This window comes from Salvelinus alpinus, chromosome 2, assembly GCF_045679555.1.
Source record: "Salvelinus alpinus chromosome 2, SLU_Salpinus.1, whole genome shotgun sequence".
NCBI lineage: Eukaryota > Metazoa > Chordata > Actinopteri > Salmoniformes > Salmonidae > Salvelinus > Salvelinus alpinus.
Window position 1 is genome coordinate 4,342,403 of NC_092087.1, and position 72,089 is coordinate 4,414,491.

The 72,089-nt window shown below is 43.1% G+C and overlaps 1 protein-coding gene across 1 annotated transcript; it reads right to left on the reverse strand.

The window, feature by feature from the left end:
- Positions 1 to 21,651: 21,651 nt before the first annotated feature.
- Positions 21,652 to 54,430, reverse strand: LOC139553173 (sodium- and chloride-dependent GABA transporter 1-like). Its single transcript, XM_071365203.1, has 15 exons — positions 54,000 to 54,430; positions 52,428 to 52,826; positions 51,997 to 52,128; positions 51,596 to 51,696; positions 51,094 to 51,203; positions 50,778 to 50,910; positions 47,435 to 47,569; positions 42,249 to 42,352; positions 40,646 to 40,770; positions 38,660 to 38,772; positions 34,042 to 34,173; positions 28,922 to 29,024; positions 28,598 to 28,698; positions 26,087 to 26,254; positions 21,652 to 22,757 (listed from the first exon to the last, which is right to left on the reverse strand). Exons 2-15 carry the CDS (start codon positions 52,651 to 52,653, stop codon positions 22,653 to 22,655), a joined length of 1,788 nt encoding a protein of 595 aa, XP_071221304.1. The 5' UTR covers positions 52,654 to 52,826; positions 54,000 to 54,430; the 3' UTR covers positions 21,652 to 22,652.
- Between the last annotated feature and the right edge of the window lie 17,659 nt (positions 54,431 to 72,089).

The following is a 72,089-nucleotide window of genomic DNA, read 5'->3' on the forward strand; positions in this document are numbered from 1 at the left end:
GTCATGGCTATTTCTGTAAAGCCTCTGTCACTAAGGGTCATTCTCTAACGTTCATGTCAGACCAAAGACATCACAGCAGTATTCCCTTTATTAAGCTTCATTTACTCATATGATATTTAAATCCCAAAATTTTAACAAGTAATATTCTGTCCTCATAATACTTAATTGGCTTTAATTGGAATCATGCTGAAACAGGCACAGTAGAGTAACCATGAGAAAGGGGACAGGGGGACGTGCAGGGGGTTTACCAGTAGAGCAACCATGAGAAAGGGGACAGGGGGACGTGCAGGGGGTTTACCAGTAGAGCAACCATGAGAAAGGGGACAGGGGGATGTGCAGAGGGTTTACCAGTACAGTAACCATGAGAAAGGGGACAGGGGGACGTGCAGAGGGTTTACCAGTAGAGTAACCATGAGAAAGGGGACAGGGGGACGTGCAGAGGGTTTACCAGTAGAGTAACCATGAAAAAGGGGACAGGGGGACGTGCAGAGGGTTTACCAGTAGAGCAACCATGAGAAAGGGGACAGGGGGACGTGCAGAGGGTTTACCAGTACAGTAACCATGAGAAAGGGGACAGGGGGACGTGCAGAGGGTTTACCAGTAGAGTAACCATGAGAAAGGGGACAGGGGGACGTGCAGAGGGTTTACCAGTAGAGCAACCATGAGAAAGGGGACAGGGGGACGTGCAGAGGGTTTACCAGTACAGTAACCATGAGAAAGGGGACAGGGGGACGTGCAGAGGGTTTACCAGTAGAGTAACCATGAGAAAGGGGACAGGGGGACGTGCAGAGGGTTTACCAGTAGAGTAACCATGAGAAAGGGGACAGGGGGACGTGCAGAGGGTTTACCAGTACAGTAACCATGAGAAAGGGGACAGGGGGACGTGCAGAGGGTTTACCAGTACAGTAACCATGAGAAAGGGGACAGGGGGACGTGCAGAGGGTTTACCAGTAGAGTAACCATGAGAAAGGGGACAGGGGGACGTGCAGAGGGTTTACCAGTAGAGCAACCATGAGAAAGGGGACAGGGGGACGTGCAGAGGGTTTACCAGTAGAGCAACCATGAGAAAGGGGACAGGGGGACGTGCAGAGGGGTTACCAGTAGAGTAACCATGAGAAAGGGGACAGGGGGACGTGCAGAGGGTTTACCAGTACAGTAACCATGAGAAAGGGGACAGGGGGACGTGCAGAGGGGTTACCAGTAGAGTAACCATGAGAAAGGGGACAGGGGGACGTGCAGAGGGTTTACCAGTAGAGTAACCATGAGAAAGGGGACAGGGGGACGTGCAGAGGGTTTACCAGTAGAGCAACCATGAGAAAGGGGACAGGGGGACGTGCAGAGGGTTTACCAGTAGAGTAACCATGAGAAAGGGGACAGGGGGACGTGCAGGGGGTTTACCATGAGAAAGGGGACAAGGGGACGTGCAGGGGGTTTACCATGAGAAAGGGGACAGGGGGATGTGCAGAGGGTTACCAGTAGAGTAACCATGAGAAAGGGGACAGGGGGACGTGCAGAGGGTTTACCAGTAGAGCAACCATGAGAAAGGGGACAGGGGGACGTGCAGGGGGTTTACCATGAGAAAGGGGACAGGGGGACGTGCAGAGGGTTTACCAGTAGAGTAACCATGAGAAAGGGGACAGGGGGACGTGCAGAGGGTTTACCAGTAGAGTAACCATGAGAAAGGGGACAGGGCGACGTGCAGAGGGTTTACCAGTAGAGCAACCATGAGAAAGGGGACAGGGGGACGTGCAGAGGGTTACCAGTAGAGTAACCATGAGAAAGGGGACAGGGGGACGTGCAGGGGGTTTACCATGAGAAAGGGGACAGGGGGATGTGCAGAGGGTTACCAGTAGAGTAACCATGAGAAAGGGGACAGGGGGACGTGCAGAGGGTTTACCAGTAGAGCAACCATGAGAAAGGGGACAGGGGGACGTGCAGGGGGTTTACCATGAGAAAGGGGACAGGGGGACGTGCAGAGGGTTTACCAGTAGAGTAACCATGAGAAAGGGGACAGGGGGACGTGCAGAGGGTTTACCAGTAGAGCAACCATGAGAAAGGGGACAGGGGGACGTGCAGAGGGTTTACCAGTAGAGCAACCATGAGAAAGGGGACAGGGGGACGTGCAGAGGGTTTACCAGTAGAGTAACCATGAGAAAGGGGACAGGGGGACGTGCAGAGGGTTTACCAGTAGAGCAACCATGAGAAAGGGGACAGGGGGACGTGCAGAGGGTTTACCAGTAGAGCAACCATGAGAAAGGGGACAGGGGGACGTGCAGAGGGTTTACCAGTAGAGTAACCATGAGAAAGGGGACAGGGGGACGTGCAGAGGGTTTACCAGTAGAGTAACCATGAGAAAGGGGACAGGGCGACGTGCAGAGGGTTTACCAGTAGAGCAACCATGAGAAAGGGGACAGGGGGACGTGCAGAGGGTTTACCAGTAGAGTAACCATGAGAAAGGGGACAGGGGGACGTGCAGAGGGTTTACCAGTAGAGCAACCATGAGAAAGGGGACAGGGGGACGTGCAGAGGGTTTACCAGTAGAGCAACTTGGTAGAGGTATACATGGTTTGACGCGTTAACTGTCTATGACAGGGGTTCTGCTAGCGGAACTCCTCCCACATTCCACTGAAAAGGCAGAGCGGGAAATTCAAATTATTATTTTTTGAAATATTTAACTTTCACACATTAACAAGTCCAATACAGCATTTGAAAGATAAACATCTTGTGAATCCAGCCAACATGTCCGATTTTTTAAATGTATTACAGCAAAAACACCACGTATATTTATGTTAGCTCACCACCAAATACTAAAGAGGACAGACATTTTTCACAGCACCGGTAGCATGCAGGTAGCATGCACAAAGCCAACCTAACTAACCTAGAACCAACCTAAATAACCTAGAAACAACTCCCTCAGATGACAGTCCTATAACATGTTACACAATAAATCTATGTTTTGTTCAAAAAATTTGCATATTTGAGCTATAAATCAGTTTTACATTACTGCTACCATCATAGCTACAGTCAGAAATTGCACGGGAGTAGCCAGAGTAAATACAGACACCAACGTCAACTACCTAATTACACATCATAAAACATTTCAGAAAGATATATGGTGGATAGCAAATGAAAGACAAAGATCTTGTGAATACAGCCAATATTTCCGATTTTTAAAATGTTTTACAGCGAAAACACCACGTATATTTATGTTAGCTCACCACCAAATACAAAAGACAGACAGACATTTTTCACAGCAACGGTAGCATGCAGGTAGCATGCACAAAGCCAACCTAACTAACCTAGAACCAACCTAAATAACCTAGAAAAAACTCCCTCATATGACAGTCCTATAACATGTTACACAATAAATCTATGTTTTGTTCGAAAAATGTGCATATTTGAGCTATAAATCAGTTTTACATTACTGCTACCATCATAGCTACCATCATAGCTACAGTCAGAAATCGCATGGGAGTAGCCAGAGTAAATACAGACACCAACGTCAACTACCTAATTACTCATCATAAAACATTTCAGAAAAATATATGGTGGATAGCTAATGAAAGACAAAGATCTTGTGAATACAGCCAATATTTCCGATGTTTGAAGTGTTTTACAGCGAAAACACAATATATCGTTATATTAGCTTACTACAATAGCTAACACACAGCAGCATTGATTCAGGGCAAACGGTAGCGATAGCACAGTTCGACAGATATATGAAATAGCATCCCAAATTGGGTCCTTATCTTTGTTGATCTTCCATCAGAATGTTCTCCAAGGGGTCCTTTGTTCAGAACCGTCTTTGTTTGGATCCAGAACGAACTATTTCCCTCTTGAATTAGCAAGCACACTGGCCGTGCGGCGCTAACCTCTCCTTCTTGAACAAATTCTTGCAACGTATCACGTCTAAAGTCCCGAATAAATTTCAATAATATAATTAAACTATATTGAAAAAACATACTTTAGGATGATATTGTGACATGTATCAAATAAAATCGAAGCCGGAGATCATATTCACCTATAACGACGGTTTTCCAGGAGGCGATTCCAGGTCCAACTTCGCGCCTTCCAAAAAAAAATAATGGCGGACCTCTCACTCCAAGAGGTTGTATTCAATCCCAGAACGAGATAATCAAGTCATTTCTGCTCTCACTTCCGCATGACACCCAGGGGAAGGTGTATGACGTGTTTCTACAGTCATAAGTGACATGCCCTTTTATAGACAAGCTCTTGAAGAGAGACCTCGCTTTTGGAAATCTCACTTCCGGATAGGAAATGGGTTTTAAAAAGAGTTCTGTTTCACTTAGAGAAATAATTCAAACGGTTTTAGAAACTAGAGAGTGTTTTCTATCCAATAGTAATAATAATATGCATATTGTACGAGCAAGAATTGAGTACGAGGCCGTTTAAATTGGATACGATTTTCCCCAAAAGTGAAAATAGCACCCCCTATCCCAAAGAAGTTTTAACCTATTCAGATATGTAGTCTGCAGTACAAAGCACTGCAGCAATTTCACAATGTATTACCTCGGGGGAACAAATATTTAGACTAAAACAATGTAAGATCTTGGGGGAACAAATATTTAGACTAAAACAATGTAAGATCTTGGGGGAACAAACATTTAGACTGAAACAATGTTTTACCTTGGGGGAACAAATATTTAGACTGAAACAATGTATTACCTTGGGGGAACAAATATTTAGACTGAAACAATGTATTACCTTGGGGGAACAAACATTTAGACTGAAACAATGTATTACCTTGGGGGAACAAGTGTTTATACTGCAACAGATCTTAAAACTGCACCCAGGCACTCTGTCTTTTGAAACTAGTTTTTAAAACACCACTGGCTTCCAAGTCCTTCGAAGAGTAAATCAACCCCAGCCAGCCAGAGAAAAAGAGCCAAAGACAGAGACAGAGACAGAGACAGAGACAGAGACAGAGACAGAGAGAGACAGAGACAGAGACAGAGACAGAGACAGAGACAGAGACAGAGACAGAGACAAAGAATAAAGAGCAAAAACATATACATGATCAAATACAAATCCTAGAATCAACCATTAAAGACTACCAGAACCCACTGGATTCTCCAATTACCTTGAATGAGTTACAGGACAAAATAAAAACCCTCCAACCCAAAAAGGCCTGTGGTGTTGATGGTATCCTTAATGAAATGATCAAATATACAGACAACAAATTCCAATTGGCTATATTAAAACTCTTTAACATCGTCCTTAGCTCTGGCATCTTCCCCAATATTTGGAACCAAGGACTGATCACCCCAATCCACAAAAGTGGAGACAAATTTGACCCTAATAACTACCGTGGAATATGCGTCAACAGTAACCTTGGGAAAATACTCTGCATTATCATTAACAGCAGACTCGTACATTTCCTCAATGAAAACAATGTACTGAGCAAATGTCAAATTGGCTTTTTACCAAATTACCGTACAACAGACCATGTATTCACCCTACACACCCTAATTGACAACCAAACAAACCAAAACAAAGGCAAAGTCTTCTCATGCTTTGTTGATTTCAAAAAAGCCTTCGACTCAATTTGGCATGAGGGTCTGCTATACAAATTGATGGAAAGTGGTGTTGGGGGTAAAACATACGACATCATAAAATCCATGTACACAAACAACAAGTGTGCGGTTAAAATTGGCAAAAAACACACACATTTCTTCACACAGGGTCGTGGGGTGAGACAGGGATGCAGCTTAAGCCCCACCCTCTTCAACATATATATCAACGAATTGGCGCGGGCACTAGAACAGTCTGCAGCACCCGGTCTCACCCTACTAGAATCCGAAGTCAAATGTCTACTGTTTGCTGATGATCTGGTGCTTCTGTCACCAACCAAGGAGGGCCTACAGCAGCACCTAGATCTTCTGCACAGATTCTGTCAGACCTGGGCCCTGACAGTAAATCTCAGTAAGACCAAAATAATGGTGTTCCAAAAAAGGTCCAGTCGCCAGGACCACAAATTCCATCTAGACACCGTTGCCCTAGAGCACACAAAAAACTATACATACCTCGGCCTAAACATCAGCACCACAGGTAACTTCCACAAAGCTGTGAACGATCTGAGAGACAAGGCAAGAAGGGCCTTCTATGCCATCAAAAGGAACATAAATTTCAACATACCAATTAGGATCTGGCTAAAAATACTTGAATCAGTCATAGAGCCCATTGCCCTTTATGGTTGTGAGGTCTGGGGTCCGCTCACCAACCAAGATTTCACAAAATGGGACAAACACCAAATTGAGACTCTGCATGCAGAATTCTGCAAAAATATCCTCCGTGTACAACGTAGAACACCAAATAATGCATGCAGAGCAGAATTAGGCCGATACCCACTAATTATCAAAATCCAGAAAAGAGCCGTTAAATTCTACAACCACCTAAAAGGAAGCGATTCCCAAACCTTCCATAACAAAGCCATCACCTACAGAGAGAAGAACCTGGAGAAGAGTCCCCTAAGCAAGCTGGTCCTAGGGCTCTGTTCACAAACACAAACACACCCCACAGAGCCCCAGGACAACAGCACAATTAGACCCAACCAAATCATGAGAAAACAAAAAGATAATTACTTGACACATTGGAAAGAATTAACAAAAAAACAGAGCAAACTAGAATGCTATTTGGCCCTAAACAGAGAGTACACAGTGGCAGAATACCTGACCACTGTGACTGACCCAAACTTAAGGAAAGCTTTGACTATGTACAGACTCAGTGAGCATAGCCTTGCTATTGAGAAAGGCCGCCGTAGGCAGACATGGCTCTCAAGAGAAGACAGGCTATGTGCACACTGCCCACAAAATGAGTTGGAAACTGAGCTGCACTTCCTAACCTCCTGCCCAATGTATGACCATATTAGAGAGACATATTTCCCTCAGATTACACAGATCCACAAAGAATTTGAAAACAAATCCAATTTTGATAAACTCCCATATCTACTGGGAGAAATTCCACAGTGTGCCATCACAGCAGCAAGATTTGTGACCTGTTGCCACAAGAAAAGGGCAACCAGTGAAGAACAAACACCATTGTAAATACAGCCCATATTTATGCTTATTTATTTTAACTTGTGTGCTTTAACCATTTGTACATTGTTACAACACTGTGTATATATAATATAACATTTGTAATGTCTTTATTGTTTTGAAACTTCTGTATGTGTAATGTTTACTGTTAATTTGTATTGTTTATTTCACTTTTGTATAATATCTACCTCACTTGCTTTGGCAATGTTAACACATGTTTCCCATGCCAATAAAGCCCCTTGAATTGAATTGAATTGAATTGAGAGAGCCAGAGAGAGAGAGAGACAGAGAAAGTAAGAGGGAAAGAGAGCCAGGGAGAGAGATAGAGTGAGAGAGTGTTGTAAGTAAGGAAAGTTTGTCTTTAATTCATCCTGTGTAATTAACATTCTAAGCAGCTCTATCCCAACACTCAGCCATGAGTCACTGTTTTCTCTTATTTTCTGGAAACACTGAGGGTTTACCATGAGAAAGGGGACAGGGGGACGTGCAGAGGGTTTACCATGAGAAAGGGGACAGGGGGACGTACAGAGGCATCAGATGGCTGAATACGGCACACTTCTTAAAATCGCCGGGAAAGAAAGTTATATCCAGACCCTAAAATGGTTATTCAGCTGTCCCTGTAGGAGAATTCTGTAGGAGAACCTTTTTGGGTTCCAGGTAGATCCATTTTCACAGGGGGGATCTCTCTCTCTCTCTCTCTCTCTCTCTCTCTCTCTCTCTCTCTCTCTCTCTCTCTCTCTCTCTCTCTCTCTCTCTCTCTCTCTCTCTCTCTCTCTCTCTCTCTCTCTCTCTCTCTCTCTCTCTCTCTCACCCTCTCTCTCTCTCTCTCTCTCTCTCTCTTTCTCTCTCTCTCTCTCTCTCTCTCTCTCTCTCTCTCTCTCTCTCTCTCTCTCTCTCTCTCTCTCTCTCTCTCTCTCTCTCTCGATGTCTCTCTCTCTCTCTCTCTCTCTCTCTCAATGTAATTCAATTTGCTTTATTGGCATGATGTAACAATGTACATGTTTGTCAAAGTGACAATCAGTAAACAACAATAATCAATGGTAAAAATAACAATACATTGAACAATAACAATAAGCATAAAGGACATGTGCAGGTTGGTTGGTCTGTCAGACACTGACCCTCATTTTATAGCAGGCAGCAATAAACCCACAGCTCTCTGCGTCCTCCGCCAACAGGACGGGTAGCCTATTCTCATCAGAGAGGTCTTTGACATTTTTTTAACATTTTGTCAGGAAATGCAGCTCTGTCTCAGGTTCTGCTGTGGTGCAGTGGTTGCACAGCCTTTCCTCTACAGGGAGCCTGTAGCCTCTCTCTCTGTCTCTGTCTCCCTCTCTCTCTCTCCCTCTCTCTCTCTCTCTCTCTGTCTCTGTCTCCCTCTCTCTCTCTCTCTGTCTCTGTCTCCCTCTCTCTCTCTCTCTCTCTGTCTCTGTCTCCCTCGCTCCTCCTCTCTCCACATTCTCTCACAAACCTCCCTCTTGTCTGGGCAGGAGTTTATTTTATAGTATCTGTGGTCTTATGTCATTTCCAATGTAGAGCCACTGTTAGTCTTATGTCATTTCCAATGTAGAGCCACTTTTAGTCTTATGTCATTTCCAATGTAGAGTCACTTTTAGTCTTATGTCATTTCTAATGTAGAGCCACTGTTAGTCTTATGTCATTTCTAATGTAGAGACACTTTTAGTCTTATGTCATTTCCAATGTAGAGCCACTGTTAGTCTTATGTCATTTCTAATGTAGAGCCACTGTTAGTCTTATGTCATTTCTAATGTAGAGTCACTTTTAGTCTTATGTCATTTCTAATGTAGAGCCACTGTTAGTCTTATGTCATTTCTAATGTAGAGCCACTTTTAGTCTTATGTCATTTCTAATGTAGAGTCACTTTTAGTCTTATGTCATTTCTAATGTAGAGCCACTGTTAGTCTTATGTCATTTCTAATGTAGAGTCACTTTTAGTCTTATGTCATTTCTAATGTAGAGCCACTGTTAGTCTTATGTCATTTCTAATGTAGAGCCACTGTTAGTCTTATGTCATTTCCAATGTAGAGCCACTGTTAGTCTTATGTCATTTCCAATGTAGAGCCACTTTTAGTCTTATGTCATTTCCAATGTAGAGCCACTGTTAGTCTTATGTCATTTCTAATGTAGAGTCACTTTTAGTCTTATGTCATTTCTAATGTAGAGCCACTGTTAGTCTTATGTCATTTCTAATGTAGAGCCACTGTTAGTCTTATGTAATTTCTAATGTAGAGCCACTGTTAGTCTTATGTCATTTCTAATGTAGAGCCACTGTTAGTCTTATGTCATTTCTAATGTAGAGCCACTTTTAGTCTTATGTCATTTCTAATGTAGAGCCACTTTTAGTCTTATGTCATTTCCAATGTAGAGCCACTGTTAGTCTTATGTCATTTCCAATGTAGAGCCACTGTTAGTCTTATGTCATTTCCAATGTAGAGCCACTGTTAGTCTTATGTCATTTCCAATGTAGAGCCACTGTTAGTCTTATGTCATTTCCAATGTAGAGCCACTGTTAGTCTTATGTCATTTCTAATGTAGAGTCACTGTTAGTCTTATGTCATTTCTAATATAGAGTCACTGTTAGTCTTATGTCATTTCCAATGTAGAGCCACTGTTAGTCTTATGTCATTTCCAATGTAGAGCCACTGTTAGTCTTATGTCATTTCTAATGTAGAGTCACTGTTAGTCTTATGTCATTTCCAATGTAGAGCCACTGTTAGTCTTATGTCATTTCTAATGTAGAGTCACTGTTAGTCTTATGTCATTTCCAATGTAGAGCCACTGTTAGTCTTATGTCATTTCCAATGTAGAGCCACTGTTAGTCTTATGTCATTTCTAATGTAGAGCCACTGTTAGTCTTATGTCATTTCCAATGTAGAGCCACTGTTAGTCTTATGTCATTTCCAATGTAGAGCCACTGTTAGTCTTATGTCATTTCCAATGTAGAGCCACTGTTAGTCTTATGTCATTTCTAATGTAGAGCCACTGTTAGTCTTATGTCATTTCCAATGTAGAGTCACTTTTAGTCTTATGTAATTTCTAATGTAGAGCCACTGTTAGTCTTATGTCATTTCTAATGTAGAGTCACTGTTAGTCTTATGTCATTTCCAATGTAGAGCCACTGTTAGTCTTATGTCATTTCCAATGTAGAGCCACTTTTCTGATGTCATTGTAGAACCAGTAACACTGAAAGTAGGTCACGGTACTACTGCCACGGGTTCACTATGGTGAGGTACTGTAGCTGATCGCTCAACCAATCATGGCAAGATAAACATTGGAATGCAGATTAATACTGCCTCGGAAATCGACAGTAGTCTTTTTTTAAAGTCTCCGGATGTTTTGTTATGCGTTTCAGATTTTTTTTTTTAAATGGCAATGAACGACACTGGGTGTCTGTCGGAGAGATTCTTCTGGTCTGTGTCTTGGATCTGCTCTGCTTACTGTGGCCAATCACAAGGCCAGTGTCGATCTGTATCTGCTCTGTTTAACCCTTGTGTGGTGTTCGTGTCTGTGGGACACATTTTCAATGTTTACTCAAAGAAACATGATACAGTGAATTATCTTGTTCAACTTGAGACTCATTGGCCTATGGCTCATTTTCTGTGAAGAACATGTAAAATAACACTTTTTCATTGAGTGCACCCCCCCTACACATTAATATTACATATGTGGTGTTCTGGTCCACTGGACCCCCCTACACATTAATATTACATATGTGGTGTTCTGGTCCACTGGACCCCCCTACACATTAATATTACATATGAGGTGTTCTGGTCCACTGGACCCCCCCTACACATTAATATTATATATGTGGTGTTCTGGTCCACTGGACCCCCCCTACACATTAATATTACATATGTGGTGTTCTGGTCCACTGGACCCCCCTACACATTAATATTACATATGTGGTGTTCTGGTCCACTGTGGTGTTCCTGTCCACTGTGGTGTTCTGGTCCACTATGGTGTTCTGGTCCACTGGACCCCCCCTACACATTAATATTACATATGTGGTGTTCTGGTCCACTGGACCCCCCCTACACATTAATATTACATATGTGGTGTTCTGGTCCACTGGACCCCCCCTACACATTAATATTACATATGTGGTGTTCTGGTCCACTGGACCCCCCCCCCTACACATTAATATTACATATGTGGTGTTCTGGTCCACTGGACCCCCCTACACATTAATATTACATATGTGGTGTTCTGGTCCACTGGACCCCCCTACACATTAATATTACATATGTGGTGTTCTGGTCCACTGGACCCCCCTACACATTAATATTACATATGTGGTGTTCTGGTCCACTGGACCCCCCTACACATTAATATTACATATGAGGTGTTCTGGTCCACTGGACCCCCCCTACACAATAATATTACATATGTGGTGTTCTGGTCCACTGGACCCCCCCTACACATTAATATTATATATGTGGTGTTCTGGTCCACTGGACCCCCCCTACACATTAATATTATATATGTGGTGTTCTGGTCCACTGGACCCCCCCCCCTACACATTAATATTACATATGTGGTGTTCTGGTCCACTGGACCCCCCCTACACATTAATATTACATATGTGGTGTTCTGGTCCACTGGACCCCCCTACACATTAATATTACATATGTGGTGTTCTGGTCCACTGGACCCCCCCTACACATTAATATTACATATGTGGTGTTCTGGTCCACTGGACCCCCCTACACATTAATATTACATATGTGGTGTTCTGGTCCACTGGACCCCCCCTACACATTAATATTACATATGTGGTGTTCTGGTCCACTGGACCCCCCCTACACATTAATATTATATATGTGGTGTTCTGGTCCACTGGACCCCCCCTACACATTAATATTACATATGTGGTGTTCTGGTCCACTGGACCCCCCTACACATTAATATTACATATGTGGTGTTCTGGTCCACTGGACCCCCCCTACACATTAATATTACATATGTGGTGTTCTGGTCCACTGGACCCCCCTACACATTAATATTACATATGTGGTGTTCTGGTCCACTGGACCCCCCTACACATTAATATTACATATGAGGTGTTCTGGTCCACTGGACCCCCCCTACACATTAATATTATATATGTGGTGTTCTGGTCCACTGGACCCCCCCTACACATTAATATTACATATGTGGTGTTCTGGTCCACTGGACCCCCCTACACATTAATATTACATATGTGGTGTTCTGGTCCACTGTGGTGTTCTGGTCCACTGTGGTGTTCTGGTCCACTATGGTGTTCTGGTCCACTGGACCTGACGGTAATAAAAGTTTGTGTGTAGGTGAAAACAATTAAAATGTTTGCTGCTTGACTTCACTCTGTCTTCCTCCTCCCTGGTCCTGCTGTTTCAACATAGCACCAATAACCTGTCTGTCTGTCTGTCTGTCTGTCTGTCTGTCTGTCTGTCTGTCTGTCTGTCTGTCTGTCTGTCTGTCTGTCTGTCTGTCTGTCTGTCTGTCTGTCTGTCTGTCTGTCTGTCTGCTTGTGTGTCTGTCTGTCTGTCTGTCTGTCTGTCTGTCTGTCTGTCTGTCTGTCTGTATGTCTGTCTGTCTGTCTGCCTGCTTGTGTGTCTGTCTGTCTGTCTGTCTGCCTGCTTGTGTGTCTGTCTGTCTGTCTGTCTGCCTGCTTGTCTGTCTGTCTGTCTGTCTGTCTGTCTGTCTGTCTGTCTGTCTGTCTGTCTGTCTGTCTGTCTGTCTGCCTGCCTGTCTGTCTGTCTCCCTGCCTGTCAGCCTGTCTGTCTGTCTGTTTCTGTTTCCCTGTCTGTCTGTCTGTCTGTCTGTCTGTCTCACGCTTTTCTCACACTATTTACACTTTGTAATGTGTGAAACTACACAATGTCTTGTGGGAACATGCACAATGTTATTGAAATACTGTATTTTTTTATTTGCAATGTATCGAAATAATGTATCGAAATAATGTATTGTACTCTTCCCCAGCCTGGTGCAAATTGGGGGAGGGACACAACAAAGAAATAGCTTTGCCTGTGTGGCTCTTTACCACAATCAATCAGTATGGCAACTATAATCTCTTCTCAGAGGGCCTTAGAAATCATTTTTGCAGAGAGAGAGAAGCGAGTGATCGAAGGAGCGTCTTCCACTTTGGAAGATGAAGAATTTTCTGAATATGAGGATCATGTCTCTGTCAATTGGGAGTCTGTGTTGGAAGCAGAGGAAGAGATTGACCCTCAGCCAGCACCAGTACCAGCCCGTCAGCAGCCAGCCCCAGGACCAGCCTGTCAGCAGCCAGCCCCAGGACCAGCCCATCAGCAACCAGGACCAGCCCATCAGCAACCAGCCCCAGGACCAGCCCATCAGCAACCAGGACCAGCCTGTCAGCAGCCAGCCCCAGGACCAGCCCATCAGCCACCAGCCCCAAGACCAGCCCGTCAGCAACCTGCAGGAGGAGATACATGGATGTCAAAATATTGTGAAAATGAATGGTCTTCTTGCCCAAGGAATGAGCCACCCAGCATGGCTGCCAAGGATGCAACCAGGGCCGACGTGGATGGCGGTTACTCATGTGCAGGACATAAAGTCTTCCTTTGAACTGTTCAAAAGAAGAACCCTACGCTGGCCACTCGTGATATTCTACAACATCTTGGACATCTCGGCGTACAACGCGTTTGTCATCTGGATGGTGTTCAACCCGGATTGGAACAGAGGGAAGCTCCAGAGGAGACGGTTCTTTCTCGAGGAGTTGGGCAAGACCTCAAATCCAGAGGAGGCAACATATCCAGAGGACCCCAGCTTCTGCAGCCGTCGTGAGGAGGATTCAGTAGGAGGATACTGGTGCCCCGTCCGCCCGACCCACAGAACCAACGACTCCAATACAGGAAGTACGTGTGAGTGATGTTGTTGCATGTGTGTCTGACTCTCCTACCTCGGCCTGCTGTAACTATATATGTGAGTGAATTGTTAATAAAATTCCTGAACTAAGTGTTTTCATCGTTCTAGATTGCGCTGCAAGAAGAACAGGACGACACGGTACACATGCATCAAGTGCAAGAAATACATTGGCAACACACACACAGTAAAACTCTGTCTCTCATGTGGTGTTCCTTAATTTGTGTTCAATGGGGCTCATTTATCATTTCCGTATAATACTGTATGTAAAATGTGTCCTTCCAACATGTTCAGTTCAAAGCAATAAACATCAATAGTCATGAAAACTTGTTTCATTTATATTTGTTCAAGATAAACATGATTTATTTCACCCATGTCTTGATTATCATAGATTTTTGATTACAGTTTTTTTATCTATTTTTTATTTTTTAAATGAATAGTGCTTTCATTGATAAATGTGATCTAGCAGGTAAATGGAAAATATTAAAACAGGTATGCTGTCTCTATTGCTTGTAATTGATATAAGTCAACATCTAAGTATGAAGTATTTTTTAATGTAAATTGTTATGGCTGTATTGTTTTAAAAACCCAATAATGTTGTGGGTCCGTCAGACCCGTGAACATTGGGTGAATAACAAAGACAGTGAACACCTCACAGGGATTAAATAATCAGACATGAAAACAAGTCTTTACATTATGTGTCCATGTCCCCTGTTAAATGTACCCATCCCTTAAAATGATTTAACCATTTAAGAACGATTTCACTACTCAAAGGAAATGTAGTACAATGTGAACACCCAATCACACCACTATAAATCAGAAGTATAATTTGCATAAAAGGAATTCCCACTGTAGAAGAATGCCATTGTCTTTAGGCACTGTAAAACCGTGTTTTATTCTGCATCGGATTTACTATACTGTCCTCGAGTCTCAGAGTCAAGTTATAATCATTTTACAGATATATATATATACTCAATCTCTGTAATACAAAATATAATACCATTTTAATTAGATACATTTACTAAAATTGTTAAATCTAAAAACAAAAAGATAATTCCCCCCCCTCCAACTATAGACATGCTGAAAAACAGACGTTATAATCTACAGTTCTTTATTTATTTCTGCAGAAAACATATACAGCAATCATGCATTTGTTTTCATATGACACCATCTAAAGACATTTATTATAGATTTTTTTTTTTTTACATATAATATTTTACATTAGAACTGCTAGAAATATATAAAACAAGATTATTTTGACTAGACAAGTGTATATATTATTTCATTATTATACTATTATCGTTATTGCAATTTAATATTTTACATATCAGAAATACACCGTATGTGCTCTAGTTTGAAAACAGGTAGACGTACAGATCAGGTCATACGGACAAGTCACAGAGGCCACAGTTACACGTATAACACGGTGGAGTTTTACAACATCATTTAAGACAGAAAACTGCAGTATGGTAACTTTATACAAAAATGAATGGAACCCTTATTCATTGCACATTTTAGTTATATAATCTTTGCAGAGACTAAAATGACCAGATCCTTGTCATTTGTAGCTGCCATGGAAACAAACCAGTTGTATCCTTATAGAAATACAACTTTGATCATTTTGTGGAATTAATATATAATCAAACTAAATATATGTATACGTATACTGTATATATTCATCTATTTCTATATATATATTGCCAAACAACTTGATAATTCATATATTTCGTCTTTCAATGAAAGAAAAACAAGGTATATTTTCAGTAATAATATTGGCCTGCTGTTGGTTTCTGGTCAGGTTAGGCTGTAGTCCATCTATAAGGTTTCTCTCTCGGATCATGACATTGAAAACCTGTAAAGTCATAACAACAGACTATGGCTATTAACAGAGCCATATATTTAAACAGTAAGAATTTCTAATAATTGTTCTAATTCTACACATTAGATTTAGATAGCATTATTTAAATATTACCCATGTAATGTTAAAGGAGAGTTAACATGGCTGTTATAGAATGTTGTAGTGTCATGTTAAAGGAGAGTTAACATGGCTGTTATAGAATGTTGTAGTGTCATGTTAATGGGGTTCTAACCTGGCTGTTATAGAATGTTGTAGTGTCATGTTAATGGGGTTCTAACCTGGCTGTTATAGAATGTTGTAGTGTCATGTTAATGGGGTTCTAACATGGCTGCTATAGAATGTTGTAGTGTCATGTTAATGGGGTTCTAACATGGCTGTTATAGAATGTTGTAGGGTCATGTTAATGGGGCTCTAACATGGCTGTTATAGAATGTTGTAGTGTCATGTTAATGGGGTTCTAACATGGCTGTTATAGAATGTTGTAGTGTCATGTTAATGGGGTTCTAACATGGCTGTTATAGAATGTTGTAGTGTCATGTTAATGGGGTTCTAACATGGCTGTTATAGAATGTTGTAGTGTCATGTTAATGGGGTTCTAACATGGCTGTTATAGAATGTTGTAGTGTCATGTTAATGGGGTTCTAACATGGCTGTTATAGAATGTTGTAGTGTCATGTTAATGGGGTTCTAACATGGCTGTTATAGAATGTTGTAGTGTCATGTTAATGGGGTTCTAACATGGCTGTTATAGAATGTTGTAGTGTCATGTTAATGGGGTTCTAACATGGCTGTTATAGAATGTTGTAGTGTAATGTTAATGGGGTTCTAACATGGCTGTTATAGAATGTTGTCGTGTCATGTTAATGAGGTTCTAACATGGCTGTTATAGAATGTTGTCGTGTCATGTTAATGGGGTTCTAACATGGCTGTTATAGAATGTTGTAGTGTCATGTTAATGGGGTTCTAAAATGGCTGTTATAGAATGTTGTAGTGTCATGTTAATGGGGTTCTAACATGGCTGTTATAGAATGTTGTAGTGTCATGTTAATGGGGTTCTAACCTGGCTGTTATAGAATGTTGTAGTGTCATGTTAATGGGGTTCTAACATGGCTGTTATAGAATGTTGTAGTGTCATGTTAATGGGGTTCTAACATGGCTTTTATAGAATGTTGTAGTGTCATGTTAATGGGGTTCTAACATGGCTGTTATAGAATGTTGCAGTGTCATGTTAATGGGGTTCTAAAATGGCTGTTATAGAATGTTGTAGTGTCATGTTAATGGGGTTCTAACATGGCTGTTATAGAATGTTGTAGTGTCATGTTAATGGGGTTCTAACATGGCTGCTATAGAATGTTGTAGTGTCATGTTAATGGGGTTCTAACATGACTGTTATAGAATGTTGTAGTGTCATGTTAATGGGGTTCTAACATGGCTGTTATAGAATGTTGTAGTGTCATGTTAATGGGGTTCTAACATGACTGTTATAGAATGTTGTAGTGTCATGTTAATGGGGTTCTAACATGACTGTTATAGAATGTTGTAGTGTCGTGTTAATGGGGTTCTAACATGGCTGTTATAGAATGTTGTAGTTTCATGTTAATGGGGTTCTAACATGACTGTTATAGAATGTTGTAGTGTCATGCTAATGGGGTCCTAACATGACTGTTATAGAATGTTGTAGTGTCATGTTAATGGGGTTCTAACATGACTGTTATAGAATGTTGTAGTGTCATGTTAATGGGGTTCTAACATGGCTGTTATAGAATGTTGTAGTGTCATGTTAATGGGGTTCTAACATGGCTGTAATAGAATGTTGTAGTGTTAATGGGGTTCTAACATGGCTGTTATAGAATGTTGTAGTGTCATGTTAATGGGGTTCTAACATGACTGTTATAGAATGTTGTAGTGTCATGTTAATGGGGTTCTAACATGACTGTTATATAATGTTGTAGTGTCATGTTATTGGGGTTCTAACATGGCTGTTATAGAATGTTGTAGTGTCATGTTAATGGGGTTCTAACATGGCTGTTATAGAATGTTGTAGGGTCATGTTAATGGGGTTCTAACATGGCTGTTATAGAATGTTGTAGGGTCATGTTAATGGGGTTCTAACATGGCTGTTATAGAATGTTGTAGTGTCATGTTAATGGGGTTCTAACATGGCTGTTATAGAATGTTGTAGTGTCATGTTAATGGGGTTCTAACATGGCTGTTATAGAATGTTGTAGTGTCATGTTAATGAGGTTCTAACATGGCTTTTATAGAATGTTGTAGTGTCATGTTAATGGGGTTCTAACATGGCTGTTATAGAATGTTGTAGTGTCATGTTAATGGGGTTCTAACATGGCTGTTATAGAATGTTGTAGTGTCATGTTAATGGGGTTCTAACATGACTGTTATAGAATGTTGTAGTGTCATGCTAATGGGGTCCTAACATGACTGTTATATAATGTTGTAGTGTCATGTTAATGGGGTTCTAACATGGCTGTTATAGAATGTTGTAGGGTCATGTTAATGGGGTTCTAACATGGCTGTTATAGAATGTTGTAGTGTCATGTTAATGGGGTTCTAACATGGCTGTTATAGAATGTTGTAGGGTCATGTTAATGGGGTTCTAACATGGCTGTTATAGAATGTTGTAGTGTCATGTTAATGGGGTTCTAACATGGCTGTTATAGAATGTTGTAGGGTCATGTTAATGGGGTTCTAACATGGCTGTTATAGAATGTTGTAGTGTCATGCTAATGGGGTTCTAACATGGCTGTTATAGAATGTTGTAGGGTCATGTTAATGGGGTTCTAACATGGCTGTTATAGAATGTTGTAGGGTCATGTTAATGGGGTTCTAACATGGCTGTTATAGAATGTTGTAGTGTCATGTTAATGGGGTTCTAACATGGCTGTTATAGAATGTTGTAGTGTCATGTTAATGGGGTTCTAACATGGCTGTTATAGAATGTTGTAGTGTCATGTTAATGGGGTTCTAACATGGCTGTTATAGAATGTTGTAGTGTCATGTTAATGGGGTTCTAACATGGCTGTTATAGAATGTTGTAGTGTCATGTTAATGGGGTTCTAACATGGCTGTTATAGAATGTTGTAGTGTCATGTTAATGGGGTTCTAACATGGCTGTTATAGAATGTTGTAGTGTCATGTTAATGGGGTTCTAACATGGCTGTTATAGAATGTTGTAGTGTCATGTTAATGGGGTTCTAACATGGCTGTTATAGAATGTTGTAGTGTCATGTTAATGGGGTTCTAACATGGCTGTTATAGAATGTTGTAGTGTCATGTTAATGGGGTTCTAACATGGCTGTTATAGAATGTTGTAGTGTCATGTTAATGGGGTTCTAACATGGCTGTTATAGAATGTTGTAGGGTCATGTTAATGGGATTCTAACATGGCTGTTATAGAATGTTGTAGGGTCAAGTTAATGCATCATATTGCAGAAACCTCATCTCTCTAAATACATGGCTCTGGCTTCGACTAGAATGACTGACTAACTGACTGACTGTTGGAAGGAAGGGAAGTCTTCGTTCACAACTCTCATCACGGTAGTTTCAGTAGATCATTTGGTCGCTTTTCACGGCTGTTCCTGAGGAGTTGGACACTAAATGTGGTAAACATGATTGCAGTAAAACAGTATATCTGGGTTATTAGGAGTAGTTAGACAATCACTGCTCAAATGCTGCTTCTGTGATAGTAATGCTTGTTGTACCCTGTTCTCTGCAGTGACGGGATGTGAGGGACGCTTCTCATTTCGGTTTGTAAATCTAGGCCGTGTCACATGTCGTTTGTGTTTGTGCTAATCCCTTTTCACATGCGTATGATTTTGGTCCGTCTCCCTCTTACATAGAAAACATCCTACCAGAGGATTCTAAAAATAGACACATACAAAGTTATTGTTCTTTAGAAAACAAAGATACAATTAGAACAGTCTCTCGTACGTAACGGTAATCTGCGTTTTTGTTTTGTAACAGGTACTTCAGTCATGTCATGCCAGATGGTTTGAGATCCATACTGGCCTTGTGCTTTTCAAAGGTTAATATACATGTGTGTGATAATATTATACAAAGATATGGACATTTGCCTTGCCGGTTGCACTTTCCCATAATGGTCATCGCTTATAGTTGGTCAATATTCAATTCCACTATGCAGTTTTCATATTGAATTAATTTGCCGACTTTAATACATAGTTTTCTATGTATTTCTTTCATACGGATTATAATGTATATCTTTGCTATTTATAATAAGGGCCATATGAGGACACCGAGGTATGAACCTCAATAATTATATTCAAATTAGATTTTTATTTGTTTAATTGTGTTTATTTTTTAAAACTCTTGTTTGGGGTCTGAAATTACAGTTTAGAATTAGAATAGTTGAATAGACGAGGTGACATTTTGTAACTTGGTTGTGTATCATCAGTAGTTGAAGTAAACTTGGAGTCACGCGATGATATGGTGTGTGGTCCTCCCACTACGACTCGGGAAAGCATGCAGTTTATTAGGCTGAATATTAAATAAATGATGATGAACTTCACAGGATGGTGTAAATGCAAAGTGATGATCGACTGCTGTTTGACAAATAAAAATACTCTCGCTCTTCTCCATAATAATCTCATTATGTATATTAGCCTACCCGCACTGCATCTGTGAGCTGTTGGTATTTGTATTTAACACAACCATTTTTTTTGTGACAAAACTATTGGTAGAGTTGAAAATACAATGGAAACATTAGTTTTTTTAAATTCGGTACATGAAAACTTGAGCGAAAAAGAACATCTTATTAAGTGCACTATTCTATCACATGCTGATTTTTCATCCGTAACAAGTCCATTTGGTGGAAACACACCACTGGTGTGAAAATGTGCATATTTTCTTTATGTGGATTCTAGACTATTCGCATGAAAATTTTTCGCCAATTTGATGGAAACCTAGCTAGTGACAGTCACTCAATTAGCCCAATTCAGTTAAACCTTTTGAGATTGGTTAATTTGTGTAGTTAGTCTAACCAGTTATCTAAACTTGTAGTAATCATGGCTGAATTACTGACAGGGCATGCAGGGCACATTCCCAGGGGCCTTGACCTCCAGGGGGCCTGACCTCCAGGGGCCTTGACCTCCAGGGGGCCTGACCTCCAGGGGGCCTGACCTCCAGGGGGCCTGACCTCCAGGGGTCTTGACCTCCAGGGGTCTTGACCTCCAGGGGCCTTGACCTCAAGGGGGCCTGACCTCCAGGGGGCCTGACCTCCAGGGGTCTTGACCTCCAGGGGCCTTGACCTCCAGGGGTCTTGACCTCCAGGGGCCTGACCTCCAGGGGCCTGACCTCCAGGGGCCTTGACCTCCAGAGGGTCTTGACCTCCAGGGGCCTTGACCTCAAGGGGGCCTGACCTCCAGGGGTCTTGACCTCCAGGGGCCTTGACCTCAAGGGGGCCTGACCTCCAGGGGCCTTGACCTCCAGGGGCCTTGACCTCCAGGGTTCTTGACCTCCAGGGGTCTTGACCTCCAGGGGCCTGACCTCCAGGGGTCTTGACCTCCAGGGGTCTTGACCTCCAGGGGTCTTGACCTCCAGGGGCCTTGACCTCCAGGGGGCCTGACCTCCAGGGGTCTTGACCTCCAGGGGGCCTGACCTCCAGGGGCCTGACCTCCAGGGGCCTTGACCTCAAGGGGGCCTGACCTCCAGGGGCCTGACCTCCAGGGGTCTTGACCTCCAGGGGGCCTGACCTCCAGGGGCCTTGACCTCCAGGGGCCTTGACCTCCAGGGGTCTTGACCTCCAGGGGTCTTGACCTCCAGGGGCCTTGACCTCCAGAGGGTCTTGACCTCCAGGGGGCCTGACCTCCAGGGGTTCCCAATTGATTTTATTTGCTCACTCGCTCAGATATCATATTAACATGGCAAAATGTGTAGAATTCCTGGAAATTAGCTTTAAAACCGTAAAAATGTCTCTCCACCGCATGGCAAAATGTGTAGAATTGCAGGTCATTAATTAGCTGTAAAACTGCAACAAACAAAAAAATTCTGTAAAGCGAACGTATTTGTTGACCTTTGTTAATAAAATAGTTTTTTGCTGTCTGTACGTTATTCAATTATATATTTTAATCCCGGTGCTGAGTTAATGTGAGTTAATGTGTCGCGGCTAATTGTATAGCTAACAGGCTATGTGTTTGTAGATCCACTGAGGTGAATGAAGCTCCAATAACCAATGTGATAACGGCTGAAGTCATTCCTAATAGCCTCCATCCCCCCACCCCCCCCCCCCAACCCCCCCTCAGGACACACTAAAACTCAGACCCTGGCTACGGCTCTGTTTACAATAACTACATTTTTTATAGATTAATTAAGTCAATATCTTAAATTAGCACGTTAGTGTTAAATCACATTGGGCCTCCAAATTTAAATTATAATTCAATTTATAGTAACTTTCTAGGTAATAATCTTAGAAAGACTAACATGTTTGCATATGAAATACAAAAACTATCACAATAACAGCTGGTTGACTTTCTTATTTCTGTTGACAAACAAATTAAAATAAAAAATAAAATAAATAAAAAATAAATGGAAAATAAATGAAAAGTAAATTGTAATCAGGTTGGTCACGTTTCCCCTGGAGGTAGGTAATTAGAAATCAGACATGGAAGTTCTTTTCTGCGTCCCAAATGGCACCCTATTCCCTATGTAGTGCACTACTTTTAACCAGGGCCTATATTGGGTAGTAGTCCATATGGGCCAAAAGTAGTGCACTATATATAGAATAGGGTTCCATTTGGGATGCAACCCTTGGTTGTGCTTCACCTTGATTACGTTGTTTTCTGCAAAGAGTTGGCGCCTCGGAGACAGGCTGAATAGCACAGGGTTTAGATGTAAGCCTCTTCAGTGGCTACTGCCGGTGTCTGCTCAGGGCCGTTCTCCTGACGCTCTCCTTTCACCATTATCGGGGGTTGGATCATTATCCGCAGACGCTGCAATGTGCGAGAGAACGATACATTCAACAACAAAAAATACGTCAGACCTGCTGCGCTGACATCTTTAGGCTGTAAGTTTACAACATTACCATGCTATATGCAGATGCTGTGAGGAAATGATATGTTACGCATCTTTCTGCTTTCACATTGCTGTGTATTACATTGTATCATGCACTAGATAGCTCGCTGGCGTCAGTGTCTGTAAGAGCAAGCCTTTCCGCCTGGTGCTTGGCACACACTAACCAAGGAATTGATTGCTACAATTTAGGCAATCAAGACTGCACTGACTGACACAAAGGGGCGGACAGCTGCTCATCTCGTTGCCATTGACGACCGCAGCGCTCCATCCTTGACAACACCAGAACCAGCAATTACTGTTCCTTTCACTGCAAGCTGCAGCTCAACAGACGTAGCGGCATGGGACAGACCAGCCTCACACTCTTTTCTGTGACCTTCTCAACAGACGTAGCGTCATGGGACCGACCAGCCTCACACTCTTTCCTCTGACCTTCTCAACAGACGTAGCGTCATGGGACCGACCTGCCTCACACTCTTTTCTCTGACCTTCTCAACAGACGTAGCGTCATGGGACAGACCAGCCTCACACTCTTTTCTCTGACCTCAACAGACGTAGCGTCATGGGACCGACCAGCCTCACACTCTTTTCTCTGACCTCGACAGACGTAGCGCCATGGGACCGACCAGCCTCACACTCTTTTCTCTGACCTCAACAGACGTAGCGTCATGGGACCGACCAGCCTCACACTCTTTTCTCTGACCTCGACAGACGTAGCGTCATGGGACCGACCAGCCTCACACTCTTTTCTCTGACCTCGACAGACGTAGCGCCATGGGACCGACCAGCCTCACACTCTTTTCTCTGACCTCGACAGACGTAGCGCCATGGGACCGACCAGCCTCACACTCTTTTCTCTGACCTCGACAGACGTAGCGTCATGGGACCGACCAGCCTCACACTCTTTTCTCTGACCTCGACAGACGTAGCGTCATGGGACCGACCAGCCTCACACTCTTTTCTCTGACCTCGACAGACGTAGCGCCATGGGACCGACCAGCCTCACACTCTTTTCTCTGACCTCGACAGACGTAGCGTCATGGGACAGACCAGCCTCACACTCTTTTCTGTGACCTTCTCAACAGATGTAGCGTCATGGGACCGACCAGCCTCACACTCTTTTCTGTGACCTTCTCAACAGACGTAGCGCCATGGGACAGACCAGCCTCACACTCTTTTCTGTGACCTTCTCAACAGACGTAGCGCCATGGGACAGACCAGCCTCACACTCTTTTCTGTGACCTTTTCAACTGAACGTCTTACATAAATTGACTGAAAACCTGCAGTTCTCTTTCTCTCATTAGATCTCATACCTAAACTACAGCCTACTGTAGTCTATTAAAACTAATTTACGTTAGCAATGATCACTTTCAACTTATTATTATCTCTCTCTCTCTCTCTCTCTCTCTCTCTCTCTCTCTCTCTCTCTCTCTCTCTCTCTCTCTCTCTCTCTCTCTCTCTCTCTCTCTCTCTCTCTCTCTCTCTCTCTCTCTCTCTCTCTCTCTCTCTCTCTTTCTCTCTCTGTCCATCTCCAAGTCTATGTAGGTCTATGACTAATGTCTTACAACAAAATACATTATCGGCGACATTTGCTGTCCTCCAACTTTTCTATTCGAATTTCTGTGAGAACCAACGATTATTTATGCGGATTAATATAAAAACAGTAATCGCCAAGAGCAATATTCCAAACAAATTTTGGATTAAGTGCCATCCCATCTATTTAAAATTGTACAAAACCCCACAGCCTGTGACAAACTCTCTGCTACAGGCAGATCTCTTTCTGAGACACATGCTATGGTTATCTTGGGAAGAGTTGGGAGTTGTTGAACATAAAATGGTCGCCTTTAAGGTCGACTCTGTATACACGGTATGTGAGGAGAGCCCTTGAATTGCCAGGATAGTTGGTTTGATTCCCGGGACCTGCCATGAGTAAAACATTTAGTCACGCATGACTGTAAGTCACTTTGGATAAAAGTGTCTGCTAAATGAGATATACATATACACTCCTTCAGGAAGTTTTCACACCCCTTGAATTTTAACTCATTTTGTTGTGTTACAGCCTGAATTTAAAATGGATTACATTTAGATTTTGTTTCACTGGCTTACACACAATACCCCATAATGTCCAAGCGAAATTATGTTTTTAGACATATTGGGTAAAAGAAAAAGCAGACATTGAATATTCCTTTCAGCATGGTGAAGTTATTAATTACACGTTTGATGGTGTATCAATACACCCAGTCACTACAAAGATACAGGCGTCCTTCCTAACTCAGTTGCAGGAGAGGAAGGAAACCACTCAGGGATTTCACTATGAGGCCAATGGTGACTTTCAAACAGTGACAGAGTTTAATGGCTGTGACAGGATAGGGTGGATCAACAACATTATAGTTACTCCACAATACTAACCTAAATGACAGAGTGAAAAGAAGGAAGCCTATACAGAATTTAAATATTCTAAACATGCATCCTGTTTGCAACAAGGCACTAAAAACTGCTGCAAAACATGTGGCAAAGAAATGAACTTTATGTCCTGAAAACAAAGTGTTATGTTTGGAGCAACACATTACTGGCTGCATCATGTTATGGGTATGCTTGTCATTGGCAAGGGAGATTTTTTTTAGATTTAAAAGAAACGGAGCTAAGCACAGGCAAAATTCTAATGGAAAATCTAGTTCAGTCCGCTTTCCAACAGACACTGGGAGACAAATTCCCCTTTCAGCAGAACAATAACCTTAAACACAAGGCCGAATACACACTTGAGTTGCTTAACAAGACAAAATTGAATGTTCCTGAGTGGCCTAGTTACAGTTTTGACTTAAACCGGCTTGAAAATCTATGGCAAGACTTGAAAATGGCTGTCTAGCAATGATCAATAACCAACTTGACAGAGCTTGAAGAATTTCTAAAAGAATAATGTGCAAATCCTGTACAATCCAGGTGTGTAAAGCTCTTAGAGACTTACCCAGAAAGACTCACAGCTGTAATCGCTGCCAAAGGTGTTTCTAACAAGTGTTGACTCAAGGGTGTGAGAACTTAAGTAATCAAGATATATTAGTGTTTTATTTTTCAGAAATGTTTCTTCCACTTTGACATTACAGAGTATTTTGTGTAGATCGTTGACCCCCCCCCCAAAAAAATTACAATTTAATCAATTTTAATCCAACCTTGAAACACAACAAAATGTGTCAAAAGCCAAGCGGTGTGACTTTCTGAAGGCAGCTGAGGAAGACAGAAGGTGATGTGTTACCTCTTTGTAATCCCCCTTGAGGCTGAGGAACATGTAGACCATGTATCCAGGTATCAGGAGCATAGAGGATAGGGCCATGCACCAGCCCACTCCTTGGCCCCAGGCAGGGAACACATAGTTGTTCATAGTGAGAGGAACCATCTGGACAGCACTGAACAGGAACACTCCCTGGAAGACAGAAGAACAACCTGGTCACAACACAATTAAGCCACAATGGGAAAATAAGCCTTAGGGATCAATTGTGTTTTTCATCCTGGATAATGTTTTTAAATGTATGTAATGTTTGTATCTGGCTGGAACGGACTACTACTTTCCATTGTCTAAAACATGTGATCAATTAATCAATCAAAGTCCCCTTGTTACATCACAGACACCAAGGATGAAGGAATATGGAGGGTTATTAATGCCAAAAATATGTTGTATAATTTGGTTTTACAGCTCTCCATACAAAAACACTCGAGAGTTCATTTCTCTATACATTGAGAGTTCATATCTCTATACGTTATGGTAGACAATTGAATGCTTTACATTGATTTGTAAATTAACTTTATATCCTGAATACAAAGTGTTAAGTTTGGGGCAAATTCAACACAACACATTACTGGCTGCATCATGTTATGGGTATGCTTGTCATTAGGGAATTCCTGTACTCCTGTTCACCCATGACTGCGTGGCCACGCACGCTTCTAACTCAATCATCAAGTTTGCAGACGACACAACAGTAGTAGGTGTCACGACTACCACCGAAGGTGGCTCCTCTTCCTGTACGGGTGGTGCTCAGCGGTCGTCGTCACCGGTCTACTAGCTGCCGCCGATCCCTTTTCCCTTTACTGTTGGTTTTGTCTTATTGGTTACACCTGTTTCTTGTTTTGGTTTTTAGTTGGGCTATTTAAGCCAGTAAGGCCCGCCTGCTCTTTGTGCGGGCTTATTTTTTGTGATAGTGCATTTCCCTTTGTTTGTCCTCCGGACTGGTTGGGTCCTGGGTTTGGGCCGGTCTTGTATGTGCGCCCGGTATTGGCGTGAACATTTTTCTCTGTGCCGGAATAAAACGTTGTTCTGTACCTTCTGCTTCCTGCGCCTGACTCCGCACCCACTACGCCTAAAGTGCGTAACATTAGGCTTGATTACCAACAATGACGAGACAGCCTACAGGGAGGAGGTGAGGGCTCTGGATGTGTGGTGCCAGGAAAAGAACCTCACACTCAACATCAACAAACCAAAGGAGCTGATCGAGGACTTCAGCGGAGGGAGCACCCCCATATCCACATCGACGGGACCGCAGTAGAGAAGTGGAGAAGGTGGAAAGCTTCAAGTTCCTCAGCATATACATCACTGACAAACTGAAATGTTCCACCCACACAGACAGCCTCAGCCATCAGACTGTTAAATATCCATCACTAGCACATTAAAGGCTGCTGTCCTATATACATAGACTTGAAATCACTGGCCACTTTAATCATGTTTACATATTTTGCATTACTCATCTCATATGTACAGTATATACTGTATTCTATTCTATTCAACTGTATCTCAGTCTATGCCGCTCTGACTTTGTTCGTTCATATATTTATATATTCTTAATTCCATTCCTGTCACGACTTCTGCAGAAGTCGTTTCCTCTCCTTGTTCGGGCGGTGTTCGGCGGTCGAATTCACCGGTCTCCTAGCCATCGCCGATCCATTTTTCATATTCCATTTGTTTTGTCTTGTTTTCACACACACCTGGTTTCAATTCCCTAATTTCATGTTGTATATTTTCCCTCTGTTTCCCCCATGTCCTTGTCGGTGTTTATTTGTAAGTACTCTGTGTTACTGGTGCGCTACGGGTTTTGTACCCATGTGTTTGTTGTTTTGTATGTCGTTAGTTTTATATATTAAACTGCTCCGGCTATTCACCAAGTTCTGCTCTCCTGCGTTTGACTTCCCTGCCACCAGTTACGCACCCCTTACAATTCATTTACTTAGATTTACGTGTATTGTGTGTATTGTTGTGAAATTGTAAGATATTACTTGTTAAATATTACTGCACTGTTGGAGCTAGAAACACAAGCATTTCGCTACACCCGCAATAACACCTGCTAAACACGTGTATGTGAACAATAACACCTGCTAACCACGTGTATGTAAACAATAACACCTGCTAACCACGTGTATGTGAACAATAACACCTGCTAACCACGTGTATGTGAACAATAACACCTGCTAACCACGTGTATGTGAACAATAACACCTGCTAACCACGTGTATGTGAACAATAACACCTGCTAACCACGTGTATGTGAACAATAACACCTGCTAACCACGTGTATGTGAACAATAACACCTGCTAACCACGTGTATGTGAACAATAACACCTGCTAACCACGTGTATGTGAACAATAACACCTGCTAACCACGTGTATGTGAACAATAACATTTCATTCTATTTGATGTTTAATGGTTGAGACTTTTGAAAGACAGAGAAAGGAGAAGAGATGTATAGAGAGAGAGAAGAAGAAGAGAGAGTACTTACAGCCACGATGAGAGGAGTGAACACGACCCAGCACAGCTTCCACCACAGGCAGGGCCTAAAGCCGATCATCTCCTCAATGTTGGCAAGGAACTTATCAGCACCTGCAACACAAGACAGGACATTGTAGATCAAAGGTCCTGTGATGGAAGACAAGTACCTGCACTCATTGGAAGCAGATTTGGAATTTGGTATGAGCTGCCCAACACCCAAACCTTTTACATATACTATTACATTGAGCAGGCCCCAACATCTTTGTACATCAGTCAAGTTAGCGATGTCACCGTAGCTCTAACAGGAAGTGATGTAACTGACTCCCTGACTCACCGTAGAACCAGGATATGGAGACGCACTCGAAGAATACCAGGAAGAGCAGGCACATGCCGCTGGCAGAGTAGTAGTCAAACAGCTTGAACACATACAGCCCACCCTGTTGGACGAGAGGAGAACGGAGAAAGAGTGTTTGGACACAGGTTCCCAAGTGTAGAGAGAGAGGCCGAACGAGACCAGCAAGACGGGGAGTCATGGGGGGGGTATAGAGGACAGGAGATAGAACGACTGAGATGTGATGTAGCCTATTAAACTGGTGACGTGGAATAATGTGAAGGGATGAGAGCACCAGTGGTGGTAGCTGGTGGAGGGTTACTGATCCTGTCTGTCTCCCTGGGAAAGTTCAGGGCTCTGGAGCCCAGCGCTAGTGAAGGGTGGAGGGAGATGCAACGCTAGACTGGTACTGCAGAGCCGAGGTGAACAACTGATTAGGCCGATTGTTTCAATCCAAGAGGGATGCAAGACATGAATCTCCAGTGACAGATGTGATAATGTTGTGAAAAGCGGTGCAGTAGGGTAGAGAGTGGTGGGTAGTGTTCCATACAAGCATAGGACTGGAGGGGGTGACTGGGAGCATTCAGTGATGCTGTCTCAGTGGCCACGCTACATCAGTAGAGGTTTAGGAGGAGAATAATTGACCTCAGAGTTTGTGATGTGGAGCTGGAGAAGACATCATCGGGCGAGGGCGAGGGGGGCGGTCGAGGAGTTAGGATGAAGTGGTAGACTGACTAAATAACATCAACTGATCAGATACAGGGATGTCCACACAGCCTGTAAAGAAATTATACTGCATATATAAGCATCTGGGACAGAGTAGGAGGCAGTTCACTATGGGCACGCGATTCATCCAAAGTGAAAATGCTGCCCCCTATTCCAAACAGGTTAAAGGTTCGATGTTTATGATCTAATTGTCACCAGTCGTAAAAGCCTACACCTTGTCGTAACAGACAGACATAGTAGATGAAGATAGTGTATGTAAATACGTATCGGTAGACCGTAACGAAGCAGATCTAGTTAACTACACTGTCATTACATCATAATACAACAATACAACCCAGTTACCTCATGGTGACCGTACCATGACAGAGCACTTTTTTGCTTATCTCCCTATATTTTGGGTCTCCTGAGTGGCGCGGCGGTCTAAGGCACTGCATCTCAGTGCCTTAGACTCTCACGCATGGGGCATGAGACACACACATTGGACCCCCTTCACACGGATTGGACCCCCTTCACAGGGATTGGACCCTTTTCACACGGATTGGACCCTCTTCACACGGATTGGACCCCCTTCACACGGATTGGACCCTCTTCACACGGATTGGACCCCCTTCACACGGATTGGACCCTTTTCACACGGATTGGACCCTCTTCACACGGATTGGACCCTCTTCACACGGATTGGACACTCTTCACACGGATTGGACCCTCTTCACACGCATTGGACCACCTACACACGGATTGGACCCTTTTCACACGCATTGGACCCCCTTCACACGGATTGGATTCTCTTCACACGGATTGGACACTCTTCACACGGATTGGACCCCCTTCATACGGATTGGACACTCTTCACACGGCACACCTCTTATTTCTCATTGAAAAATACTGGTTTTATTTCCTAATTAATCTGGCGAATAGTCAGTGAGTTCACTTTTCAACTGTGCCTCCAAATCTTTTCAAAAATCTGCTGTTCTACATCGCGAGCACTGTAACAGCGCCAGCTTCACCTGGGAGATCCGTCACCTTTTGGCCATCTTTCTGCCACCGGACTGCCACCTTTCTGCCACCGGACTGCCACCTTTCTGCCATCTTTCTGCCTCCGGACTGCCACCTTTCTGCCTCCGGACTGCCACCTTTCTGCCTCCGGACTGCCACCTTTCTACCTCCGGACTGCCACCTTTCTGCCACCTTTCTGCCACCTTTCTGCCATCTTTCTGCCTCCGGACTGCCACCTTTCTACCTCCGGACTGCCACCTTTCTGCCACCGGACTGCCACCTTTCTGCCTCCGGACTGCCACCTTTCTGCCTCCGGACTGCCACCTTTCTGCCACCGGACTGCCACCTTTCTGCCTCCGGACTGCCACCTTTCTGCCTCCGGACTGCCACCTTTCTGCCTCCGGACTGCCACCTTTCTGCCACCTTTCTGCCACCTTTCTGCCTCCGGACTGCCACCTTTCTGCCACCGCACTGTCGCTGAATGCTTCCTTATGGCAGCATATGATAATAGGCTATACTATTGATTTAACCAGTAGCATTAACCCTGTAGCATTAACCCAGATCCACAGGACATTCTTCACCTCCTTTGGTCACTAGCTCAGCAGGGATTCTGGTGACCTGATTCTCTCACTGCAATAATGAACATTATTTTGCCCAAACAGATTGTGAACCCAAATGTGTAACTGATTCAGGTGGAGGGGGGGTGGACAACACATTGAAATATAATTTGGGTTGGATGTAAGGCGGAGCAGATTTACGCTATGTCATCTCGTCTTCAGGAGATTTTATCTGTTTAATTTATTTGGTCTTACACAATAGCTGATAGGCATTAGAACAATTCCCATCCCCTACAGTGGGCTAAAATAGAGACTAATTAATGTGTTTATCTCAGCAAGAACACTACTGTTATTCCACATTCTTTTATTATTTCACTTCTTACACATTTTATTCTGGTGTAATTAGGCTTTTTGAATTATGAAATGAAATGCCAACTGGTCGTTGAAAATACTGGACTGGACAAGATGTGACCGGACTGGACTGGACTAGATGTGACCGGACTGGACTGGACTAGATGTCATCGGACTGGACTGGACTAGATGTGACAGGACTGGACTAGATGTGACCGGACTGGACTGGACTAGATGTGACCGGACTGGACTGGACTAGATGTGACCGGACTGGACTAGATGTGACTGGACTGGACTAGATGTGACCGGACTGGACTAGATGTGACCGGACTGGACTGGATTAGATGTGACCGGACTGGACTGGACTAGATGTGACCGGACTGGACTGGACTAGACATGACCGGACTGGACTAGATGTGACCGGACTGGACTGGACTAGATGTGACCGGACTGGACTGGACTAGATGTGACCGGACTGGACTGGACTAGATGTGACCGGACTGGACTGGACTAGATGTGACCGGACTGGACTGGACTAGATGTGACCGGACTGGACTGGATTAGATGTGACCGGACTGGACTGGACTAGATGTGACCGGACTGGACTAGATGTGACCGGACTGGACTAGATGTGACCGGACTGGACTGGACTAGATGTGACCGGACTGGACTGGACTACACATGACTGGACTGGACTAGATGTGACCGGACTGGACTAGATGTGACCGGACTGGACTGGACTAGATGTGACCGGACTGGACTGGATGTGACCGGACTGGACTGGACTAGATGTGACCGGACTGGACTGGACTAGATGTGACCGGACTGGACTGGACTAGATGTGACCAGACTGGACTAGATGTGACCGGACTGGACTGGACTAGATGTGACCGGACTGGACTAGATGTGACCGGACTGGACTGGACTAGATGTGACCGGACTGGACTGGACTAGATGTGACCGGACTGGACTAGATGTGACTGGACTGGACTAGATGTGACCGGACTGGACTAGATGTGACCGGACTGGACTGGATTAGATGTGACCGGACTGGACTGGACTAGATGTGACCGGACTGGACTGGACTAGACATGACCGGACTGGACTAGATGTGACCGGACTGGACTGGACTAGATGTGACCGGACTGGACTGGACTAGATGTGACCGGACTGGACTGGACTAGATGTGACCGGACTGGACTGGACTAGATGTGACCGGACTGGACTGGATTAGATGTGACCGGACTGGACTGGACTAGATGTGACCGGACTGGACTAGATGTGACCGGACTGGACTAGATGTGACCGGACTGGACTGGACTAGATGTGACCGGACTGGACTGGACTACACATGACTGGACTGGACTAGATGTGACCGGACTGGACTAGATGTGACCGGACTGGACTGGACTAGATGTGACCGGACTGGACTGGATGTGACCGGACTGGACTGGACTAGATGTGACCGGACTGGACTGGACTAGATGTGACCGGACTGGACTGGACTAGATGTGACCAGACTGGACTAGATGTGACCGGACTGGACTGGACTAGATGTGACCGGACTGGACTAGATGTGACCGGACTGGACTGGACTAGATGTGACCGGACTGGACTGGACTAGATGTGACTGGACTGGACTAGATGTGACCGGACTGGACTAGATGTGACCGGACTGGACTGGACTAGATGTGACCGGACTGGACTGGACTAGATGTCATCGGACTGGACTGGACTAGATGTGACCGGACTGGACTAGATGTGACTGGACTGGACTAGATGTGACCGGACTGGACTAGATGTGACCGGACTGGACTGGATTAGATGTGACCGGACTGGACTAGATGTGAACTGACTGGACTAGATGTGAACTGACTGGACTGGATGTGACCGGACTGGACTGGATTAGATGTGACCGGACTGGACTGGACTAGATGTGAACTGACTGGACTGGATGTGACCGGACTGGACTGGATTAGATGTGACCGGACTGGACTGGATTAGACATGACCGGACTGGACTAGATGTGACCGGACTGGACTGGACTAGATGTGACCGGACTGGACTGGACTAGATGTGACCGGACTGGACTGGACTAGATGTGACCGGACTGGACTGGACTAGATGTGACCGGACTGGACTGGACGTGACTGGAGGTGACCGGACTGGACTAGATGTGACCGGACTGGACTGGACTAGATGTGACCGGACTGGACTGGACTAGATGTGAGCGGACTGGACTGGACTAGATGTGACGTAACTGGACCGGACTGGACTGGAGGTGACGTGACTGGACTAGATGTGACTGAACTGGACTGGAAGTGACTGGACTGGACTAGATGTGACTGAACTGGACTGGACTGTGTGTTTGTGTGTGTGTGTGTGTGTGTGTGTGTGTGTGTGTGTGTGTGTGTGTGTGTGTGTGTGTGTGTGTGTGTGTGTGTGTGTGTGTGTGTGTGTGTGTGTGTGTGTGTGTGTGTGTGTGTACTGTACCTGTGTGATGTTGGACAGGCCGATGATATAAGAGACCAGGCAGACAGCAGCGATGAAGAGTTCTCTTCTTCCTCTCAGAGCCCTGGGGAACTCATCCACCAACGCAGTGATGAAGCCCTCCACCGTGCAGAACTACACAGAACGTACAACATATTAGATCAGGCCCGCCCCCTCCCGTTTCAAAGGCTCTCGGATCAATTTCCCGCAGGAACTCAGTTGGGGTCTCAATTTACTGTTGCTAGGTAGAATAGTAGAATCAACCTGGTTGTGCTTCAGTAGGTGTTTCTCATGTTATGTCAGTCACGGACAGTCCCTCAATTAACCCACGTCAGCCACATTCTTTAGGATTGGTAAAATAGTCTAGCGGCCAGCTATCTGAACTTAGTAGTCATGGTGGAATTACCTCCCGGGTATTGAAAACTCATATTCCTCTCCGCCCCAAACTAAAATGAGTAGAATTGCATTATATAATACTATACCTCCACAGTACACTACTATACAACACAGTATATAATACTATACAACACATGATATAATACTATACAACACATGATATAATACTATACAATACATTATATAATACTATACAATACATTATATAATACTATACCTCCACAGTACACTACTATACACCACATTATATAATACTATACAACACATGATATCATACTATACAATACATTATATAATACTATACAATACATTATATAATACTATACAATACATTATATAATACTATACATCACATTATATAATACTATACAACACATGATATAATACTATACAACACATGATATAATACTATACAACACATTATATAATACTATACAATACATTATATAATACTATACAACACATGATATAATACTATACAACACATGATATAATACTATACAACACATTATATAATACTATACAATACATTATATAATACTATACAATACATTATATAATACTATACCTCCACAGTACACTACTATACACCACATGATATAATACTATACAACACATGATTTAATACTATACAACACATTATCTAATACTATACAACACATTATATAATACTATACAACACATTATATAATACTATACAACACATTATATAATACTATACAACACATGATATAATACTATACAACACATGATATAATACTATACAACACATGATATACTACTATACAACACATGATATAACACTATACATTATATAATACTATACATCACATGATATAATACTATACAACACATTATATAATACTATACAACACATGATATAATACTATACAACACATGATATAATACTATACAACACATGATATAATACTATACACCACATTATATAATACTATACACCACATTATATAATACTATACACCACATTATATAATACTATACACCACATTATATAATACTATACAACACATTATATAATACTATACAACATATGATATAATACTATACAACACATGATATAATACTATACAACACATGATATAATACTATACAACACATTATATAATACTATACAACACATGATATAATACTATACAACATATTATATAATACTATACAACACATGATATAATACTATACAACACATTATATAATACTATACAACACATTATATAATACTATACAACACATTATATAATACTATACAACATATAATACTATACAACACAGTATATGATACTATACAACACATTATATAATACTATACAACACATGATATAATACTACACAACACATGATATAATACTATACAACACATTATATAATACTATACAACACACGATATAATACTATACAACACATTATATAATACTATACAACACATGATATAATACTATACAACACATTATATAATACTATACAACACATTATATAATACTATACAACACATTATATAATACTATACAACATATAATACTATACAACACAGTATATGATACTATACAACACATTATATAATACTATACAATACATTATATAATACTATACAACACATGATATAATACTATACAACACATGATATAATACTATACAACACTATATATAATACTATACAATACATTATATAATACTATACAACACAGTATATAATACTATACAACACAGTATATAATACTATACAACACATGATATAATACTATACATTACATTATATAATACTATACATTATATAATACTATACAACACATTATATAATACTATACAACACAGTATATGATACTATACAACACATTATATAATACTATACAACACAGTATATAATACTATACAACACATGATATAATACTATACAACACATTATATAATACTATACAATACATTATATAATACTATACACCACATTATATAATACTATACAACACATTATATAATACTATACAACACATTATATAATACTATACAACACATTATATAATACTATACAACACATTATATAATACTATACAACACAGTATATAATACTATACAACACAGTATATAATACTATACAACACATGATATAATACTATACATTACATTATATAATACTATACATTATATAATACTATACAACACATTATATAATACTATACAACACAGTATATGATACTATACAACACATTATATAATACTATACAACACAGTATATAATACTATACAACACATGATATAATACTATACAACACATTATATAATACTATACAATACATTATATAATACTATACAATACATTATATAATACTATACAATACATTATATAATACTATACAACACATTATATAATACTATACAACACATTATATAATACTATACAACACATTATATAATACTATACAACACATTATAAAATACTATACAACACATTATATAATACTATACAACACATTATATAATACTATACAACATATTATTTAATACTATACAACACATTATATAATACTATACAACACAGTATATAATACTATACAACACATTATATAATACTATACAACACATTATATAATACTATACAACACATGATATAATACTATACAACACATTATATAATACTATACAACACATTATATAATACTATACAACACATTATATAATACTATACAACACATTATTTAATACTATTCAACACATTATATAATACTATACAACACATTATATAATACTATACAACACATTATTTAATACTATACAACACATTATATAATACTATACAACACAGTATATAATACTATACAACACATTATATAATACTATACAACACATTATATAATACTATACAACACATGATATAATACTATACAACACATTATATAATACTATACAACACATGATATAATACTATACAACACATTATATAATACTATACAACACATGATATAATACTATACAACACATTATATAATACTATACAACACATGATATAATACTATACAACACATTATATAATACTATACAACACATGATATAATACTATACAACACATTATATAATACTATACAACACATGATATAATACTATACAACACATTACATAATACTATACAACACATGATATAATACTATACAACACATTATATAATACTATACAACACATGATATAATACTATACAACACATTATATAATACTATACAACACATTATATAATACTATACAACACATTATTTAATACTATACAACACATTATATAATACTATACAACACAGTATATAATACTATACAACACATTATATAATACTATACAACACATTATATAATACTATACAACACATTATTTAATACTATACAACACATTATATAATACTATACAACACATGATATAATACTATACAACACATTATATAATACTATACAACACATTATATAATACTATACAACACAGTATATAATACTATACAACACATTAACACAATAACACTACTAGGTTCGATAGAGTAGATCAGTGTTGGATGAAACTGACTTCCTGCACCGCTTCTTGAATATTATTATTATTATTATTATTATTTCAATCACGCAACTCATCCAAGTCAAGCACTGCATTAGATGGATAATACTACATTCATTGTCCAACACAACAAAACACAACACAACAATGCAATAACACAAAAAAACAACATCACAACACAACAACAACAACTCAACAAAACAACAACTAGACAACATACACAAAACACAACACGAACACAACACAACAACACCACAACACAACACAACACAACAACATACACAAAACACAACACAACAACACCACAACACAACACAAACACAACACAACACAACACAAACACAACACAACAACATACACAAAACACAACACAAACACAACAACATACACAAAACACCACACAAACACAACACAACAACACAACAACAACACAAAATAACAACAAAACAACAACACAATATCACAACAACACAATATAACACAAAACAATAACACAAAACAACAACACAACAACAACAATACAAAATAACAACACATAACACACATACAACAACACCCAACAACACAAAATAACAACAAAACAACAACACAACATCACAACAAAACAACAACACCGCATTACACAACAACACAACAACACAAAACAACAACAGAAACAAGAAAAACAAATAGCTGTTGTTTCCTCACCTGACTGTCGATTCCCAGCATGAGCAGCATGGAGAAGAAGAGGATCGCCCAGAGAGGAGAGATAGGCAGCTGGGTTACTGCCTCGGGGTAGGCCAAGAACGCCAAGCCAGGACCTGCAACACAACACAGACAGGCAGTTAGAGACGGGATCTGACAACACAACACAGACAGACAGTTAGAGACGGGATCTGACAACACAACACAGACAGAAACAGGATCTGACAACACAACACAGACAGAAACGGCATCTGACAACACAACGCAGACAGACAGTTAGAGACCGGATCTGACAACATAACACAGACAGACAGTTAGAGACGGGATCTGACAACATACCACAGACAGTTAGAGACGGGATCTGAAAACACAACACAGACAGACAGTTAGAGACGGGATCTGACAACACAACACAGACAGACAGTTAGAGACGGGATCTGACAACACAACACAGACAGACAGTTAGAGACGGGATCTGACAACACAACACAGACAGACAGTTAGAGACAGGATCTGACAACACAACACAGACAGTTAGAGACCGGATCTGATAACACAACACAGACAGTTAAAGACGGGATCTGACAAGACAACAGACAGTTAGAGACGGGATCTGATAACACAACACAGACAGTTAGAGACGGGATCTGACAACACAACACAGACAGTTAGAGACGGGATCTGATAACACAACACAGACAGACAGTTAGAGACGGGATCTGACAACACAACACAGACAGTTAGAGACGGGATCTGACAAGACAACACAGACAGACAGTTAGAGACAGGATCTGACAACACAACACAGACAGTTAGAGACGAGATCTGACAAGACAACACAGACAGACAGATAGAGACGGGATCTGACAAGACAACACAGACAGTTAGAGACGGGATCTGACAACACAACACAGACAGTTAGAGACGGGATCTGACAACACAACACAGACAGTTAGAGATGGGATCTGACAAGACAACACAGACAGACAGTTAGAGACAGGATCTGACAACACAACACAGACAGTTAGAGACGGGATCTGACAACACAACACAGACAGTTAGAGACGGGATCTGACAACATAACACAGACAGTTAGAGACGGGATCTGACAACACAACACAGACAGACAGTTAGAGACGGGATCTGACAACACAACACAGACAGTTAGAGACGGGATCTGACAAGACAACACAGACAGACAGTTAGAGACGGGATCTGACAACACAACACAGACAGTTAGAGACGGGATCTGACAAGACAACACAGACAGACAGTTAGAGACAGGATCTGACAAGACAACACAGACAGTTAGAGACGGGATCTGACAACACAACACAGACAGTTAGAGACGGGATCTGACAAGACAACACAGACAGTTAGAGACGGGATCTGACAACACAACACAGACAGTTAGAGACCGGATCTGATAACATAACACAGACAGTTAGAGACGGGATCTGACAACATAACACATCCCATTCCTGTTCAAATACCCATAAAGAGAAGTGTTTCAATGTCCATGGTTTCACAGTGAGTCCTACTGTTCTTCCAAGACTTGCTCTTATTTCTTTGCTCAAATCAAAATGTCATTTGTCACGTGCTCCTGAATACAAGTGTAGACCTTACCCATGAAATGCATACTTACCCAACAACGCAGTTCAAGAAATAGAGTTAAGAAAATATTTACTAAATAAACTAAAAGTAAGAAATAGTCAAATAAAAAAATTAAAAGTAAAAAATAACAATAACGAGGATATATGCAGAGGGTTTTAATGTGGGAGGGTACAGGTTAGTCGAGTTATTTTGTACATGTAGGTAGGGGTAAAGTGACAATGAATAGATGATAAACAGTGAGCAGCAGCAGTGTGAAAACAAAAGGGGGCGGGGGGGGGGGGGGGTCAATGTAAATAGTCCGGGTGGCCATTTGATTAATACGCTAAGTCCTGTATTGTTTCATTAAGATCCATATCAATAGTGAACGGTAATTACCTGAGGCTGCTACTTCTATTATAGGTCTCTTAGTCACGTTGGCCATGAAGCCCACAATGGAGAAGATGACTAAGCCAGCGAACATGCTGGTGAACGAGTTGATGCAGCACACAATGATAGAATCTCTGCAGGGAGATGGAGAGAAAGACAAAAAAGGCATGGGGTTTTGGAACGTCTGTTGTCACACTGATATGGAAGGCCTTATCAAACCACAGCACATTTAAAATAGGGAGGGAGGGAGGGAGGGAGGGAGGGAGGAAGGAAGGAAGGAAGGAAGGAAGGAAGGAAGGAAGGAAGGAAGGAAGGCAGTGTTTTGCGTTCTATAGCCGAGTGTTACTGCAATGTCAATGGACTGACCTATTCATTTCAGAGATGGGGTGTTTGTTCATTCGGTGCCAGGGTTGAACATAGGAGAGAGACAGAGATGATGTGACAGCTGAGAGATGTGTTTTCTCTTTGTCTCTCTCTCTCTCTCCCACCCCCTTTCTATCTCTTTCTCTCTCTACAACCCCCCCTCTCTCTCAAACCCCCTCTCTCTTTCTCTCTCTCTCTCTCTCTCTCTCTCTCTCTCTCTATCTCTCTCTCTCTCTTTCTCTCTCTCTCTCTCTCTCTCCCACCCTCTCAATTCAATTAAATTCAAAAGGGCTTCATTGGCATGGGAAACATATGTTTACATTGCCAAAGCAAATGGAATAGACAATAAAAAAAAGGGAAATAAACAGGAAAAACATTAGTAAACACTACACTCTCAAAAGTCTCGCACTCTCTGTCTCTCTCTCTCTCTCTGTCTCACTTGCTCTCTCATTGGCAGAGGCAGAATATAAACTGATAGCAGAGAGCTGGATGGAACGGTGTCGTAGATTGTAACCTACCTGTAAACATGATTATTGAACGGTGTCGTAGATTGTAACCTACCTGTAAACATTATTATTGAACGGTGTCGTAGATTGTAACCTACCTGTAAACATGATTATTGAACGGTGTCGTAGATTGTAACCTACCTGTAAACATGATTATTGAACGGTGTCGTAGATTGTAACCTACCTGTAAACATTATTATTGAACGGTGTCGTAGATTGTAACCTACCTGTAAACATGAGTATTGAACGGCGTCGTAGATTGTAACCTACCTGTAAACATGATTATTGAACGGTGTCGTAGATTGTAACCTACCTGTAAACATTATTATTGAACGGTGTTGTAGATTGTAACCTACCTGTAAACATGAGTATTGAACGGTGTCGTAGATTGTAACCTACCTGTAAACATGAGTATTGAACGGTGTCGTAGATTGTAACCTACCTGTAAACATGATTATTGAACGGTGTCGTAGATTGTAACCTACCTGTAAACATGATTATTGAACGGTGTCGTAGATTGTAACCTACCTGTAAACATGAGTATTGAACGGTGTCGTAGATTGTAACCTACCTGTAAACATGATTATTGAACGGTGTCGTAGATTGTAACCTACCTGTAAACATGATTATTGAACGGTGTCGTAGATTGTAACCTACCTGTAAACATGATTATTGAACGGTGTCGTAGATTGTAACCTACCTGTAAACATGATTATTGAACGGTGTCGTAGATTGTAACCTACCTGTAAACATTATTATTGAATGGGTTGTAGCTTCCCAGAGCAATCAGTGATCCCAGCCCCAGCCCATAGGAGAAGAAGATCTGAGTGGCAGCATCCAGCCACACCTGACGAGAACAGAGAGACAGAGAGTCAGAACACACTGCAAGTCAAAACACACTGCAAGTCAAAACACACTGCAATTCAAAACACACTGATATTCAAAACACACTGCAAGTCAAAACAAACTGCAAGTCAAAACACACTGCAATTCAAAACACACTGATATTCAAACCACACTGCAAGTCAAAACACACTGGTACTCACAGCATCACATACAGCAATCAGCATCCATTCTCCCTCTGTATCTGTTCACTGATAAAGGCTAGCTACCTCTGTATCTGTTCCCTGATAAAGACTAGCTACCTCTGTATCTGCTAACTGATAAAGACTAGCTACCTCTGTATCTGCTCCCTGATAAAGACTAGCTACCTCTGTATCTGTTCCCTGATAAAGACTAGCTACCTCTGTATCTGTTCCCTGATAAAGACTAGCTACCTCTGTATCTGTTCCCTGATAAAGGCTAGCTACCTCTGTATCTGTTCCCTGATAAAGACTAGCTACCTCTGTATCTGTTCCCTGATAAAGACTAGCTACCTCTGTATCTGTTCCCTGATAAAGACTAGCTACCTCTGTATCTGTTCCCTGATAAAGGCTAGCTACCTCTGTATCTGTTCCCTGATAAAGACTAGCTACCTCTGTATCTGTTCCCTGATAAAGGCTAGCTACCTCTGTATCTGCTAACTGATAAAGACTAGCTACCTCTGTATCTGTTCCCTGATAAAGACTAGCTACCTCTGTATCTGTTCCCTGATAAAGACTAGCTACCTCTGTATCTGTTCCCTGATAAAGGCTAGCTACCTCTGTATCTGTTCCCTGATAAAGACTAGCTACCTCTGAATCTGTTCCCTGATAAAGACTAGCTACCTCTGTATCTGTTCCCTGATAAAGACTAGCTACCTCTGTATCTGCTAACTGATAAAGACTAGCTACCTCTGTATCTGTTCCCTGATAAAGGCTAGCTACCTCTGTATCTGTTCCCTGATAAAGACTAGCTACCTCTGAATCTGTTCCCTGATAAAGGCTAGCTACCTCTGTATCTGTTCCCTGATAAAGGCTAGCTACCTCTGTATCTGATCCCTGATAAAGACTAGCTACCTCTGTATCTGCTAACTGATAAAGACTAGCTACCTCTGTATCTGTTCCCTGATAAAGACTAGCTACCTCTGTATCTGTTCCCTGATAAAGACTAGCTACCTCTGTATCTGCTAACTGATAAAGACTAGCTACCTCTGTATCTGTTCCCTGATAAAGACTAGCTACCTCTGTATCTGCTAACTGATAAAGACTAGCTACCTCTGTATCTGCTAACTGATAAAGACTAGCTACCTCTGTATCTGCTAACTGATAAAGACTAGCTACCTCTGTATCTGTTCACTGATAAAGGCTAGCTACCTCTGTATCTGTTCCCTGATAAAGACTAGCTACCTCTGTATCTGTTCCCTGATAAAGACTAGCTACCTCTGTATCTGTTCCCTGATAAAGACTAGCTACCTCTGTATCTGTTCCCTGATAAAGACTAGCTACCTCTGTATCTGTTCCCTGATAAAGACTAGCTACCTCTGTATCTGTTCACTGATAAAGGCTAGCTACCTCTGTATCTGTTCCCTGATAAAGACTAGCTACCTCTGTATCTGTTAACTGATAAAGACTAGCTACCTCTGTATCTGTTCCCTGATAAAGGCTAGCTACCTCTGTATCTGTTCCCTGATAAAGGCTAGCTACCTCAGTATCTGTTCCCTGATAAAGACTAGCTACCTCTGTATCTGTTCCCTGATAAAGACTAGCTACCTCTGTATCTGTTCCCTGATAAAGACTAGCTACCTCTGTATCTGTTCCCTGATAAAGGCTAGCTACCTCTGTATCTGTTCCCTGATAAAGGCTAGCTACCTCTGTATCTGTTAACTGATAAAGACTAGCTACCTCTGTATCTGTTCCCTGATAAAGACTAGCTACCTCTGTATCTGTTCCCTGATGAAGACTAGCTACCTCTGTATCTGTTCCCTGATGAAGACTAGCTACCTCTGTATCTGTTCCCTGATAAAGGCTAGCTACCTCTGTATATGTTCCCTGATAAAGGCTAGCTACCTCTGTATCTGCTAACTGATAAAGACTAGCTACCTCTGTATCTGTTCACTGATAAAGACTAGCTACCTCTGTATCTGTTCCCTGATAAAGACTAGCTACCTCTGTATCTGTTCCCTGATAAAGGCTAGCTACCTCTGTATCTGTTCCCTGATAAAGGCTAGCTACCTCTGTATCTGTTCCCTGATAAAGACTAGCTACCTCTGTATCTGTTCCCTGATAAAGACTAGCTACCTCTGTATCTGTTCCCTGATAAAGACTAGCTACCTCTGTATCTGCTAACTGATAAAGACTAGCTACCTCTGTATCTGTTCCCTGATAAAGGTTAGCTACCTCTGTATCTGTTCCCTGATAAAGACTAGCTACCTCTGAATCTGTTCCCTGATAAAGGCTAGCTACCTCTGTATCTGTTCCCTGATAAAGGCTAGCTACCTCTGTATCTGTTCCCTGATAAAGACTAGCTACCTCTGTATCTGCTAACTGATAAAGACTAGCTACCTCTGTATCTGTTCCCTGATAAAGACTAGCTACCTCTGTATCTGTTCCCTGATAAAGACTAGCTACCTCTGTATCTGCTAACTGATAAAGACTAGCTACCTCTGTATCTGTTCCCTGATAAAGACTAGCTACCTCTGTATCTGCTAACTGATAAAGACTAGCTACCTCTGTATCTGCTAACTGATAAAGACTAGCTACCTCTGTATCTGCTAACTGATAAAGACTAGCTACCTCTGTATCTGTTCCCTGATAAAGGCTAGCTACCTCTGTATCTGTTCCCTGATAAAGACTAGCTACCTCTGTATCTGTTCCCTGATAAAGACTAGCTACCTCTGTATCTGTTCCCTGATAAAGACTAGCTACCTCTGTATCTGTTCCCTGATAAAGACTAGCTACCTCTGTATCTGTTCCCTGATAAAGACTAGCTACCTCTGTATCTGTTCACTGATAAAGGCTAGCTACCTCTGTATCTGTTCCCTGATAAAGACTAGCTACCTCTGTATCTGTTAACTGATAAAGACTAGCTACCTCTGTATCTGTTCCCTGATAAAGACTAGCTACCTCTGTATCTGTTCCCTGATAAAGACTAGCTACCTCTGTATCTGTTCCCTGATAAAGGCTAGCTACCTCTGTATCTGTTCTCTGATAAAGGCTAGCTACCTCTGTATCTGTTCCCTGATAAAGAATAGCTACCTCTGTATCTGTTCCCTGATATAGGCTAGCTACCTCTGTATCTGCTCACTGATAAAGACTAGCTACCTCTGTATCTGTTCCCTGATAAAGACTAGCTACCTCTGTATCTGTTCCCTGATAAAGGCTAGCTACCTCTGTATCTGTTCACTGATAAAGGCTAGCTACCTCTGTATCTGTTCCCTGATAAAGGCTAGCTACCTCTGTATCTGTTCCCTGATAAAGGCTAGCTACCTCTGTATCTGTTCCCTGATAAAGACTAGCTACCTCTGTATCTGTTCACTGATAAAGACTAGCTACCTCTGTATCTGTTCACTGATAAAGACTAGCTACCTCTGTATCTGTTCCCTGATAAAGACTAGCTACCTCTGTATCTGTTCCCTGATAAAGGCTAGCTACCTCTGTATCTGTCCCTGATAAAGACTAGCTACCTCTGTATCTGTTCCCTGATAAAGGCTAGCTACCTCTGTATCTATTAACTGATAAAGACTAGCTACCTCTGTATCTGTTCCCTGATAAAGACTAGCTACCTCTGTATCTGTTCCCTGATAAAGGCTAGCTACCTCTGTATCTGTTAACTGATAAAGACTAGCTACCTCTGTATCTGTTCCCTGATAAAGGCTAGCTACCTCTGTATCTGTTAACTGATAAAGACTAGCTACCTCTGTATCTGTTCCCTGATAAAGACTAGCTACCTCTGTATCTGTTCCCTGATAAAGACTAGCTACCTCTGTATCTGTTCCCTGATAAAGGCTAGCTACCTCTGTATCTGTTCCCTGATAAAGACTAGCTACCTCTGTATCTGTTCCCTGATAAAGGCTAGCTACCTCTGTATCTGTTCACTGATAAAGACTAGCTACCTCTGTATCTGTTCCCTGATAAAGGCTAGCTACCTCTGTATCTGTTCACTGATAAAGGCTAGCTACCTCTGTATCTGCTAACTGATAAAGACTAGCTACCTCTGTATCTGCTAACTGATAAAGACTAGCTACCTCTGTATCTGTTCCCTGATAAAGGCTAGCTACCTCTGTATCTGTTCACTGATAAAGGCTAGCTACCTCTGTATCTGTTCCCTGATAAAGACTAGCTACCTCTGTATCTGTTCCCTGATAAAGGCTAGCTACCTCTGTATCTGTTCCCTGATAAAGACTAGCTACCTCTGTATCTGTTCCCTGATAAAGGCTAGCTACCTCTGTATCTGTTCACTGATAAAGGCTAGCTACCTCTGTATCTGCTAACTGATAAAGACTAGCTACCTCTGTATCTGCTAACTGATAAAGACTAGCTACCTCTGTATCTGTTCCCTGATAAAGGCTAGCTACCTCTGTATCTGTTCACTGATAAAGACTAGCTACCTCTGTATCTGCTAACTGATAAAGACTAGGTACCTCTGTATCTGTTCACTGATAAAGGCTAGCTACCTCTGTATCTGCTAACTGATAAAGACTAGGTACCTCTGTATCTGTTCACTGATAAAGGCTAGCTACCTCTGTATCTGTTCCCTGATAAAGACTAGCTACCTCTGTATCTGTTCCCTGATAAAGACTAGCTACCTCTGTATCTGTTCCCTGATAAAGACTAGCTACCTCTGTATCTGTTCCCTGATAAAGACTAGCTACCTCTGTATCTGTTCCCTGATAAAGGCTAGCTACCTCTGTATCTGTTCCCTGATAAAGACTAGCTACCTCTGTATCTGTTCCCTGATAAAGGCTAGCTACCTCTGTATCTGCTAACTGATAAAGACTAGCTACCTCTGTATCTGTTCCCTGATAAAGACTAGCTACCTCTGTATCTGTTCCCTGATAAAGACTAGCTACCTCTGATTCCTTGAGCTTTTCAAAGTTGGGCGTGATATAGAAGAGGATTCCATCGATGGCTCCGGGGAGAGTGATGCCACGGCAGAAGAGGATGAAGAGCATGAAGTAGGGGTACGTGGCTGAGAAGTACACCACCTGAAACAGGGAGGGAGGGAGAGACTTGTTAAAATACAAGACAATGGATCTATGCCACCCACCTTACGTCATTACTATAGTTAGGACCCATGCATGGATTAACTGCCATTTTTCCTGTCAAATGTTTCTTAAATCGATTTTGAATCTAAAGCCATGTCTCTTAATTTTGCAAATAAGCCAGGGGACATGCTGGACCCCCCCCCCAAAATCCAATACGGCTGCCAAAATCCAATACGGCTGCCAAAATCCAATACGGCTGCCAAAATCCAATATGGCTGCCAAAATCCAATGTCAAGATTCCTCAGTGCGGTTTAGCCCCTTCTCTCTGAATTGAGTCAGTGTTGCCTATTCCTCAGTGCGGTTTAGCCCCGTCTCTCTGAATTGAGTCAGTGTTGCCTATTCCTCAGTGCGGTTTAGCCCCGTCTCTCTGAATTGAGTCAGTGTTGCCTCTTCCTCAGTGCGGTTTAGCCCCTTCTCTCTGAATTGAGTCAGTGTTGCCTATTCCTCAGTGCGGTTTAGCCCCGTCTCTCTGAATTGAGTCAGTGTTGCCTATTCCTCAGTGCGGTTTAGCCCCGTCTCTCTGAATTGAGTCAGTGTTGCCTATTCCTCAGTGCGGTTTAGCCCCGTCTCTCTGAATTGAGTCAGTGTTGCCTATTCCTCAGTGCGGTTTAGCCCCTTCTCTCTGAATTGAGTCAGTGTTGCCTATTCCTCAGTGGGGTTTAGCCCCGTCTCTCTGAATTGAGTCAGTGTTGCCTATTCCTCAGTGCGGTTTAGCCCCGTCTCTCTGAATTGAGTCAGTGTTGCCTATTCCTCAGTGCGGTTTAGCCCCGTCTCTCTGAATTGAGTCAGTGTTGCCTATTCCTCAGTGGGGTTTAGCCCCGTCTCTCTGAATTGAGTCAGTGTTGCCTATTCCTCAGTGCGGTTTAGCCCCTTCTCTCTGAATTGAGTCAGTGTTGCCTATTCCTCAGTGGGGTTTAGCCCCGTCTCTCTGAATTGAGTCAGTGTTGCCTATTCCTCAGTGGGGTTTAGCCCCGTCTCTCTGAATTGAGTCAGTGTTGCCTATTCCTCAGTGGGGTTTAGCCCCGTCTCTCTGAATTGAGTCAGTGTTGCATATTCCTCAGTGGGGTTTAGCCCCGTCTCTCTGAATTGAGTCAGTGTTGCCTATTCCTCAGTGCGGTTTAGCCCCGTCTCTCTGAATTGAGTCAGTGTTGCCTATTCCTCAGTGCGGTTTAGCCCCTTCTCTCTGAATTGAGTCAGTGTTGCCTATTCCTCAGTGGGGTTTAGCCCCGTCTCTCTGAATTGAGTCAGTGTTGCCTATTCCTCAGTGGGGTTTAGCCCCGTCTCTCTGAATTGAGTCAGTGTTGCCTATTCCTCAGTGGGGTTTAGCCCCGTCTCTCTGAATTGAGTCAGTGTTGCATATTCCTCAGTGGGGTTTAGCCCCGTCTCTCTGAATTGAGTCAGTGTTGCCTCTTCCTCAGTGCGGTTTAGCCCCGTCTCTCTGAATTGAGTCAGTGTTGCCTATTCCTCAGTGCGGTTTAGCCCCGTCTCTCTGAATTGAGTCAGTGTTGCCTATTCCTCAGTGCGGTTTAGCCCCGTCTCTCTGAATTGAGTCAGTGTTGCCTATTCCTCAGTGCGGTTTAGCCCCGTCTCTCTGAATTGAGTCAGTGTTGCCTATTCCTCAGTGGGGTTTAGCCCCGTCTCTCTGAATTGAGTCAGTGTTGCCTATTCCTCAGTGCGGTTTAGCCCCGTCTCTCTGAATTGAGTCAGTGTTGCCTATTCCTCAGTGCGGTTTAGCCCCGTCTCTCTGAATTGAGTCAGTGTTGCCTATTCCTCAGTGCGGTTTAGCCCCGTCTCTCTGAATTGAGTCAGTGTTGCCTATTCCTCAGTGCGGTTTAGCCCCGTCTCTCTGAATTGAGTCAGTGTTGCCTATTCCTCAGTGCGGTTTAGCCCCTTCTCTCTGAATTGAGTCAGTGTTGCCTATTCCTCAGTGCGGTTTAGCCCCGTCTCTCTGAATTGAGTCAGTGTTGCCTATTCCTCAGTGCGGTTTAGCCCCGTCTCTCTGAATTGAGTCAGTGTTGCCTATTCCTCAGTGCGGTTTAGCCCCGTCTCTCTGAATTGAGTCAGTGTTGCCTATTCCTCAGTGCGGTTTAGCCCCGTCTCTCTGAATTGAGTCAGTGTTGCCTATTCCTCAGTGCGGTTTAGCCCCTTCTCTCTGAATTGAGTCAGTGTTGCCTATTCCTCAGTGCGGTTTAGCCCCGTCTCTCTGAATTGAGTCAGTGTTGCCTATTCCTCAGTGCGGTTTAGCCCCGTCTCTCTGAATTGAGTCAGTGTTGCCTATTCCTCAGTGCGGTTTAGCCCCGTCTCTCTGAATTGAGTCAGTGTTGCCTATTCCTCAGTGCGGTTTAGCCCCGTCTCTCTGAATTGAGTCAGTGTTGCCTATTCCTCAGTGCGGTTTAGCCCCGTCTCTCTGAATTGAGTCAGTGTTGCCTATTCCTCAGTGCGGTTTAGCCCCGTCTCTCTGAATTGAGTCAGTGTTGCCTATTCCTCAGTGCGGTTTAGCCCCGTCTCTCTGAATTGAGTCAGTGTTGCCTCTTCCTCAGTGCGGTTTAGCCCCGTCTCTCTGAATTGAGTCAGTGTTGCCTATTCCTCAGTGCGGTTTAGCCCCTTCTCTCTGAATTGAGTCAGTGTTGCCTATTCCTCAGTGCGGTTTAGCCCCGTCTCTCTGAATTGAGTCAGTGTTGCCTATTCCTCAGTGCGGTTTAGCCCCGTCTCTCTGAATTGAGTCAGTGTTGCCTATTCCTCAGTGCGGTTTAGCCCCGTCTCTCTGAATTGAGTCAGTGTTGCCTATTCCTCAGTGCGGTTTAGCCCCGTCTCTCTGAATTGAGTCAGTGTTGCCTATTCCTCAGTGCGGTTTAGCCCCGTCTCTCTGAATTGAGTCAGTGTTGCCTATTCCTCAGTGCGGTTTAGCCCCTTCTCTCTGAATTGAGTCAGTGTTGCCTATTCCTCAGTGCGGTTTAGCCCCGTCTCTCTGAATTGAGTCAGTGTTGCCTATTCCTCAGTGCGGTTTAGCCCCGTCTCTCTGAATTGAGTCAGTGTTGCCTATTCCTCAGTGCGGTTTAGCCCCGTCTCTCTGAATTGAGTCAGTGTTGCCTATTCCTCAGTGCGGTTTAGCCCCGTCTCTCTGAATTGAGTCAGTGTTGCCTCTTACCTTGCCGGTCCACGCGACACCTTTCCAGATGCAGAAATAAACCAGGACCCAGGCGATGGCCAACGTGATGGCGAGAGGCGCTCTGATTTCCCCAGGCTTCTCCAGACCGTCCGTCAATTGGTGCATGTTACGTCTACGGGACAAATCAACCAATGAACCAATCTATCAACCAACCAATCAATCGACCAATCAATACAATTGGTTTATACATCCTTTTTCATCAACCCCATTCATTATTTTCTACACTGGTTTGGTCTAACCAGAGACAAAAAACCAACCAAACTTTTAATAAATATTACAAAATACATGTTCTTACTCCCAGAATTCCTGAACGGCGCTGGTGAGGTTGACAGCGTTCGGGATGCTGTAGTTTGTGTAACAACGCTCTGTATTCCAAGAATTTCCACATGATTGCCATGGTAGCTCCTGGAATAACAAAGACAGAGTTTTTTCTTTTTCTTTCTCTCACGTGTTGTCATTTTGCCCATCTCTTTTCACCCAGGCGACATGCACCACATTATTTTTTTTGAAAGGGTACTGATGGCCAAATTCGATATCTTTTGAATTCACTATACATAAAAGAAACAGTATTTCTTTCTTTTCAGCATTCAAATGGATAACACCCGAAAAGGGGGCCTATGCCCCCTGCTCTTTCAGTCCTCAGTCATGCTACTTAAAGACATTCATCAGGGAAATGTGCTTTTCCTTTTTAAAACCTCCCAGTGAACGAAATGCAATAATCTCACATTAATTCGGTTTTTTTTTTTTGGTACTTTATAACTTTTTCATAGAAAAGCAGTAATATCCATCATACTCACAGAAGTAAAGGAGGACCAGAGATAGTATATGGCCCAGGAAATGATGACAATGTAATAAATATTTAGCCAGAAAGAAAGCACTGCAGCGGCCAGGCCAACACCTAGAACAGCAGGGAAGCGTAGAATTAGGAATGTAATATACCGTCAGTTAATATAACATGAAATGATGTGACACCTTGACTAATTGGAAGAAAATAAAAATAAAATAGCTTTAGCTAGTTATATTAAATATGTGGTTTGATCTGTAATACAACGGGGAGAGGAGACATGCACTGAAATTGCAGATATTTGTATCTGTTTATTGACAACCAGCAAAAAGAGTATTGGATGAGGAGAGCTAATTGTCGGTATATATGGAGACGTATTTCAGTTGAACCTCTAAACGTAGGCTTTTGATTTACCTTTAAACATGGGAGCCAGTTTCCACACCCCAAGCCCTCCAATCGATGTGTACTGACCGAGGGACGTTTCCAGCAGAAACAGGGGCATGCCAGCAAATATGAGCGTCAAAAAGTATGGAATCAAGAAGGCCCCTGAATGGAAGGTGAAAAGGTAAGTAAACAAAAAAATGTAATGGTGAATAAAAGTGACCATTTGCATTGATATACCGGGAACATTTAAAATCATCCAAAGAGATTAAGAGGTTAAGACAATATTTTTGCATCACACTGCTGCGCCTAAAATTAATGATAATTACGCTCAATCGGGAGAGAAAAGGGACCATTTAGATTATTTAAATGAGGGACCCAGAACACATTTCCTGTTTGAAGGGTCAAGTTTTAAGCCTCCTTCTGTTTTTGAAAACACGGAAAAGCGCCGACATCTTGATTACCTCCTCCGTTCTTCCCACATAGATAAGGAAATCTCCAGACATTTCCGAGTCCAATTGCGTACCCGACGCAAGACAGGAGAAAGTCAAATTTTCCACTCCAGTTTTCTCTTTCGGGAAGTTCCTTTTTCTGGACTTTAACGACCAAGGTTTTGGGTTTGTCATTAGGCTCCGCATTCACCTCCGTTAAAACGTGTCCATCCGAGGCTTTAGTTCCATTAGTCGCCATGTCTCTCTGATTAGATGTAGATTTCCTGGCAAGGCTGGCAGGCGGTTGGAAGATTTTAACCCCACTGATCCACGTAGACAGCAGCTCCGCGGTTCGTTACCCAGCCGATGGACCGTTGGATGTGAAGGAGCGGGAACAAGGAAGCGGGAACACGGAGGAAGTTAAAAGCGAACCTGGAAAAAAAGAACAAGAGAATGTTACCAAATAGGACATTTAAAATAATGATAGGACACTAAATATTTACATAATATTGCATTAACACGGAAATTATCCAAATTAAAGTATAGCGCTGAAAATGGGCCGTTTTGAAGAGTTTTCATTGAGTCACTTTGTTGGCGCAGGGGACAAGAGATCACACGAGGACCCTGTGGTGCTTTTTTAAACAGCCAGGGACCGTTGATTTACAGCGTCGTTACTCTCAATGTGTCCCTTATACAACTTTAAAACAGCACACATTCCGCTGACAGGTCATTTAATACTGTTAAGAGGAGAGGCCATCACCGCTGTCCAATTATTCAGCATTTGGATGGTTAATTGTAGCGGAACTCAACCATCAATTTGACAAAAAAATAAGATAAATTACATTTATTCACACGCTATGGCTTAGAATGTATGCCCCCAAATGAGTGTAACGTTATAGATAAAAACGGAATGCAGAGCATTCATATTAACATACATCAGCTTGTCTGTTAATTATCCGAGGTTAAATACTTTGAATATAGTTTTCTTTAATTATTCAGAATAAATGTGAGACAAAAGTCAATTGGTAGATAAAAAAAATAAAATATCGTTCCTGTTACAAGTCAAAACGCATTGTGCGTATTGTGGAAACATTGGCTAGGCAACGTCATGCTTTTGGTATTTTTAGTCATTTATTTGTTTGAATAACACCGTGCCTCTATATCTGTAGTATAATGGTGAAATATTCCCCCTTTTTCCCATCAGCTAGTTGACATTTATGGAAAGAGATGGAGATGGATAAGTGCCCGCAAACAAAAGCCACAAGCTTTACGCGTCAGTCACTCTCCTACGCTTCCTTTCACATTTGCTGATGATATTCCATGAATTATGGAACTTCAAAAAAACGAATCAAATGTAGAATGATGTGATTTATCACTCTCTTTGAAGTTGAATGGAGAAAAAAATATATATATATATATATATCATTGATTTATCCAATGTAGACGAATCATCTCGGCTACTCAGTGCGCCAACATCTGAAACACCGTTTTTCCCCACAGAGACGCAACTCCTCATCTCCAAATGGGTTCACACTGTTCTGTCCAATGTTCTGACCATCGCAATGAAGTTTTCCCACACTGTTAAACGGTAAATGCTGTACTTACAATCAAACTGCTGTGACAGCCAGAATTGTGGGACATGGTATAGTATTCCGTGCGTTCTTCTAAAAGTTGTGTTCGTGAAGCTTCTAACCGGGCAGACCAAAATCAAAATATTTTTTTAGAGATAGATAAGCAGAACTAAACGACGATCCTGATGGGAAAGGTGAGTTTGCAGGAAAGCAGGAACAAGGTGTGAGTGGTGCTGTCCGTTCGCTTGGTGACGCCGAAGGAGAGAGCCAAGCAGAGGAGAGCAGAGCGGGGAAACAACACCACGAAAACAAGGCAGCAGCTTCACCTCGTAACACCGTCTATCTTCAGCGGCCAGGGCTGTTACACGGAGCACAAATCCCCCCGTTCTCATCTACATAGCGTCAATGTCATCTGTAAGTCGACCCTCCCCGTGTCCAACATTTCCACCACTGAGATCGCTGTGGTTTTGAGAAAGGAGCATCTTATTGTCTCGTGGTTTTATTTGCATAGTCTCTTTTACACGAATTGATTGGGTGACTCACAGACAGTTATATGACTTAACATTGTGTTAGCTTTACGTGATTGCTCACATATAGGAACGTTATCATACCCTTAACCGTGTTGATATTCCCAGAAACAATTTTATTGTTCCATTAATCCACTTAATTTGGAATGGTATTTTGATTTTTTTATATTTTAAATATTAGTTTTATGGTGTTGAAAAGCTTTACTTTGTAATTTCTGAGAGATGGGGGAGGGATATTTACACATTGGGGACTTATTCCAGGTTGGGCAAATGCGTCTCCCTGCACATAATTCCCCCCCCACCAATGAATTCAGTCGGGGTCTCAATTTACTGTTGAGAGTTAAAATAGTAGAATACAGTAGGTGCAATTTCGAAACCTGCTAGTGCGTCCGCAGTTTTTCCTCTGTTTATGTCAGAGAAACCAACCATTCCCAGAGAGTGGCAGATATGGAGGCAGATGCCAATCATGCTGTGGTTGCTGGCAAATTGTGATAAGAGGAACCAGTCAATAAAAGCTAGTCTGAGGGTGGGAGATAAATTGAAAAAACTGCGCCTGTAATCTTTTTAATCCGCTGTCTCATGAAATATAATACCCCCGGTGACGGAGGAAAAACAGACTTTAAAAGCAGAATTGAACCCCAAAAATGTTGAGACAAATTAATATATTGATTAGTAGACACTATAGTGTCTCACAGGGAGATTGGGCCTTAGTGAGTTTGAGACTTGGAAAAGTGCAGAGACGAAGAGATAAACAGCTTAAACAGAAAGATGGCCTCTGCTGTGTTCCATTCTGATTGGCTCACTCAGCTAGAATGGGGATTAGGTGTTTTATCCACTCTCTATTCTTTCAAAGCTTGAAGTCCATGCATACCAAATGGTGAATAGATGATTTCATCATGACCCGATCGCCCCAAATCACCTGGCGCCAACAGTATTTCTAATTTCCTACCCACAGTCACCCACTCATTTGGATTGTGAGGCCTTATTCAGGTATGTACCACTCTCTCTGCCGTATCACAGCTTCTGGTCCTTCATCTTCTGATAGGAACTCGTTTCATTGGACTACAAAGCACAGATTTAAAACCAATGTGGAAAGACCTAGAATAACAGTGTTATAAACACGACAGCTGTTATAACATACCACAACAGCTGTTATAACCTACCACAACAGCTGTTACAACATACCACAACAGCTGTTATAACCTACCACAACAGCTGTTATAACATACTATGACAGCTGTTATAACCTACCACGACAGCTGTTATGACATACCACAACAGCTGTTATAACCTACCACGACAGCTGTTATGACATACCATGGCAGGTGTTATAACCTACCACGAAAGCTGTTATGATATACCATGACAGGTGTTATAACCTACCACAAAAGCTGTTATAACATACCATGACAGGTGTTATAACCTACCACGACAGCTGTTATAACATACAAGGAAAGCTGTTATAACCTACCGTGACAGCTGTTATATACCACCACGACAGCTGTTATAACCTACCACGACAGCTGTTATAAAATACCATGACAGGTGTTATAACCTACCACGACAGCTGTTATGACATACCATGGCAGGTGTTATAACCTACCACGAAAGCTGTTATGATATACCATGACAGGTGTTATAACCTACCACAAAAGCTGTTATAACATACCATGACAGGTGTTATAACCTACCACGACAGCTGTTATAACATACAAGGAAAGCTGTTATAACCTACCGTGACAGCTGTTATATACCACCACGACAGCTGTTATAACCTACCACGACAGCTGTTATAAAATACCACGACAGCTGTTATAACCTACCACGACAGCTGTTATAAAATACCATGACAGGTGTTATAACCTACCACGAGAGCTGTTATAACATACCACGACAGCTGTTATAACATCTGCTTCTCTCTCTCTGTCTCTCTCTGTACTTCTCTCTCTCTCTCAGTGCATGCTGGGAGTGTTTGTAGTTGGGAGGCCGTGTGGAGGGCTCTGTCCTTACTTACTTTCTTGCTCCTATCCTTGTTCACCTTTTTCCACTTATATTTTTTTATGGTGGAGGGTTTAAACACATTGTTAGTTTAGCGGTGCCCACTAATGTAGTTATAAGTTAGGGAGGAAGGGGACAGAGATGTAGTTTCCTGGTTGAACGGTGTGATGTAGCAAGATGCCTTCCCAGCCTAGCACAGAGGACAATGTCGTTACGGCTCTCTCTCTGCTCCACTCTCTCTGCTTCTCTCTCTGTTTCTGTCACCGTCTGTGTGTCTGTCTGTCTGTCTGTCTGTCTGTCTGTCTGTCTGTCTGTCTGTCTGTCTGTCTGTCTGTCTGTCTGTCTGTCTGTCTGTCTGTCTGTCTGTCTGTCTGTCTGTCTGTCTGTCTGTCTGTCTGTCTGTCTGTCTGTCTGTCTGTCTGTCTGTCCCCCTCTCTCTCTGATGATGAGAAAGGGGTTGGAGATAATGCTGTCAGTACCTGTGGCGTCTGTTGTAGTAGTGTAGGAAGCCAATAGCTGTGGTTTCTGATCTGCTGCACTATAAAGGCATAAAGGTGTAGGCTAAATCCCAAATGACACCCTAGGCTGGCACTACTTTACACCAGGGTTGGCACCCTATTCCCTACATAGTGCACTACTTTACACCAGGGCTGGCACCCTATTCCCTACATAGTGCACTACTTTACACCAGGGCTGGCACCCTATTCCCTACATAGCGCACTACTTTACACCAAGGCTGGCACCCTATTCCCTACATAGCGCACTACTGGTGGCTACAAGAGGGCCACCATTGTTCCTGTTCCCAAGAAAGCTAAGGTAACTGAGCTAAACGACTACCGCCCCGTAGCACTCACTTCCGTCATCATGAAGTGTTTTGAGAGACTAGTCAAGGACCATATCACCTCCACCCTACCGGACACCCTAGACCCACTCCAATTTGCTTACCGACCCAATAGGTCCACAGACGACGCAATCGCAACCACACTGCACACTGCCCTAACCCATCTGGACAAGAGGAATACCTATGTGAGAATGCTGTTCATCGACTACAGCTCAGCATTTAACACCATAGTACCCTCCAAACTCGTCATCAAGCTCGAGACCCTGGGCCTCGACCCCGCCCTGTGCAACTGGGTCCTGGACTTCCTGACGGGCCGCCCCCAGGTGGTGAGGGTAGGTAACAACATCTCCACCCCGCTGATCCTCAACACTGGGGCCCCACAAGGGTGCGTTCTGAGCCCTCTCCTGTACTCCCTGTTCACCCACGACTGCGTGGCCATGCACGCCTCCAACTCAATCATCAAGTTTGCGGACGACACTACAGTGGTAGGCTTGATTACCAACAACGACGAGACGGCCTACAGGGAGGAGGTGAGGGCCCTCGGAGTGTGGTGTCAGGAAAATAACCTCACACTCAACGTCAACAAAACAAAGGAGATGATTGTGGACTTCAGGAAACAGCAGAGGGAGCTCCCCCCTATCCACATCGACGGGTCAGTAGCGGAGAAGGTGGAAAGTTTTAAGTTCCTCGGTGTACACATCACGGACAAACTGAATTGGTCCACCCACACAGACAGCGTTGTGAAGAAGGCGCAGCAGCGCCTCTTCAACCTCAGGAGGCTGAAGAAATTCGGCTTGTCACCAAAAGCACTCACAAACTTCTACAGATGCACAATCGAGAGCATCCTGTCGGGCTGTATCACCGCCTGGTACGGCAACTGCTCCGCACACAACCGTAAGGCTCTCCAGAGGGTAGTGAGGTCGGCAGAACGCATCACCCGGGGCAAACTACCTGCCCTCCAGGACACCTACACCACCCGATGTCACAGGAAGGCCATAAAGATCATCAAGGACAACAACCACCCAAGCCACTACCTGTTCACCCCGCTATCATCCAGAAGGCGAGGTCAGTACAGGTGCATCCAAGCAGGGACCGAGAGACTGAAAAACAGCTTCTATCTCAAGGCCATCAGACTGTTAAACAGCCACCACTAACATTTAGCGGCCGCTGCCAACAAACTGACTCAGCTCCAGCCACCTTAAAAATGGGAATTGATGGAAATTATGTAAAAATGTACCACCAGCCACTTTAAACAATGCCACCTAATATAATGTTTACATACCCTACATTACACATCTCTTATGTATATGTATATACTGTACTCTATATCATCTACTGCATCTTGCCATCTTATGTAATACATGGACCACTAGCCACTTTAAACTATGCCACTTTATGTTTACATACCCTACAGTACTCATCTCATAGGTATATACCGTACTCTATACCATCTACTGCACCTTGCCTATGCCGTCTGTACCATCACTCATTCATATATCTTTATGTACATATTCTTTATCCCTTTACACTTGCGTGTATAAGGTAGTAGTTGCGGAATTGTTAGGTTAGATTACTTGTTGTTATTACTGCATTGTCGGAACTAGAAGCACAAGCATTTCGCTACACTCGCATTAACATCTGCTAACCATGTGTATGTGACTAATAAATTTGATTTGATTTGATTTGATTTGATTTGATTTGACTTTACACCAAGGCTGGCACCCTATTCCCTACATAGTGCACTACTTTACACCAGGGCTGGCACCCTATTCCCTACATGGCGCACTACTTTACACCAAGGCTGGCACCCTATTCCCTACATAGTGCACTACTTTCGACCAGAGCCCTATGCAAGAAATAGGGTGCCATTTGGGACGGCAACAGATGGGAAGCCAATGAGGGGTGAGCTAACCTACTAATGATAGGAAATTGAATGTAGCATTTCTAAACCCCACACGGTTGTTTCTCCCTCTGGGGACGGGGTTAGCAGAGCAGAGAGAGAGAGACACCACCGCCACATGCCGGCCCACCTGGCGTCCACCTGCAGCCAGCCAGAGGACGTGTCCCAAAACGGCAACCTATTCACATAGGTAGTGCACTGCTTTTGACCAGGGCCCATAGGGAACTATGTAGGGAATAGGGTGCCAGCCTTGGTGTAAATTAGTGCACTATGTATGGAATAGGTTGTCATTTGGGATGCGTGATGTCACAGACTCAAAGTGTTTGGCAAGCGTTGGTGGTGGGGCACCTGATAGTGCCACTGTGCATTGAACCATATAATTACAGTAGGTGGTGATAATCTCATCTCTCTGAGGTCTTTTATGGTATTCAGCTATAAAGCACCGATCCCACGTCGACGCCAGTAGAATCACCAGTGGGGTTGTCTGTCATAACACAAGCAGATGGAAAATGGCAGAGAGAATTTACTCCTAATGATAATTAACATTTAAAATATCTATGAAGATAGCAGTTTGCAACTAAATCAGCTGTGTTTTAAAAAACTGATGATATATGGAAATGTAAACTCAGAAGGAGGGCCTATGAGCTAGCCACAATAACTTGGAGTGAGGTTTGGGACAAATATCCACATATAAACATATATATATACACAAATAGCCATTTGAAACTCTATAATTATATTTATATTAGAATAGGACTGTCTGGATGCAAAAGCATTTCAGCAAAGTATTGTGTCATTCATCGTGCAAGACATGATGAGACATGATGAAATCACTGACGTGACATAACAGGCTGTGTTGACATGACATAACAGGCTGTGTTGACGTGACATAACAGGCTGTGTTGACGTGACATAACAGGCTGTGTTGACGTGACATAACAGGCTGTGTTGACGTGACATAACAGGCTACCGTTAAGACCAGGCTAGGGCTGTGTTGACATGACATAACAGGCTGTGATTAACACCAGGCTAGGGCTGTATTGACATGACATAACAGCCTGTGATTAAGACCAGGCTAGGGCTCTATTGATGTGGCACAGATACCAGTTCAACGTCTAGTTTTGACTTACCTTTTGTTCAGTTGTCAACTAACATGAATTCAACGTGAAATCAACAAAAGATTTCACCAAGTAATCATCACGTCGAAACAACGTTGAGTCAACATCATCACGTCGAAACAACGTTGAGTCGACATCATCACGTCGACACAACGTTGAGTCCACATCATCACGTCGAAACAACGTTGAGTCGACATCATCACGTCGACACAACGTTGAGTCCACATCATCACGTCGAAACAACGTTGAGTCCACATCATCACGTCGAAACAACGTTGAGTCCACATCATCACGTCGAAACAACGTTGAGTCGACATCATCACGTCGAAACAACGTTGAGTCCACATCATCACGTCGACACAACGTTGAGTCCACATCATCACGTCGAAACAACGTTGAGTCCACATCATCACGTCGAAACAACGTTGAGTCCACATCATCACGTCGAAACAACGTTGAGTCCACATCATCACGTCGAAACAACGTTGAGTCGACATCATCACGTCGACACAACGTTGAGTCCACATCATCACGTCGAAACAACGTTGAGTCCACATCATCACGTCGAAACAACGTTGAGTCCACATCATCACGTCGAAACAACGTTGAGTCCACATCATCACGTCGAAACAACGTTGAGTCCACATCATCACGTCGACACAACGTTGAGTCCACATCATCATGTCGAAACAACGTTGAGTCCACATCATCACGTCGAAACAACGTTGAGTCCACATCATCACGTCGAAACAACGTTGAGTCCACATCATCACGTCGACACAACGTTGAGTCCACATCATCATGTCGAAACAACGTTGAGTCCACATCATCACGTCGAAACAACGTTGAGTCCACATCATCACGTCGAAACAACGTTGAGTCCACATCATCACGTCGACACAACGTTGAGTCTACATCATCATGTCGAAACAACGTTGAGTCCACATCATCACGTCGAAACAACGTTGAGTCCACATCATCACGTCGAAACAACGTTGAGTCAACAGTGGGATCCATTAGGGACACACGCTCGGTCTGGAGCAGCAGAATGGAGGAGGTGTTCTCGTTACTTCACTGCAGTAGACCATGGCTTTAACAAAGGGTTAGTCCTTTATCTGCTCATTTTATACAAACATTTCACGGAGACGTGCAACTATCTCTGTCACCTCCCTGCTCGGAGAGAAAATAACTCATTATTCATCACATTCCCAAATCAAATAGTGTTTTGTGTATTCTCTGTTTCACTTCATTCTTACTCTGATAAAGTATATTTCCACTTTAATAATCCCATTGGTTCGGGTTAAGATGACATGATGTGGGAGAATGGGAGAGGTAACCCGTCCTTCACCCAGCCTTTGCACAGTTCACCTCCCTCCCAACACCATGGAGCAATTCTTCATTCTTGCAGTTGGTCATGTAGGAAACAGTTGGTTAGGCAGGCAGCAGTTGTTAAGGTAGGCAGCAGTCGGTCAGGTAGGAAGCAGTCGGTCAGGTAGGAGGCAGTCGGTCAGGTAGGAGGCAGTTGGTCAGATAGGAAGCAGTCGGTCAGGTAGGAGGCAGTCGGTCAGGTAGGAGGCAGTTGGTCAGGTAGGAGGCAATCGGTCAGGTAGGAGGCAGTCGGTCATATAGGAAGCAGTTGGTCAGGTAGGAGGCAGTTGTTCAGGTAGTCACCAGGTATCTGTTGGTCAGGTAGGCAGCAGTCGGTCAGGTAGGCAGCAGTTGGTCAGGTAGTCACCAGGTATCTGTTGGTCAGGTAGGCAGCAGTTGGTCAGGTAGGCAGCAGTTGGTCAGGTAGGAGGCAGTTGGTCAGCTAGGAGGCAGTCGGTCAGGTAGGAAGCAGTCGGTCAGGTAGGAGGCAGTTGGTCAGATAGGAAGCAGTCGGTCAGGTAGGAGGCAGTTGGTCAGCTAGGAGGCAGTCGGTCAGATAGGAGGCAGTCGGTCAGATAGGAAGCAGTTGGTCAGGTAGGAGGTAGTTGGTCAGGTAGGAGGCAGTCGGTCAGATAGGAAGCAGTCGGTCAGGTAGGAGGCAGTTGTTCAGGTAGGAGGCAGTTGGTCAGGTAGGAGGCAGTTGTTCAGGTAGGAGGCAGTTGGTCAGGTAGGAGGCAGTCGGTCAGGTAGGAGGCAGTTGTTCAGGTAGGAGGCAGTCGGTCAGGTAGGAGGCAGTCGGTCAGGTAGGAGGCAGTTGGTCAGGTAGGAGGCCGTTGGTCAGGTAGGAGGCAGTTGGTCAGGTAGGAGGCAGTTGTTCAGGTAGGAGGCAGTTGGTCAGGTAGGAGGCAGTTGGTCAGGTAGGAGGCAGTTGGTAAGGTAGGAGGCAGTCGGTCAGGTAGGAGGCAGTCGGTCATATAGGAAGCAGTTGGTCAGGTAGGAGGCAGTTGTTCAGGTAGTCACCAGGTATCTGTTGGTCAGGTAGGCAGCAGTCGGTCAGGTAGGCAGCAGTTGGTCAGGTAGTCACCAGGTATCTGTTGGTCAGGTAGGCAGCAGTTGGTCAGGTAGGCAGCAGTTGGTCAGGTAGGAGGCAGTTGGTCAGCTAGGAGGCAGTCGGTCAGGTAGGAAGCAGTCGGTCAGGTAGGAGGCAGTTGGTCAGATAGGAAGCAGTCGGTCAGGTAGGAGGCAGTTGGTCAGCTAGGAGGCAGTCGGTCAGATAGGAGGCAGTCGGTCAGATAGGAAGCAGTTGGTCAGGTAGGAGGTAGTTGGTCAGGTAGGAGGCAGTCGGTCAGATAGGAAGCAGTCGGTCAGGTAGGAGGCAGTTGTTCAGGTAGGAGGCAGTTGGTCAGGTAGGAGGCAGTTGTTCAGGTAGGAGGCAGTTGGTCAGGTAGGAGGCAGTCGGTCAGGTAGGAGGCAGTTGTTCAGGTAGGAGGCAGTCGGTCAGGTAGGAGGCAGTCGGTCAGGTAGGAGGCAGTTGGTCAGGTAGGAGGCCGTTGGTCAGGTAGGAGGCAGTTGGTCAGGTAGGAGGCAGTTGTTCAGGTAGGAGGCAGTTGGTCAGGTAGGAGGCAGTTGGTCAGGTAGGAGGCAGTTGGTAAGGTAGGAGGCAGTCGGTCAGGTAGGAGGCAGTCGGTCAGGTAGGAGGCAGTCGGTCAGGTAGGAGGCAGTTGGTCAGGTAGGAGGCAGTTGGTCAACTAGGAGGCTTTCTCTGTCCCTGTATCCTCCCTCAGCCTCCCTTAGCCATCCTCAGCCATCCTCAACCATCCTCAGCCTCCCTTAGCCATCCTCAGCCATCCTTAGCCTCCCTCAGTCATCCTCAGCCATCCTCAACCACCCTCAGCCTCCCTCAGCCATCCTCAGCCTCCCTCAGCAATCCTCAGCCTCCCTCAGCCATCCTCAGCCATCCTTAGCCTCCCTCAGTCATCCTCAGCCATCCTCAACCACCCTCAGCCTCCCTCAGCCATCCTCAGCCTCCCTCAGCAATCCTCAGCCTCCCTCAGCCATTCTCAGCCACCCTCAGTCTCCCTCAGCCATTCTCAGCCTCCCTCAGCCATCCACAGCCATCCTTTGCCACTCTCAGCTTCCCTCAGCCATCCTCAGCCATCCTTTGCCTCCCTCAGACACCCTCAGCCATTCTCAGCCACCCCCAGTCTCCCTCAGCCATCCTTAGCCATCCGTTGCCTCCCTCAGCCTCCCTCAGCCCCCCTCAGCCATTCTCATCCTCCCTCAGCCAGCCTCAGCCATTCTTAGCCTCCCTCGGCCGTCCTCAGCCATTCTCAGCTTCCCTCAGCCACCCTCAGCCATTCTCAGCCTCCTTCAGCCAGCCTCAGCCATTCTCAGCCTCCCTAAGCCTCCCTCAGCCAGCCTCAGCCATTCTCAGCCTCCGTCAGCCAGCCTCAGCCATTCTCAGCCTCCCTCAGCCACCCTCAGCCATTCTCAGCCTCCCTCAGCCTCTCTCAGCCATTCTCAGCCTCCGTCAGCCAGCCTCAGCCATTCTCAGCCTCCCTCAGCCTCCCTCAGCCACCCTCAGCCTCCCTCAGCCGTCCTCAGCCCACTTGCCTGCCTGGCCCTCAATACACCACTGACGGAGAGACAGAAAATGAGATGACATTTGTCACTGCATAATCTATTTACCCATGAAATGTATTCATAGAAGACAGTTGCTGTTGTTGATGTTGTTATCTGTGATCGTATAATTGATATCGTATAATCGTATAAAAGTATTCAATGGATGTTTTTCACAACAACAATCCATTCTGATAAATTACATCATCTGTAAGAGAGTTCATGACTCACCTTAGTCAACAAGAAAGAGGATGCCTACTTAATTAACTGAGGGGAAAATCAAAGCAGGAACTAAATACCGTAGTGGTATTATTTGCAGATGTGTTGCTAGGCAACAGCACGGAAGGTAGGTAGGTAGGTGGCAGAGGCGGTCGATGACGTTTAAGATGAGGGAGGTAAAAAAAAGTTTATTACAGCTTATATACACTCACTTGAAATCATTGGCCACTAGTCACTTTAATAATGTCACTTTAAAAATGTTTACTTATCTTTCATATCTTGCACTCATCTCATATGTATATACTTGTCAGATGTGTGTGTACTGGTAGCGAAGTCAGGTGCAGGAGAGCAGATATTTGTGAACAGGCGCACACTTTATTGAGGCAAAAGTGCAAAACGTACAAAAACAGTCACAAGAATTATGTTTAACAATAAACATCTTTGTGAAAAAAAGAGCACGGAAAAAACAAACCAGTCTGACGCGTCAACAATAAACACGTAACACAAACAAAACACCAAATAGACAAAGTACACTTAACACAAAGACATGACGGGGAACAGAGGAATAAATACATGTAGATTGAATGAAAACCAGGTGTGCAGGGAACAAGACCAAACAAATGGATACATGAAAAATGGAGCGGCGATGGCTAGAAAGCCGGTGACGTCGACCGCTCAAACAAGGAGGGCTGCCGACTTCGGCGGAAGTCGTGACAATACTGTATTCTATACTATTTTACTATATCTTAGTCTATGCCACTGACATTGCTCGTCCATATTTTTACACTACCGGTCCAAAGTTTGGGGTCACTTAGAAATGTCCTTATTTTAGAAAGAAAAGCAAATTTTTTGTCCATTAAAATTACATAAAGTTTTTTCAGAAATACAATGTAGACATTGTTAATGTTGTAAATGACTATTGTAGCTGGAAACGTCTGATTTTTTATGGATTATCTACATAGGCGTACAGAGGCCCATTATCCATCACTCCTGTGTTCCAATGGCATGTTGTGTTAGCTAATCTGTCACGGCTGTTGAATGAAGTGGACCAAGGAGCAGTGTGGTGAGCGTACATTTATTTTATTTTAAATGACAAACAAAGTCAACTTCCCACAAAGACAGGTGGGAAAGGGGGATGAGAACCATGAGTCTCCTAGGTTTAGTATTGAAGTCATTGCACCAAGAGGAGGACGGGAGCTAGCTGTCCTCCGTCTACACCACGGTGCTACCTTACAGAGTGCTGTTGAGGCTACTGTAGACCTTCGATGCAAAACAGTGTTTTAATCCATTATTTGGTGACGCGAATATATTTAGTATCGTTTTGTCTATGAAGGACAACTTTTTTAATGTTTCACTATTTTTATATTTGAGGATTCACTGAGGAGGATGGTCCTACCCTTCCTACTCTGAGGAGCCTCCACTGGTAGGTAGGTACAGTAGGTATGAAGTTTGGTCAGTTGGTAGGTTGGTTGGTTATGCTCCCTTCCTGGATCTACAGCCTCTCTATGGACTCTGCTGGTGATAACCTACGTGTGTATGTAAGTGCCAGACGTATCAGGCTTCATTATGCAGCTGTACCTCAGGGGTCTCTGCTGGAAATATCACAGCTGGTTCATTCACTTTCATTCACTTTATAGAATCTCTATTTAAGCAGGAATCTGCAGGTAGTGGATGACCCTATGCCGCCCCACTTCATGTGTAGTGTTTTCACTTCAAACTAAAATAAGGAGGTTTAGCCTTGAACCGGCCTTGGGCTGGCCTACTGGGTTAGGTGTGTCTTTGGTTGAGCCTTGAGCTGCGTTGGGCTGGCCTCCTGGGTTAGGTGTGTCTTTGGTTGAGCCCTGAGCCGGCCTTGGGCAGGCCTCCTGGGTTAGGTATGTCTTTGGTTGAGCCCTGAGCTGCCTTGGGCTGAGCTTCTGGGTTAGGTGTGTCTTTGGTTGAGCCCTGAGCCCGCCTTGGGCTGGCCTCCTGGGTTAGGTATGTCTTTGGTTGAGCCCTGCGCCAGCCTTGGGCTGGCCTGCTGGGTTAGGTGTGTCTTTGGTTGAGCCCTGAGCCAGCCTTGGGCTGGCCTGCTGGGTTAGGTGTGTCTTTGGTTGAGCCCTGAGCTGCCTTGGGCTGGCCTCCTGGGTTAGGTGTGTCTTTGGTTGAGCCCTGAGCTGCCTTGGGCTGGCCTCCTGGGTTAGGTGTGTCTTTGGTTGAGCCCTGAGCCGGCCTTGGGCTGGCCTCCTGGGTTAGGTGTGTCTTTGGTTGAGCCCTGAGCTGCCTTGGGCTGAGCTTCTGGGTTAGGTGTGTCTTTGGTTGAGCCCTGAGCCGGTCTTGGGCTGGCCTTCTGGGTTAGGTGTGTCGTTGCTCTAACCCCGCCTACTTTAATGAACCTGCTGACCCCAGAGCTGGAGAGGAAGTGAAAGTCACATGTTACAGCTGTCAGAAACAAACAGAGCAGACAAAGCTAACAAGCATCATTCTCTGGTCTTGGATCTGAATCATCTCCACCCGAAAGAGAAAAAGAAGCAAGAAAAAGACTGCTCATGACCAATCCATAAACATTCACTTTGAAAGGTGAAAGAGTGACGATGAAATGGACACCGTTCTCGTGGACTGGTAACGTTAGGTAAGCGTTGGGTTGCGTATTTAGTCTGCTAGCTACGTTACTAAAGCTAGATATGCATATTGTTGACATGATCGTTTTGTAGATGGTAATGCTAGCTAGGTGGTCGACAGCATTTTCACCCCGTCCCAGGACCACCCCAGAAAATGCATCTAGCTATAAAAAATTCAGTACAGTAACATCACACAAACATGTCATTATCAGGGAGATACTGGTGGAGACTGTTTGCTTTAGAGTCAACATGTCATTATCAGGGAGATACTCGTGGAGACTGTTTGCTTTAGAGTCAACATGTCATTATCAGGGAGATACTGGTGGAGACCGTTTGCTTTAGAGTCAACATGTCATTATCAGGGAGATACTGGTGGAGACCGTTTGCTTTAGAGTCAACATGTCATTATCAGGGAGATACTGGTGGTGACTGTATGCTTTAGAGTCAACATGTCATTATCAGGGAGATACTGGTGGAGACCGTTTGCTTTAGAGTCAACATGTCATTATCAGGGTGATACTGGTGGAGACCGTTTGCTTTAGAGTCAACATGTCATTATCAGGGAGATACTGGTGGAGACCGTTTGCTTTAGAGTCAACATGTCATTATCAGGGAGATACTGGTGGTGACTGTATGCTTTAGAGTCAACATGTCATTATCAGGGAGATACTGGTGGAGACCGTTTGCTTTAGAGTCAACATGTCATTATCAGGGTGATACTGGTGGAGACCGTTTGCTTTAGAGTCAACATGTCATTATCAGGGAGATACTGGTGGAGACCGTTTGCTTTAGAGTCAACATGTCATTATCAGGGAGATACTGGTGGAGACCGTTTGCTTTAGAGTCAACATGTCATTATCAGGGAGATACTGGTGGAGACCGTTTGCTTTAGAGTCAACATGTCATTATCAGGGAGATACTGGTGGAGACTGTGCTTTAGAGTCAACATGTCATTATCAGGGAGATACTGGTGGAGACCGTTTGCTTTAGAGTCAACATGTCATTATCAGGGAGATACTGGTGGAGACCGTATGCTTTAGAGTCAACATGTCATTATCAGGGAGATACTGGTGGAGACCGTACGCTTTAGAGTCAACATGTCATTATCAGGGAGATACTGGTGGAGACTGTATGCTTTAGAGTCAACATGTCATTATCAGGGAGATACTGGTGGAGACCGTTTGCTTTAGAGTCAACATGTCATTATCAGGGAGATACTGGTGGAGACCGTTTGCTTTAGAGTCAACATGTCATTATCAGGGAGATACTGGTGGAGACCGTTTGCTTTAGAGTCAACATGTCATTATCAGGGAGATACTGGTGGTGACTGTATGCTTTAGAGTCAACATGTCATTATCAGGGAGATACTGGTGGAGACCGTTTGCTTTAGAGTCAACATGTCATTATCAGGGTGATACTGGTGGAGACCGTTTGCTTTAGAGTCAACATGTCATTATCAGGGAGATACTGGTGGAGACCGTTTGCTTTAGAGTCAACATGTCATTATCAGGGAGATACTGGTGGTGACTGTATGCTTTAGAGTCAACATGTCATTATCAGGGAGATACTGGTGGAGACCGTTTGCTTTAGAGTCAACATGTCATTATCAGGGTGATACTGGTGGAGACCGTTTGCTTTAGAGTCAACATGTCATTATCAGGGAGATACTGGTGGAGACCGTTTGCTTTAGAGTCAACATGTCATTATCAGGGAGATACTGGTGGAGACCGTTTGCTTTAGAGTCAACATGTCATTATCAGGGAGATACTGGTGGAGACCGTTTGCTTTAGAGTCAACATGTCATTATCAGGGAGATACTGGTGGAGACCGTTTGCTTTAGAGTCAACATGTCATTATCAGGGAGATACTGGTGGAGACTGTGCTTTAGAGTCAACATGTCATTATCAGGGAGATACTGGTGGAGACCGTTTGCTTTAGAGTCAACATGTCATTATCAGGGAGATACTGGTGGAGACCGTTTGCTTTAGAGTCAACATGTCATTATCAGGGAGATACTGGTGGTGACTGTATGCTTTAGAGTCAACATGTCATTATCAGGGAGATACTGGTGGAGACCGTTTGCTTTAGAGTCAACATGTCATTATCAGGGTGATACTGGTGGAGACCGTTTGCTTTAGAGTCAACATGTCATTATCAGGGAGATACTGGTGGAGACCGTTTGCTTTAGAGTCAACATGTCATTATCAGGGAGATACTGGTGGTGACTGTATGCTTTAGAGTCAACATGTCATTATCAGGGAGATACTGGTGGAGACCGTTTGCTTTAGAGTCAACATGTCATTATCAGGGTGATACTGGTGGAGACCGTTTGCTTTAGAGTCAACATGTCATTATCAGGGAGATACTGGTGGAGACCGTTTGCTTTAGAGTCAACATGTCATTATCAGGGAGATACTGGTGGAGACCGTTTGCTTTAGAGTCAACATGTCATTATCAGGGAGATACTGGTGGAGACCGTTTGCTTTAGAGTCAACATGTCATTATCAGGGAGATACTGGTGGAGACTGTGCTTTAGAGTCAACATGTCATTATCAGGGAGATACTGGTGGAGACCGTTTGCTTTAGAGTCAACATGTCATTATCAGGGAGATACTGGTGGAGACCGTATGCTTTAGAGTCAACATGTCATTATCAGGGAGATACTGGTGGAGACCGTACGCTTTAGAGTCAACATGTCATTATCAGGGAGATACTGGTGGAGACTGTATGCTTTAGAGTCAACATGTCATTATCAGGGAGATACTGGTGGAGACCGTTTGCTTTAGAGTCAACATGTCATTATCAGGGAGATACTGGTGGAGACTGTATGCTTTAGAGTCAACATGTCATTATCAGGGAGATACTGGTGGAGACCGTTTGCTTTAGAGTCAACATGTCATTATCAGGGAGATACTGGTGGAGACCGTATGCTTTAGAGTCAACATGTCATTATCAGGGAGATACTGGTGGAGACCGTACGCTTTAGAGTCAACATGTCATTATCAGGGAGATACTGGTGGAGACTGTATGCTTTAGAGTCAACATGTCATTATCAGGGAGATACTGGTGGAGACCGTTTGCTTTAGAGTCAACATGTCATTATCAGGGAGATACTGGTGGAGACCGTTTGCTTTAGAGTGAACCTGAGGCTGTACAAGTTGTGGTCGTACAAACCCCAACATTGAAAGCGAGGTAAGCTTTGTTATGTTTTTTTGGGGGATTCAATCATTATTTTGCTGGTAAATCGACCAAAATAGTTAGCTAAGTTTAGCCTGTTTAGCACATTGCCTGCCTATATACAGCAATGATTCCAACTTTGTGTTAACCACCCACCAGATCCACTGAAGGAATTTCCAGCGTAAACAATGGCTCATCAAGTAACCAATGGCTCATCAAGTAACCAATGGCTCATCAAGTAACCATTGGCTCATCAAGTAAACAATGGCTCATCAAGTAACCAATGGCTCATCAAGTAACCAATGGCTCATCAAGTAACCAATGGCTCATCTGCATGACATATTGGTGAGCCATGAAGTCACAGGATGGTTACATTAGCATGTTACCCTGGTTACATGAACAACATTCCATCCATAGTATGTTTAAAAAAATATACACAGGATACAAGTGGGGTGTATACAGGAGTACGAAATTGCATTGTAATCGTGTACTATTGAAGTAACAATTTGTCTTCTGTTTACATACAGTGCCAACAACCCCACACACAGACTCAGACTCGTCCCTCCAGTCCCAGTCTGAGCAAGAGTATCTCTACGAACACCAGTGCTATTGGCTTGGTTGGAAACTTTTTGTTCATACAGAATGGCAGACATTTAAGACATTAATATACAATAACATTGAGTTAGAATATTATCTACCTCCTCTCTCTCTCAGGTGAGATCATGGCCAGTATATTACCGGTTGTGTTAAGTACTTAAGTACAAAATACTTTAAAGTACTACTTAAGTTGTTTTTTGGGGTATCTGTACTTTATTATTAACATTTTTGACAAAATGTACTTTTCCTAAAGAAAATAATGCACTTTTTACTCCGTACGCTTTCCCTGGTACCCAAAAACACTCATCACATGTTTTATGCTTAGCAGGACAGGAAAATTGTCCAGTTCAGTCTCTTATCAAAATAACATCCCTGGTCATTTCTACTGCCTCTGATCTGGAGGACTTACTAAAACACACATGCTTCATTTGTAAATTATGTCTGGAGTGTGCCTCTGGCTATCAGTACATTTTTTTTTTAAACAAGAAAATTCGGGCTGTCTGGTTTGTTTAATGTTAGGAATTTGAAATTATTTATACTTTTGACACTGATTGGTCACACCATAATCATCTCCTCCTCTAATTGGATAACCACTCCTAACAGAGGTTATTTCAGACTGTAGTAGAGAGTGGAGAGTACAACAGTACGGCTTCAAATGTTTTCTCTATTCTCAATCTGGCCTTGAAATAGCATGTGAGACTAGAGACCTCTCTGGAATGCTTGTGTATCATGCGATTGTGAGTCCATCCATCGTTACTCGTTACTGCTACCTGGACAGGTGTTTGATGTTGTCTCCTTCTGTACTGTTGCTCTGGCTAATTGACCATGTAATGAACCAATTATCTTCCTCCACAGATTAACTCCTTAGAAAGGTAGGGAGGGTGTATGAATGTGTGTGAATGTATTTGGATATGTGAATGTGAGCAAACTGTGTGTTTGTATGCGTGTGTGCGTGTGTGTGTGTGTGTGTGTGTGTGTGTGTGTGTGTGTGTGTGTGTGTGTGTGTGTGTGTGTGTGTGTGTGTGTGTGTGTGTGTGTGTGTGTGTGTGTGTGTGCGTGCGTGCGTGCGTGCAAGCGTACGTGTGTGTTCACCAGCGTGTATGTAAGAGGACTGCAGGTGTCTGCAATCTCATCCTGCCATGCTCCTCCACTTATCCCCT

Coding starts and splice junctions, on each gene's coding strand:
- LOC139553173 (XM_071365203.1), bottom strand. CDS start 52,653: ATGGCGACTAATGGAACTAAAGCCTCGGATGGACACGTTTTAACGGAG. Junction 42,353..47,434: donor AAAAGCTCAAGGAATCAGAG/GTAGCTAGTCTT, acceptor TGTTCTCGTCAG/GTGTGGCTGGATGCTGCCAC. Junction 40,771..42,248: donor TTCAATAATAATGTTTACAG/GTAGGTTACAAT, acceptor ATCTCCCTGCAG/AGATTCTATCATTGTGTGCT.